The sequence below is a fragment of the Mesocricetus auratus genome, unplaced genomic scaffold (assembly GCF_017639785.1).
Source record: "Mesocricetus auratus isolate SY011 unplaced genomic scaffold, BCM_Maur_2.0 Super-Scaffold_100025, whole genome shotgun sequence".
Lineage (NCBI taxonomy): Eukaryota > Metazoa > Chordata > Mammalia > Rodentia > Cricetidae > Mesocricetus > Mesocricetus auratus.
In genome coordinates this window covers 23187110-23259198 of record NW_024429206.1, presented here as the reverse complement: position 1 = coordinate 23259198, position 72089 = coordinate 23187110, and the positions used below count along the sequence as shown (strand labels likewise).

Below are 72089 nucleotides of genomic sequence, written 5' to 3'. Positions count from 1 at the left end.
AGAAGATTTTAGACAGAGGCCCTACCTTTGAGCATTGTATGGATTCCAGGTAGGAACTCTGACACACAGATATTCCCATAGTTTTTTATTACCTTTTATTTTGAGGCGCAGTCTTGATAAATTGCCTAAGATTGGCCTGTAATTCATCTGTACTCTAAGCAGCTTTGAACTTGAGATCATCCTGCTTCAGTGGCACAAGTGGCTGTGACTACAAGTCAGCTTTCCCTGTCTTCTCAGATAGAAGTGACCTTTTGGGCTATGAATTGAAGTGTGAGGTTTGTGGAGACTTTCAGGAGCACAGAGTACCCAGCAGGCATCTTGACTGGGAAAATAATCATCGTCCAAGGGCCACTGATCCAGGGTACCATGAGAGCCACATACCTTTAGGTAGAGTAATGTGAGCTCAAATCTCGCTTCTACCTCATCACTGAACAACTTTCAGCAGGGAATAAACAGAAGAGAATAAATAGAATTCTGTCACCATTAAGAGACCATCTGTTTGGCATATTTTATGTATTCATTAATATCTATCCAAGTTCTTCATTACGTCGGATGTCTACTTTTTCCTAAGGAGGTGAGAGTGGGGAAGGGGCAGGGGTCCAGGAAAGAGCATTTCCTCTCCATTCTAAAGAAATGACTGATCATTTCGACAGTGCCAGTCCTCATGTTGCTCTGTCCTTCCTTCCTCCCTTCCCCCTTCCCCCTTCCTCCCTTCCTCTCTTCCTCCCTTCCTCCCTGCCTCCCTCCCTTCCTTCCTCTTTTGTCCTCTTTCTTTCTTTTCTCCTCACCCCCTTTTCCTTCCCTCTTCCTCCTTCCCTCCTCTTTGTTCTCTCTCTTCTTCCTTTTGTTCCTTTCTCCACTTCCCTTTGCTGTCTTTCTTCCTCTTTCTTTGTTCTTTCCTCATCTTCTTTGTCCCTTTCTTCCCTTTCCTTCTATCCTTCTCTCCATCTTCTTATTTCGTTTTGCCCGTTTTCCTCCTCTTCCTGCCTACCTCTTTGTCTTCGTTTCTTTATCTACTTCTGAAAGACCCCTACCAAGGACCCCCTAGGAAAAGAAAAGCAAGGCCAGGCCATTGCCTAATGAAAGAAACCCAGACCAGGTGTCTCACCCTCAAAACAGGATGTCTGTGATCACTATAGCAGTCATGGGACCCGGATAATAATTGCTGAAGCGTGCTGGGAACTTTCATATGACAATACTAGAAAACCTAGTCCTTGGCAACTACCCTTGCCCCCAGTTGTGTCTATGATCACCATAGTAGTCATGGGGCCAGGATAATAATTGCTGAAGTATGCCTGGGTCTTTCATAAAGCAATACCAGGAAACTTAGTCCGTGGGAACTACCCCTGCCCCCAAGATGAGCCAATGAAATGCCTGTTACTTATGTAACCATTAAAACTCTATAAATATTGTACTCCCTGAAAGCCCGGTAGGCTCTGCACCCGAGTTGCAGTAGCATCCGCAGGCGCCTGTGTACTCAATAAATCACCTCTTGCATTTGCAGCCAGTGGTCTGGCCCCGGTTCTTGGGCAGACGGTTCGGTTCAGTGCCCCGCGCTTTGATGCCGAGGTTTTTCATTGGAGGTTCCACCGAGATTTCTGCCCCAGAACCACCAGTGCCACCGGGAGGTAAGCTAGCCGGCACCCTGTCTGCTTTGTTCTTTGTTATATGTATGTATGTTGATCTGTCTCCAAGCAGGTTGGCTACGTAGTCATTCAGTAACTAGGGCGGCTTGAGAAGGGGCTGACGAGCCCAGACTTCTCCCCCCGCCACCCTGGCAGACGTGCCAGGGATCTGGAGAGCTCAATTGTTTAGAGCTCACGGGCCTGAAAAGGGAAAAACAGGACCACTACTCCTGTTGACCCGTCTGAGTATTTACTTTCGGTTCTCTGCCGAAAGCGCGCAGCGTGTCTGGTTGTGAGTTGCTTAATTGTGTTATTTGTCTTGTTAGTCTACTTGTCTTTGTATTTTGAGTTTTCTGATTCAAGCACGGGACAAACCATAACCACCCCTTTGAGCCTTACTTTAGATCACTGGAATGAAGTGCAGATTCGTGCCTCTAACCAGTATAAACTGCACATCTGAGTGGCCAACCTTCGATGTGGGCTGGCCACAGGATAGGACCTTTAACCTAGAAATTATCTTACAGGTTTAGGATCGGATCTTTGACAAGGGACCCCATGGCCACCTGGACCAGATAGCATACATTGTTATTTGGGAAAATTTGGCTAAAGACCCCCGACATGGGCAGCCCGGTTTGTGACTCTCTGACCTCCTCTGAAGGCAGTCTAGGAGAAAACTGTCAGCTCCTCCCCTACCCCCCCTTCTTCACCCTTGGTCCCTGTCCCAGCTCCAGATCATCATCTACTCCTAGATGATGCAGTTCTCATAGAAATATTACAAGGGGAAAACTACAAGTAACAAGTTTTGTAAAGTTAATTTAAATTTGCTAATAGGTTTTCATGTTCAGGATAAATAATTTTTCAACCTTGTTGATAAGGTGACTTTCACATTAAGACAGCTGTTGCATGCCAATTTTTTTATGTGTGTGTACAATTGGTTGAGTATCTAATATGCCCCAGGTTCAGTAACTAAACAATTCTTTTTATAAGTTGGTCCTATGGCTGAGGACTTTGGCCAAGCCTAGCTAGTCACTGGCCCATCTTATCCCTCTGTCTCTGTTCTTGCCTGCCTATACACGTGGAGCAGGTCAGGGGTCTTCTCTTGCTGCCCTAAACAAATGGCATGCTGGGCAAAAGTCTCTCCCACCATGTGCCATGGTATAGAACATGCTGCAACAGGGTCTCCTATCCCTGAGCATGCAGTGAGGCAGCTGCTCTGTTCTCCAACTGCTGCTGCAGCCCTCACAGCTTCTCTGATCTATCAGGTTTTCACCCAATATCTGATTTCTGAGTCCTTATTGGTATAGGTAAAAAAAAAAAAAAACAACACTATCCATTCTGACCCTGACAGCAAGGATTTCTGTATGACTGACTTTCTGATGACTACATAGCAAATCAACCCCTCCTAAGAAAGCCAAGCTCTACAGCTGTAGCTGACTTTTTCGTCTGGACCACCAGCTCCCAATAATAAAATAGAAACTTACTATTAATTGTGAAAGCTTTGCTGATAGCTTGGGCTTGTTTCTAACTAGCTCTTATAACTTAAGAAGCTGTGAGGTGTGCAGGATGTGAGGATGGGTCTCTCTCTCTCTCTCTGTCTCTATCTCTCTGTCTCTCTGTCTCTCTGTCTCTCTGCCCCACACACATGGCATGCTGGCAAAGGATCTGCCAGCTTTTCCCTCCACCAGAGCTCCCTGCTCAAACACACAGGGCTGGAGCAGGTAAGCCATTTGGCCAGATCTGGTCTTTCCACAGAAACTAAATGGCTTTAAAGTTATAACTACAAGAGAAAAACAATGTAAACTGTTTACTATGATGTTTCATTTCTACAAGTGCTAAATTTTAAAAATTAATTTCTCAAAAATTATGTATGCTTGTTTTGTTAAAAAGTTCTATCTGTATTTTCTGTCATAATCTAAGTTTTATTACGAGCATAAAGCTAAAACCAAAGTGGTGCAGGTCGCCACCGTTTTACAGTCAGTCACATGCCACGCTGGCCACATGGCTGGCTGGTAGCCATTTTAAAAGAGATACCTGATCCACCATCTTAACTAAAGGTGACCACATGAAAGTTATGAGGTACCATCCTATCAACAAGTTTTTATTTAGATTTAAAATGTTAATGCTTTTATACACAGGAATGCTAAGTTTTATAATTTAACAATCACCCAGATAATAATGGTTTTAAAGGCCTTTAATTTTCAATATTAAAAAAAAAAACATTAAGGAATTTCAGAACAGTTTTTAAAATGTTTTCAATTTATAAGGTTATAAGATATTTATACTGTTAAAATGTTTAAAGCTAGACCTAACAATATACAGTTATAGTTTTATAAAGGTTAATAAAGTTTATACTTTTAACAGTTAAGCTTAAGGCAGACAAACCTCTAATACTTCAGAGACCTGCAGAACATGGCATTTAAAATATTAATTTAAAAGTTTATAATATCAGACAGACTTCCAGATCCTAACAGTGACCCAAAGTCTCCAAAGAAGATTACAAGGCACCCCGGTCCCTACACCTGGATTGTGTTGACTCTGACCAGTGAGTTTTTCACTTCTTTCTCTCTGTTTGAGAAAAAGTCTCACTTTGTATCCCATCCTGACCTCCAACTCATAGAAATCCCCCCTGCCCCAGCCTCCCACATCTGTAGATTACAAGCCTGTCGTCTTTGTACGTTGCTCTTCAGAGCTATACAATGACTGAGGTATTCATTGTCACCCTCGTTCTTCCCAGGAGAGGAATGAACTGTCTAGAGATGTGACTTTTTCCCAGGATGCAGGGCTCTGAACCAGAGTACCTACCCTCTGGACACTTCGTCCGCCGACCCTCTGTCAAGGTCAAGTGCACAAGAGCACATTCTTCAGGCTTCCATGAAGGTGGCTTTCCCTTAGACCTTTCATAAAAATCATTTGCTCGAGTGCCATGAATAATGTCTTCTCTTCTTGCTGCCTGGCTCTTAGTACAAGAAAAGGGACATCAACTTCACTATTCAGCCGGTCTTTGAGATTCTGGGCATCAAATGGAATCATTCTCCGAGGTCAATCTAGATGATTATTAGGGGGACTCAATTTCCTTTCAAGAAGGCATATTGTCGCTCCAGTGTGCACTGGAATTTGTCGTGTTAATGAACTGAAGTATGCTTTAGGGATTCCCCCAATGCTTATTTTAATTTAAGCTCTAGGGGTTTAACTTTCCAAAATACTCAATTTTGTTCATTATGAAAACTAATAAGTGGCTTATTTCACTGCTAATTTGGGCACGAAGGTTAATTATCTATAGTGGAGTGGTCTCGAGCTAATCTAAAGTCTACCTGAACACGGCACTGTAGCTAATTGATTCCCCATGCACTGACAAATGAATATTTCTTTGTGGTGGGTGGGGATGAAGAAGAGAAAGAAGAAAGAAATGCTCCACTGAGTGAATTGTTTCTCTTTGTGATAAGGGGGATGGTGTATCTCCGAGGTGGTGGGCTGCTATTCCCTTTTCGGAATCCTGTGAAATCCGTTCAGTCATCTTTAGAAGAGCACACCCTGCTATTCCTTCTTGACATCAAGCTTTGTCTTTCGGCATACCCACTCCTCGCCTCTGACCCTCCTTCAGTCTGTGTGAGCTTAAGGAATGTGAATATACATTTTTAATGTGTGTGCAGGAATGTGCATATGTGTGTGTGATACGGTGCATACATGTGTGTGCGGGTGCATACATGTGTGGAGTGCAGAAGACAGCCTTGGGTGCCATTCTTCAGGAGCCAGAAATCCGTTTGTTTGTATGTTTGGAGTGTGTATAAGTGCGTGTGTGTGTGTGTGTGTGTGTGTGTGTGTGTGTGTGTGTGTGTGTGTGTGTGTACCATGAGACACATGTGGAAGTCAGGAGACAGCTTTCAGAAATAGGTTCTATCTTCCATCAAAGGGGTTGCAGGGATCGTACCCTGGTTGTCATCAGTCTTGACAGTGAGTACCTTTCCCCTCTGAGACCTGTGCACCCCTCCTACTGGCCTGCGGCTCACCAAGTGGATTAGGCAGGTGCTCTGGTTTGATTTCTGTTGCTATGGGAAAACACTGACGAGAAACAACTTGGGGAGGAGAGGGTTTATCAGAATTACACTTCTGTGTCAGCGCCCACCATCGAAGGAAGCCAGGGCCGGTGCAGAATCCCGGAGGCAGGAACTGAAGCTGAGATGATGAAGGAGCTCTGCTTCCTGGCTCACTCTCCACAGCTGCCTTCTTATACAGCCCATACCACCTGCCCAGGGATGACACTACCCTTTCATGAAAAACAATGCCCCACAGTCATGCCTTACAGCCTAATTTGATGGAGGCATTTCCTCAACCGAGGTTCCCTCTTCCCAAGTGACTCTACTCCATGTCAGCTAGCTAGCCAGCAAGTCTCAGTGATCTACTCGTTAGCCAGTGCCTCGGTACTAGGATTACACACTCCTGCCACCACATGTGACTTTTTGCATGTGTGTTCTGGGCTTTCATACACTTGTGCTCAAGCTTCTCCCAAGACTAAATATTTGTCTTAAGCCATGCTTTTCATCATGGTAACCAAATCATAATGCTTTATCTAAAAAAAAATCTATGCCACAACAAGACCAACAACAACAGTATCATCCTTCTGTCTTTACAAACTACAGCGTCCAAGAGCAAGAGGGTTTCACCTTCATCTGGTGCATTCTACTGCTTGCCCTCTGAGGACAACCTTGTTCCACACTTGGTTATTTACTCGTCTCTTTCTTGAGACAGAGTTTCATTATCTAGGCCCCAAACTTGTGTTCATCCTCCACCTACCTCCGCAGTGCTAAGAGGAGCAGTGTGTGTGCTCTACATTTTAGCAGACAAAGAAACTGAGGCACAGAGAGATACAGGTGCATATGACAAGTGGCTTCGAAGAGTAGAAGGTGTGCAGATTCCCTGAGTCCCAACTCTGTGACCTTTCTCTATTATCACACCACCCATGCTCATTGCAACATATTCACAAAAACATGCTCTAAGATCATCAACTAAGTCTTTGTTCTATTTTTTTTGAGCCAGGATCTCATGTAGCCCAGGCTGGCCTCATACTAGCTATTTGAGCTGATAATAACCTTGACCTTTTGAAGTTCCTGTCTTTACTTCCCTAGTTCTCAGACGTTGAGGCACACACCCATGTTTCCAGTTTATACCCTGCTAGGGATGGAAACTAGAGTTTTCTTCATTCTATGCACATATTCTACCAACTGAGTTCCATATCCATCACTATGTACTTACTTGTTTATCTGTTCCTTTATTTATTTAAGCTGGGACCCTTATAGACCAAGTTGGCCTTGAATTCACAATGTAGCTGAAGATGACCTCAAACTTGTGATCTTCCTGCCTCTGCCTCCAGAGTGCTAGAATTACAAACATGTGCCACCACACATGGTTTATGCAATGCAGGGGAGAGGGAGCCTGGAGTTTTGTGCATGCCAGGCAAGCACTCTATCGATGGAGCAGGCTTATCTACTATTTTAGATCTGCTGCTGTATAACTCCACTGTCAGCTCACAGAGAAAGCCAAGTTTGTTGGAAAAATGAGTTAACTCTAGCAATAGTATCCAACTGGAAACTTCATCATTTGATGATCATATCTTTGCTGGTTGGTGCATCTTTCCATTTCTCCCTCTGCTCTTTGTGCCCCACTTAGGATACAGAATGGGCTGTCTGGTTCTACTTGATCCCACCCCTCTTCTTCTCAAGAAGCTAGACTCAGGTTTGGCCTTGAACTTCCTACATATACACGACTCTTTAGAGCTTCCCTTCTCTATCCGCCGCTGACTTACTTAAAAATTACTTTCTAAACCAACTTGAAGCAGTTCAAAATTAATTTAAACTCTCCCAAAGTGAATTTGTCACTGTCTGGCCTTGTAATTTGTTACGTTGCGTTCCAACCTCCTACGGCATCCTGGTGAAGTCAGAACTGTGATGATGTAGTGTAGTCCCCACGTACAATATATCATCAGAGCAGTTCCCACTTGCATGATAGATGGATCGAGCCTGGGAAGGTTTTTAAAAGAGACCTAAATTTGTAGAGTATTTTTATTCCCTTTACATGGCTGAAGGCATCACCCAAGGGATTACTGAGAGCCTAAATCATTTTTCTCCTTCTTACTGTGCATCAAACAGGGGTCTGCAAAGGCAATTAACCCCAAGTGTTGGCAGAATTGCTGAGGCAATAATTTGCTTTTTCCGTGGTCTTGTAGCTTTGGCTTGACATTGCCCCATTAGTTAAGAAAGAGAAAAACGAATGTCCTTTTGCTGAAAGGTGTCAACAATTAGGTCCAGTCATACCCTACCCATCTCTTTGACAGTTTTCTGAGTGGCAGATGCTTTGCAAGGCTTGTGGCCAAGACAGGAGAAAAAGCCCACCTAGATTCTCCATGTGCTAACTGGAACTTCTCTTGTGGTTAGCATCTGTCACAGGAGCTGCTGGGCTCAACTTGTTGCTATGGGGTTGGGGATTTCAGTCATACATAATAGTCAGGGAGTTCTGACGAAATGAGTAAAGCCTTCTTTATATATAACCAAGTGGAAACAATTTCAAATAAAATGATGTAAGAGGCTGGCAAGATCGCTCAGTGACTAAAGGACCTTGTTAAGCCTGGTGACCTGAGTTCAGTCCTTGGGACCAACATGATAATAGGAAATAACTAATTTCTGCAGGTTGTCTTTTGACAGAAGTAAGCAGTGACACATGCAGCTACATGCACACACGTGTGTGTGCACACACACATGTACACACACACACACACTCACACAAATGCTAACTCTCTAGCAAGTAGTAAATGCAGGGGCCTGCTCAGATATGAATGGTATGTCATCATTCTGGTCTTAAATAGTCTAATCCTCTTCTAGCCACCAAAATGAACTCAAAAGTCCAATTAGCATTCCTTACTATCTTTATCTTTTTCACGAACATGCGCGCACGTGTGTGTGTGTGTGTGTGTGTGTGTGTATGTGTGTGTGTGTGTGTGTGCCTGCACGAAAAAGCACAGGGCTCAAGACTGAGGTTGGGAATAATCCTCTATTACTCTCGTATCTACTCATTGAGGCAGGGCCTCTCAATCAAACTCAGAGCTCACTGATGTGGCTAGTCTTCCCAGTCAGCTTGCTCTGTGGATCCTGTCTTTGGCTTCCTAGCCTGGGACGACAGGCTGGCTTTCACACCCACCTGACATCCGAACTCCTTCCCTCATGCTTGCCCCACCAATGCTCTAACCACTTAGAAATCTCCCCCAGACCCATCCAGCCATTGCTTCTTACATCTAGTCCACTGATTCACACAAGGTCAACAACTTGAAGTTCGACCTAGGCCTCAGCATCTGGGCCCACATGCTCTACATTCTTAAACCTTCAAGTCTCCATGGCAACTGCCTAAGACACAAGTGTGTCCTGACTGATTTTTGCATTCAACTTCAGGTACTCTGATATTAATTAAGCATTTAAAACTTGAGGATTATTTTGACTCTGAAAAAAAAAGTGAGTTAAAGTGGCTGTTTCGGGGGTGACATGCCCCGTTCTTTTGAGCTATCCAGCTGGCTCTTCCTGCTTTGGGATGGTGTTGGGGACTGAATACAGGACTTTGAATAGCTAGGAATGTATGTATTTAAATCTACATGCTGTATATGAGAGAGAAGGCAGCATTTGTCTTTCTGAGACTGGTGTGTTTTGCTTAACACAATGGTTTGGTTTCATTTCCATTGGGATAAAAATGCCCCAGGAAAAATTAATTTAGGGGATTGAAGTTCACAATTAAAGATTACAGGCTGTCTTAGTTAGGGTTTCTACTGTTGTGATAAAAACACAATGACAAAAATGCAAGTTGGGGAAGAGAGAGTTTATTAGGCTTACACTTCAGCACTTCAGCACTTCAGCACTTCAGAAGTGGGAGTTGATGCAGAGACCACGGAGGGGAGCTGCTTACTGGCTTGCTCCACATGGCTTGCTCAGACTGCTTTCTTTATGGAACCCAGGACCAGCATTCCAGGGATGACACCACCCACCATAAACTGGGCCCTCCCTCATTGATCACTAAATGAGAAAATGCCTTACAGCTGGATCTCAAGGAGGCATTTCCTCAGCTGAGGCTCCTTCCTCTGATGACTCTAGCATGTGTCAAGTTGACACACAAAACCACCCAGGACATAGGTCATCACTGGGGGAGGGGGCCACAGTAGCAGGTGCTGGAGGCAGCTAACCATGTCACCTCTACAGTCCAGATCAGAGAGAATGAGTGCATGCATGCTTAGTGCTCAACTTGATTTCTCTAAGCCCGGACTAGGGAATGGTGCCACCCACTGTAAGAATGTGTCTCCCCACATAAACTAAGGCAATCAAAATCTCTTTCTGTCATGCCCATGGGCTAACCTGGTCTAAACAATCCCTCATTGAGCCTCTCAGGTGATTGATTCTAGGTTGTATCAAGGTCATAGTTATGCTAACCTTCAGACATGATAATCTCTGACACCACAGTGTTCCTGCAGATGACATCATTTAGTTATTCTTGGCAGCTGAATGGAACTCTGTTGCGTATCTATAGCGTGGCTTCTTTAGCTATCCATCAGTTGACAGACATCTAGGCTGGTTCTGAATCTTGGCTACTGGGAACAGAACTTCCACCATCCTGGCTGTGCAGGCATCTCCATGCTTTGCTGCCTTACAAGGCTTCAGATGCATACCCAGGCGTGGGGTAGTTGGACGCTATGGAGAAATATGTCTTTTGCTAGGAGTGATGACCAGGCATTGCCTGAACAAACCACCTTGAATTAATTGAAGCTGTTTCATTTCTCAGCAGCTATCATGCAATTTACCCTCACCGTGGGCTCCTTTAAAAATGGAAATGCCAAGCATATAAGCACTGGCGGGGAAAATCATTTAATGAAGAATCTAAATGTAATCTAAAGCATGAGAAAGAGCCTAAAAATTCCCAGGCTTTGCAAACTTCACTTGCTGTTTCTACAGGTTTAGAGAATTGATTCTTTTTTTTTATTGAGAAATTATCTCCATCACATATGTAAAATCTCAGCTATTTATACCAAATCAAATTTTCTCATGATAGGCCTAGGTGTGTGCATGTGTGTGGGGGGGGGCATCAGGACAACTTGTGAGAATCCATTCTTTCCTTCCACCATGTGGGTCCCACCTGTCTCTCCAAACGATACTGCTTCGTGTGTAGATGCACTCACATTGCGCATGTCGGTGCGTACAAAGCGGGGTCGGTATGTACAAAGCGGGGTGGCATTCCTTACCTTCACTTGTCAGTCCTTATGATATGCCCCAGGGAAAGTGTACTGCGGCATCCAAAGAGTAAAGCCAGCCTCAACCACTGCACACTACAAGCCTTGATTTCTCTCAGCTTTCCAATCCCGTGAGGAAGGTAGCTACACAGGAAAGAGCTAGGCCGAGACAACACCATCCGAAGGTTTTCTGTTCTGGGTTTTCATCTTTCTTTGTTGTTCTTTTCGTGTCGCCTTAGAAGGTCCCGTTCGCTGCGATCTGGTCTCAAAGTTGCTATGTGGTCAAGGATTATCTTTAATTACGATCCTCCGGCCTCTACCTCGTTAGTGCCGGGGGTCATGAGACTGTGGACGTGTATTATTGTAGCCGCTTTTATGAGGCAACGCTGAAGGCTGCACTCAGGCCCTCCTGCTTGCTAGGCCAGCACTCTGCCCCGCCTCTGTTGTTGCTGTGAGACAGGATACCTTTATGTATCATGGCCTTGAACTCGAAATCCTCCAGCTTCAGTCTCCCAAGAGCTGGGATTGCAAGCATGAGCCACCATGTGCAGCCTCCCATTGTGGCTCTTAAAGGGAAATTGTGTGCCTTCCTTTCCTCCTATTTACTTATTCATTTATTTGTTTGTTTATTTATTATTTGGGAGGTATGTGTGCGATGTATGTTGGATGTACACGTTTGCATGGGCGGGAGTGCTCATGCATATATGTGCACTCGCATATGGAGACCCCCAGGTCAGAGATAGGCATCTTCCTCTGCTGCCCGTTGCCTTTTCTAGATCAGGTCTCGCACCGATTTGGCAAGATTACCTGGCTAGCAAGCCCCAGAGACTCTCCTTTCTCTGCTTCCTGGATTCCAGGATTACGGGTGCAAGCTACCAAGACCTGATTTTTACGTACGTGCTGAAGATCCTAACTCAGATGCTCATGCTTGCCCAAATATTCACTGATGTAACATTCTCCCCACGTCCAACCAGGAGTTCTTTCTTCTTCACCTCTCTTTTCCCCCATGATATACCCCTATAGCAGCCTCTCCTGCCTAGTGCTGAGGGCAGGTTAGGGTGTGGCTGGGGTAAAGGAGCACAGGTCTCTTGATCCTTCTCCCTGTACAGTTTCAGCAATTTACACCGTTGTGATTAATAAAAAAAACACTCTTCTAAAGATGAAACTAAGGTAAATCTAAGGGCTTAGAAGCACTTAAACTACTGCTGGATGGCAGAACAGGGACTCTTGACTTACCACTCTGACTTAATTGCTGGGAGAATGCCCCCCATGATGAAAGTTCATTCATCTCAGTGAGAATCTTCACACTCAACTTTGCCTGAACTTTCTTTGCGTTGGTTTTTAATGTTAGCAGGGCGCTTTTATTTCCTATCCTTTCGAATGTTCCATTTTAATTACCAGATGACTGTTTTCGCACATGAAAGGAAAGAGGAAATCAGGCTAAAAACTCCATTTCTTTCAGTGCCATCAAATGTAGTGATGAGCTTACTTATGCTAAATGCAGTATTATGTGTTGCGCTTGATGTGAAAGGAGCACGTGTCTTTGAAGGAAGAGATGTCATAATAACAAGGACAAACTGTAGATAGTTAGAGCCTCGTGTTTTAAGAAGTGCTCTTCGGGTCACCATCTTGGCCCTGTGGCAAGTGAGGGTCAATAGTTTTATTGGTCCTTCCATGGATGAGAGAACAAGCTAAGGGCTCTGAGATACTCACGTCTGATTTTATTCTACAATACTGAAGCCACAATGTCATCTGGGCAGACTGGTCCAGCTATAGCTCAGAGGGACTTGACTTTGGACTGGTGAGATATCCCAGTGGGTAAACAGCTTACCGTACAAGTATGAGGACATGAGTTCAGATTCCCAGCACCTAAACAGAAGTCAGATGTTGGGGTGTACCTTAAATTCTAGCACTGAGGGAGGTGGTGGCAGACACATAGTCTAACGGATATGATAAGCCCTGGCTTCAGTAAGAGATCTTGTCTCCAAAAATTAAATGAACAAACCCAAAGCCAACCCGTGGTTTCCATGAGTATGTACACACACACACATAGAGTTAGATCAATCCAACTGGCTGTAGTGTACATTTGTAATCCCTTAGGAAGCTGAGGCAGAAGGATCATGAGTTCAAGACTGGCCTGAGTTGCATAGTGCCCAGTTTAGACTGCATGCTAGGAAACTGTCTCAAGAAAAAAAAAGAAAAGGAAGAAAGAAAGACAAAAAGAAAAACCAGGTAAAATATGAATAAGGCTTGTGAACTGTTCTAATACAAATTATCTGTTGTAAAATTATATTATAGTTTTTTAAACAAATATACCACATTTCTGTTGGATTAGTTCACATTGTGGGAAACCGGGTGAAGGATATGCCATACTCTTTTGTCCTGTGCTATTCAAACATCCTTTGAATCTATCGTCATTTCAGAATAGCAAGTCAAAAACTTTCTACCAAGGGCTGACAGGCCGGCTCAGTGGATAAAGTACCAGGTGAGGAGACCAGAATTCAGATGCCTAGAACTCATCTAAGAGCTAAGTGGGCATGACAGTTCACCCAGAATCCAAGCATGTGGGACTCCGGGGGCTAGCTGGCTAGTCAGACTCTCCAAATCAGCAAACTCCGGGTGGTCTGGTAGAACAATGGTTTTCAACCAGTGGGTCAAGCCTTTCACAGGGATCACTTAAGAAAGACCACTGGAAAACACAGATATTTATATTATGATTCATATCAGTAGCAAAATTACAGTTAGAAGTAGCAACAAAAATAATCATATGTTTGGGGGTCACCACAACATGAGGACTTGAATTAAAGGGTTAAAGGGTCACAGCATTAGGAAGGTTGAAAATCACTAGGTTATAGACCCTGCTTTTATATATATATATATATATATATATATAGAGAGAGAGAGAGAGAGAGAGAGAGAGAGAGAGACATGATAGAGATTGATTGAGAAAAACATTCAGTGTCAATATTTGGCCTCCATACACAGGTGCAAGCACATGCATGCACACCTATCGACACATGTGCACCCCACACACACACAAATAAATAAGCAATTTTTATTTCAGCTAAATCTAACTTTCTATTTCTTCTCTTTTTCAACAGAATTTTTATATTGGTTTTTATGAAACAAAAGGCTCAGTTGTCAATTACACCCCTATGGTGAGGTACTGATCCATTACGTGTGGGAAATCATGGCAGACATTTGTCTCATTTTAATGCTAATCTTTATTGATGACTTCTAAAGTTACTGTCTTGATGAACTCTTATAATGAAATTAAATGGGAAAATTATTTCAAAAGATTGGGCCAAGTGATGACATCTTATAGAATTTAACAAGGCTAAGCTGTGTGTGGACACACAAAGATGTTAGTAACTGAAGCCACACATGATTCAAGTCCAAGTCCAAGGCACTGTCAACCAGGACTGTCACAGAGAAAAAGTCATAGAGAATAAATGACACCACAATCCATTCCCATCCACATTAGCCAAACAATGCCCCGACTTCAGGGGCAATGGCTCAATGGATAAGATGCTCACTCTACACACTGTAGGAATGTTGTCTGCATTCCTAGAAGTCACATGAAATCTGAACAGGTGTGGCAGCCATCTGTAATTCCAACACTTGGGAGTCAGAGCTGGGGAATCCTGGGGAAAGCTGGATAGCTAGACTAAGCAAATGACTAAGCTCTGAGTTCAATAAGAGCCCCTGCCTCAATAAATGAATGAGTGATTGATGAAGATACTTGATGTCAACTTCCAGGCTTCCACATACATGCATAAGCATGTACATGTGTGCACACACATACATGCATGCATACATGCATACATAATACACAAAAGGAATGTTGGGCTAGTGGGATGGAGAGAACCAGTTTCTCCCAAGTTGTCCTCTGACCCCAACCATGGCATGGGTGTTTGTTCCCCAGCCCCAATACATAAACAAATCTAATTTTAAAGTTTAAAAAAGGACATCATTCTCTTTGGTTTTGACACTATCATTTTAGAAGAACTTTAATGGGCAGAAATCAACACCAAAGATAAAGATGATATTTCTCACCATGAGGAAAACATGGAAATATTTAAGCCGAAGAAGTAGAAATGGAGACAGGGCTGGGAAGCTGTCTTCTCCTACTTCAATGACTGTCATGAAGAGTGAAAATTAAATCAATTTACAGCAATGAAAGCTATGTTCAATGATGGGAGTTCAATACTAGACCATTTGGTTCTATAGAAGGTGGCTTTGGAGAAGTGATTGGATCATAAGGGTCCTGACCTCATCAATGGGTCAATCCATTAATGGATTTTAAATAGAATGGGATGGCTTCTCCGTCTTTTGGCTAAGATCAAGGGCAGTTGGTATCTGGTCTTGTCAATCTAATATAGTTGAATAAACTACTGGAAAGTAGGGGAAACTGTGGAAGGTGGGTGGGACCAGAATTAGAGGAAATGGTCCTCCTAGACTGTACCTTTGAAAAATATAACCTCTCTCAGTCTCTTTTTCAGCCTGTCTCTCTGCTTCCTGGTCGCCAGGAGAGGAATAGCCTGAGCCATAACTCCTGCCCTCATGATTTCTGCCTGGCTCACCTTCATCTCAAAGCAATGGATTGAGTCAACCTTGTATTGACATCTCTAAAACTCTGAGCCAAAGTAAACCCTCCTCCCTTGAGTTGTTTACTTAGGTATATTTGTTACTCTGGCAGAAAATTAATGCAAGTAAGAGCATCCTAAAGAAACTATCCTTGAGGAATTAACATGAAGGGGAATGACAAGACAACAATGACAAACAGAGGACTCATTTGGGGACATATTTCAAAGCAGATTGGCCTAAATGAGACTCTCAGATGTCCTTCTATAGAAATATTTATTCAGAGAGTTGTGTTTATATATAAAATATCTTTCAAAGACTCATGAACTGAAAGATTGGTATCTAATAAATGGGTTAGCTTAAAAATATGTGTGAGCCAGATATGGCAGTACATAACGGTAGACTCAACACCTAGGAGTTGGAAGCAAGATTGGACCTGAAGGATATCCTGGAATACCTAGCATAAGTTTGTTTAAAAAAAATAAAATAAAAACAATCTAGACCAGTGGTTCTCAATCTGTAAGTTGCCACCCTCTGCGGAGCCCAATGACCTTTTCACAAAGGTTGCTTAAGGCCATCAAAAAACACAGGTATTTATATTATGGTTGACATCAATAGCAAAATTACAGTTATGAAGTAGTAATGAAATAATTTTATGGCTGGGGGGCTCACCACAGCATGGGGTCACAGCATTAGGAAGATTGATAACCACCGGTCTGGACTGCTTCAAACTATTAGTTCAACCGCATTTGCTCAGATTTACTTGTCAAAGACACTGTCAGCTTTCAAAGCAAAAAGAAAGTCCCTCCCAGAATAGGATGCCCAGAGGTGGGGGCTGTATGTATCTTGGTTTGTAGAGTGCTTGCCTAACATTCATGAGCCTGGAGTTCCGTGTCCTGAATCACACAACCCAAGGGTGTTAATGCGTGCTTGCAATCCCAGCACTCTGTGGGTGGAAGCAGGGGGACCATAAGCTCACCATCATCCTCAGCTATTTAGCAAGTGGGAGCCCAGCCTGGACTACATGGGCTCCATCTTGAAGAACAAAAAAACTAAACAAAAGAAACTGAATAATAATCAGATATTCCAACTTAGTTTCCTCACTCTTCCACCCTTTCTAAATAATACAATAAACTCATCTCTATAATCTGGTGGTGCTGGTACAAACTAACAAGCTATATTTGGGAGTCAGAGGCAGGGGCATTGATAGCTTGGGACCAGCCTGAGCTACTTAATAACCTTCTGTCTCAAAAACATAATAAATTGTATGCAGGGGTGCGTGCGTGCGTGCGTGCGTGCGTGCGTGCGTGCGTGTGTGTGTGTGTGTGTGTGTGTGTGTGTGTGTGTGTGTGTAGGTATGATGCATCCAACCATTAGTTCCTACTCACAGGTTGAGAAAGAGGCCCCCAGAGGCTGCAGGTTAAGCACATGAGAAATGAAGGAAAGAAGGGAAAACAATAGAGGAAACCAAAATGGAAAAGGCAAGCAAGGGAAGACCCGGCGTTTGTCATTCAAAGGGATAAACATTTTACAACCCAGCTTGACTGTGTCATGAACACTTGTGTTTTAATAGTATGCCTGCAAGCTTTCAAAACAAGTGTTTACCTATCACAATAAACAGTTATGAGTGAAGAACACAAAACAGAAAGAACCAAGGTCTGGCAGGCTGCCAGCTCTTGCCACGTGCTGTTGTACACAGGAGCCTGTCACTCAGGCTGTGCAGCTCTGAGTCTGCGGGCTGTGTCTGTGGCAGCCCCTGAGCCTGTGGGACGAGGGAATGCCTCAAAGGGAGGGAACAACTGAGGACAACTGGGTGCTCAAAGAACACAGAGCAGCAACTGACCAGAGTGCAGCTCACAAGAGCGAAGTGGTCCCCAGAGATGGGAACTCTCTGAGATCTCCCGTAAGATGTTTTATATAACATTGACACTTTCCAACCCTTTCTCTCCTTAACTCTTCACAGCAGGCTCACATATGAGTTTAATGAAATAGTGAGGGCCATGACTGTTTATGTGCTCATAACTGGCTACCAGGAGCTGACAGTCTCAGCAAAACTAACCTATTGGAACTGGAGTGTGGCTCTACAGTCATCAACTCGCTTAGCATGCCTAAGGTACTGGGTTTAATCTCAAGCATCATCATCATCATCATCAAATTTAATTTGAAATGAATTAGAATGATCAATACTATAGATTTTATGTTATATAAATTTGTTGGATTAAAAATGGAAGCAGCTGGAGAGATCACTTCTAAGTTAAACATTTGCTGGTAGGCAAACCTAAGGACCAGAGTTCAAATCCCCATACACCCATTTAAATTCCACATGAGTGTGAGGTGGTTGCTTACATTCCAGCCCCAGAAGACAGAAACTGGGCATCCCCAGAGCAAGACTACTAGCAAGATTGGCTAGGATCTGGAGAGACAGCTCAGCAGTTAAGAGCACTTGATTCCCTCCCAGAAGACTTGAGTACTTCCCACCACCCATGATTGACAGCTCACGACAGCCTGCAGGTCCTATCCTGGGTAAACCGATACCCTCTTCTGGCCTTAATGGGTACCTTCATGCCATTTGCACACACACACGCACACACACACACAGTATTTTTAAAAAGACTACTGGGATGTGACAGCTACTACAGGTTTGACTGAGACACCGTGAATAAGGTCAATGAGCAATGGAGGATGCTTCTGACATGTGTGCACACACAAGCAAACACATAGACACACACACACCACACCAAAAACCATGGAAAAATAAATGAAGAAAGAATGACAAGAGATCACTGATTCAGGGGTCTAGTGATGAAGAGGAAGACCACCAGGTCTTGGTGGTGGTTAAGATGGGTGAGGACCACACCAAAGGAGCCTGTGCCTACACATTTATTCGGAAGACAATGGTGCCATGTAACAAGCCTTGTGTACTCATTACCAGCACAAAGAACTTTGGGGTGGCATCGTAGTCTCTCGAGCCATCAGTCAAAATAAATCTTGCTTCCTTTATGTTTTTTTAAGGTATTTTGTCACAGTGATGAGCAAAGAAGTGAATACACCATAGGACATTCCGATACACAGCATCTGTAGAGGATACGCAGGGATATATGAGTTGGATGGTCAGAGGATGAGGGAGTGGTTTTACTCCTAAAAGAAAAGTCTATCTAGGTAGCAACTTGAATCATCAAAGAGGCAGTGACCTGCGACGGAGTACAGGATCCCACAATACAGCTGTGTTTGTACCTGGGACAGGACTGCTTAGTCTACATGCCAACACATATATGTAACATGTTCCCACCCATGGCTTCTGCCACAACTGCTTCTGTAGAACAAACTCACTTTTTCATGGACCCCAGACAGGAAGCCACAGCCCAGGCCAGCACACAGTTGCTATGAAAATCCTTTGTACATGTGAACCTCTAAATTCAAGAACGTTTTTCTGTTTCTAGAACTTACTTTATTTTTTACCCTTATTATTTGCAGTGACATGGAGAAATACAGTATTCCTGTGTGTCTTCCCATCTTTTTGAGTCTTTTAATAGAGTTTAAGTTCCAAAATAGAGAGATCTGCAGTGAAAAATCCGTGCTCATGCTGCGATGTGTCATCAGAGTATCAGACAATTAAAAAGGCACGGCCTCTGTAAAAGTATTTTAATAAATGCTTGCTCAAAACATCTAGACCTCATTAATGTGCTTAATTATTCCAAATGAATGAGATGATTATTTGGTTAAGTGGCCTTGAGCCATATCAACAAGAATATTTATTTTATATTTTAAACTATGAGTGAGGATCTGTGTGTTAATATGCTCACATGGGGAAGTGACCACAGAGACCAGAGGTACCTGGTTCCTCTGGAGCTGTAGTTACAGGTGATTGTGAGCCACTGGGAAATGAGTGCTGGGAAATGAACTTGTGTCTTCTGCAAGAGCATGTTCTTAAGCCTGGAGTCATCTCTCTAACCCCCTACTTAAAACATGTGTGTTACATTTACTTATTTCTTTATTCTGTGAGTGTGTGTATGCACCCATCACATATGGAAATCAGAAGTGCTGTAGGCTTACAATATCAACTACTTGGGAGGCTGAGGCAGGAGGGCTCCAAGTTCAAGGTCAACCTGATGAGGTCAAGGGCAGTCTGTACAATACCAAGTAAGACCAAGGATAGTTTGGAGAGCACAGGAAGCCACAGAAATAATCCAACTTTGATGAAAATATTTGGAAGTATCTCCAGGGACACTCTTAGGTCCGTGGTTTGCATCCATCACTACCTGAGGTTTCTCATGTGTAACTTCCTTTTTCTTTCTTTTTTCACTTTTTTTTCTTTCTTTGACCAATGGCTGTCATCTATAACCATGGCTATACCAAAGAGTTTTTTAAATTTTTACTCATTGAAAGTGAACATGTATCCTAGTTAGCTTTAACTGTCATCCTGATACACCCTAAAGTCACCTGAGAAGGGAGTCTCAGTTGAGGGATTGCATAGGTAAGTTTAGCCTGTGGACATTTATTAATTGATACAGGAGTGTCCGCCCCACTGTGGGTAGCACTATCCACTAGGTTTGGGGCTGTCACAAGTGGTTGGGTTTATGGTGCGGGGCTACAACACTTCTCAATGATCCGGGCGAAGGGCTAAGGATTTAAATGAAGACAAAAACAGCGGCTCATTCTTGCAAGAAGAATGGCATTTATTGTAACAAGAGCAGGGAGTTAATTACCAGTAGCAGGCATGGTAGAAAACTATCAAGGTCTACCAAGGTCAGGAGCTCACATTCCCAGGGCCCTCTGGCAAAGGATGGGCAGAAAACAGGAACTTGCATTCAAGCTATACTGGGTGGAGGGGACAAGAGGTATTTTGCTAGAAGCTCCTAGTCACAAGCTGGTCAGCAGACCCCTCCATGGGGGAAGGGTGCAACAGGAGCTATATAAGAAAACCAGCTAGAAAAGCATGCAATCAGAGAACATACTAGAGAGTCAAATAGAAAGTAGCATTCCTCCATGGTTTCTGATTCCAAGTTCCTGCCTTGAATTTCTGCTGTGACTTCCTGTAATGATGGACTTTGACCTGGAAATATAAGCCAAATAAACTCCTTTCTCCCCAAAATTCTAATAGCCAGAGTGTTTTATCTTAGCAACAAAAAGGAACTGGAGCAAGGTGGAAAAAGAAACACAATACTTTGACCCTCTGTCAGTGGTGAGATGTGCCTCTTAGTAACTGAATTTTCATCCGTGGAGTAAATGTCACTCATGGTTGTATGCTCCTTGGGTCTTGAGGAAGTTGATAAGTTTTATTTCTATGTGGAGATACATAGTGATAATTCCAATTTATTTAATTTAATGATATTCTTGAAAGTCTGTACTCATGTGTGTGGTCATATGGATGCATTGCAGTGCATTATTTAGGTATACAAGTTGTTCCAGTGACATACAACTGAGGCAAGTATAGGTACTGTAGGGATCTTAGAGAGATGCACTTAGGTGTGGGTCAGCAGAGAGGAACCACAGCTGTGTGACCCCAGAAAGAATAAATAGTTTGAAATGTGGGACTATTTAGGAATGTGTACACATGTATAAGTCCACATGGAGGACATCGGTCAACGTCAAGTGTCTGTCCCCATCACCCTCTACTGCATCATTTGAGGCAGGGTCTCTCACTGAATCTGGAGTTCAATGATTTGGCTAGCCTGACTGAAAGGAGAGCTCCAGGGGTCCTCCTGTCTCTGCCATGCTAGTCCTGCAATTCCAGGCACGTACCACCATGTCTGGCTTTTTACACAGATGAGTGATGGGAATAAAACTCAGGTTCTCACTTGCCCTGCATGCATGTAGGGGATGAACCATCTCCCCAACCCTTGTACTGTATCAATTACTTCCGTGAGTCCATCAAACTGCACCGTCATCCCTGTATTCACAGTCCTAATAATCCCATGTTCCAAGTTACCTCTTCTCTTGGTTCCTCTCGGCTAACCTGCACCAATTGTTGCTCTCCAGTATCCACAGTAGCAAGATCCACTGCACAGCTCTGGAACAGCTGACATAGGCTTCCCTTTCATAGACTGTTTCTCCTTAACAGGAACTTTGCAGCAGCCTTGATCTTCTCTGTGGTGAATACGTGAGAAACACTGTTTGCACTGTAATCTCACTGCTAACACTTGAAAGCTGTAATTGTGTGTATATGCACAAACATATGCACATGTGTGCCTGTACACATCTGTGCATTTGGTTACAGAGGCCAGAGGACAACTCCATACTTCAGCTATCACACACCTTCTTTCTTTAACAGATAGGTCTCTCACTGCCCCGATTCACCAAGAATATGCTGCAAACTGATCAGCAAGCCCCAGGGCTCCATCTGCAAAGTAGGGAAAATAGAGAGGAAAAGGACTAGTCTTGGTTGTGTTAGGAAGAAATTAGACACAATATACAAAATGGCTAGTATAATTGCTGGAATACCACATGTTCCCAATAAGCACTGACTATTATTGCCATTACCACGGAGCTAGGGAAAGACATCACTTTGACATTTTAATTTTGCCTTTGTTATTATTATTATCATTAGTGTTTATTGAAAACAAATGAAATGTTGAAAAGAGCATTCTGAGTATCATTTGTTAACAGGATATGACCCCTGTTAAGCTAATTCTCAGCCCCTTGAGTCTCAATGCCCCTACTTACTCTAGAGGAATGACAACACAAAGTTTAAAGGTCTTTCCAAGAGTGAAAAAGGACGTACATTTAAAATCAGTGCATGGGGAATGGAGAGATGATAGTTCAGCAGTTAAGAGCACTCTTCCAGAGGACGGAGTTCAGTTTCTGGCACTCACATCAGCCAGTCACAACTGCCTATAATTCTAGTCCAGCAAATCGATGCCCAGTTCTGGCCTATGGAGGCACTTCACTCACATGTACACACACACACACACACAAATAATAATAATAATAATAATAATACAAATCTTAAATAAATGAAATCACTGCCTTCAGTATAGTAGATGTCAGTGATTCCTCAATTAGTAAATTATTAAATCATTTGGCAATACTTATTAATAACTTGCTAATAAAGTAGCAATTTATTGTGATAATTTATAGCTACTTAATAATTCATCAACAACTAAATCATTTTATCATCAATTCTCAATAATTATTAACCATTTGTTAATAAAGTAGCAATTCGCTGTGATAATTTAAAACTACTGATATTTGGGTGACCATTTTTTTAACAGTGTTAGGGTTTGGAGACAGGGTGTCATAATGTTAGTTAAGTACTCTACCACTGAGCTACAAGAAATCACATACTAATTGTCAATACTCAGCAGTTAGTTCCTTCTCCCACAATCTCTCGGTGACATGCTTAGTGTCATAAACAAGCTCAAGAAGCAATGACACCTACCAGAAGCCACTTAAGGATTTGTTTTAGCCACCAACTGGGGAACAGGTTTTCAAACATAGGAGCCCGAGGGTGACATTTCACACTCAAACCACAAGATACCCTTCACTTGCAAGGCCTGCAAGGCAATCTGCTAGGAGGCAGGGGCAAAGAAGACTCAGGATCCAAAACCTGGTACAGCAGCTGGATGTTTCTGTCAATACAAGTACTAGTTCATCTCAGATTGTAGTCTACACATCTGGTAAGTGGCAGCTTGTGAGCTACCGTGCTGGGCTTTGTAGCATTCTTCTTGCCAGCTTGACTTAATTCCTTAAATATTAATAATAATAATGAATTATTATAATAAATAATAATAAAACTCAATAGATCAAATCCTTACGCACAGGACTTCACTCAGTCTCCACACTTGAAAGAATGTCGTTTGTTTATTCATTCACAACTTGTATAGTATTCCGCATTTCTTGATCACATCCACTCCCAAGACCCCTCCCACTTCCCTTACACCTCCCAACAGGCCCCCTCTCGTCTTCACATCCTCTTGCTTTAGCTTGTAACCCACTGAATCCAATCAGTGCTGGTGGGATTTATTTCACTGATCTTATTGACATGGTTGGTGCAGATAACAATAACTGCTTCTAGTCCACGAGATCAATGGTGTGTCATGTCCAGAAGACAATATTCCTGCCCTTTTTCCTCAACATTCCTGAACGTCCCCCCTTCTCGTGTGCGCGCGCCGTGTGTGTGTGTGTGTGTGTGTGTGTGTGTGTGTGTGTGTGTGTATGATGAAATAGCGTGTGCCATTTAGGCTCAGCTCTCCACAGTCCCCATTCTCAGCATTTTGACCAGGTATGAATCTCTGTCTTAACTGCAGCCCACTAGAGAAGCTTCTCTAGCCAAATTTGACAGCAACACCAATCTATGCTCCCCTGGGATGTAAATTCATTCCCTAAAATGCTGTCTTTGTTTCTCAAGTCTTGTTGCCCTGCCTCCTTCCTGCTTGCTATAGTTGCGAGTGCATCATTAAGCCCAATGTATACACCCCAGGCTCTAGATTTCTGTCACACTCCATATCTTTTCTATGCAAGCTAAGCAAGAGGTCTTGGGGAAAAAAGTCTCTGTGAAAGAATCCATCAAAAAGAAAACCCTATAGGAGAATGTTCTGCAGCATTTGGAATGCTTCCCCATAAGGGCATTTCACTATCTAGTGGGTCTTACTAAGGCTCGGCAGCACAGTAGAAGAGATGAGCAAAGACTGAATAAACCAACAGGCATGGGCAAGCTTCCTGGAAAGCCAAAGCCCTCGCTCGTTTATGTATGCATTAACCAGCCCCATCCAGAGACTGCTCTGCATCTGGGTCATTTAAAAGTACACTTCAACCTACAGCTTTCTGATGGAGTCTGAGGCCTGTTCCACAGCAGGGAATTCATGCCTGGCACTGTAAACCTAGTCAAAAGCCCATGGTGGGGAGGTCATAGGAGCCTGCACAGGGACCTGCTATTCCTGTTCTGCTAAATGGACATGTTGTCAAGCCGCCTTATCAATATTTATGTTTATACCCGTGGATGAGTGCTGCTCCCACCCAACCCTGGCCGGAGAAGCTTTTGTTTGCTGTGGATAATGATTAAAGAAAAGATTCTTAACTGGCCAAAGTGTGTGGGATAAGTGGCTGAGAGCGTCCGCCGTAAATGGGACATCTATCTATGTCACCCCTTCAAAAGGTAGGGAACATTGTGGAGGAGGGGGAAGGGAAGAATAGTAGAACTGGCAAATGGGGAAGAGTGGTGTTGTGATGTGTGACTTCTGGAGACCACACGGCTGCTGCACCCTAGAGCTCATGGCAGCAATGGCTACCTGCCCAAGGCCTACACAAGGCTAGACCTGTCAATAATCCCGCGTGATGGGGAGGGGCTTGTGGGGCCCCTCCCTCCCTGAGGAGCCATAAGTAGCAATGGTTGCTAGGGGACAGGATTCCTCAATGATGTAGCCAGTATGAAAGCCCCACTGTGCTCACACCGGCGACCGTAAGAACGAACGTGCAGCAGCACACACTCACAAGGCATGTGTCTCGGAGACTAGGAGGAAGAAAAGATGGTCAGGGGAGGCGAGAAGGAATAAAAGAAGATAATGGAAGGTATGCTTAAAGTACATTATATATATTTACGAAGTGGTGAGATGACAATATTTTTTAAATATGCTTCAATCCACACAGAGAGATTCTGCTTTTAGGGAAGCAATTGAGTCTATTGGTTTTCTTTTCTTTTTTCTTTTTTCTTTTGTCTTTTTTAAAATTTAATTTAAATTAGAAACAAGTTTGCTTCACATGTCAAACCCAGCTCCCTTTCCCTCCCCTCCTCTCCCACCCCCTTCAACCCTCCCCCAATCCCTCCTCCAATCCCCACTCCACTCTCCAAAGAGGGTGAGGCCCTTCATGGGGGATCTCCCAAGTCTGTCATGATCTGGGGCAGGGCCTAGGCGCTCTATCTTGTGTCCAGGTGGAGACAGCATCCCTCTACGTGGAATAGGCTCCCAAAGTCCATCTGAATGACAGGGCTAAATGCTGATATACTGCCTGAGGCCCCAAAGAATGCTGAGGCCTCCTCACTGACACCCACATTCAGGGGGGTCTGGATCAGTCCCATGCTGGCCTCTCAGCTATCAGTCTGGAATCTATGTGCTCCCCCTTGTTTGGGTCAGTTGTTTCTATGGGTTTCACCCGCCAAGTCATGACCTCTTTGCTCATCACTCCTCCCTCTCTGCAACTGGGTTTCAGGAGTTCCATTCAGTGTTTAGTTGTGGGTGTCTGCCTCTGCTTCCTTCAACGACTGGATGAAGGCTCTAGGATGGCATAAAAGGAAGTCGTCAATCATGTTATCATGGAAGGGCACTTAAGGTAGCCTCTCCACTGTTGGTTAGATTTCCAGCTGGTGTCATCCTTGTTGGCCTCTGGACATCTCACTAGTACCAGATCTCTCTTCAAACCTATAATGACTCCTATTATGGTATCTCTCATCCTTCTCTCGTCTATTCTTCCCCCTACTCAACTATCCTGCCCCCCATGTATTCCTCTCCCCTCCTCTTCACCCCCTCTCTTTCTCTCAGCTTCCTCATCACCTCCCGGACACCCCTTCCCTTGCTGTCAATCCCCTCAGAAGATTCTGTCCTGTTCCCCTTCTCTGGGTTACCATGCATCTCTCTTAGGGTCCTCCCTGTTTCCCAGACTCTCTAGCTAAAGATTGTAGGCTGGCACTCCCCTGTTTCAGGCATAAAATTCATATGTGAGTGAGTACATACCATGCTTGTCTTTTTGTGACTGGGTTACCTCACTCAGGATGGTTTCTTCTAGTGCCATCCATTTACCAGCAAATTTCAAGATTCCATTTTTTTCTGCTGAGTAGTACACCATTGTTAAAATGTACCACATTTTCTCTATCCACTCTTCAGCTGATGGGCATCTCGGTTACTTCCAGGCTCTGGCTATTACAAATAATGCTGTTATGAACATAGTTGAATAGATGTCCTTGTTGTATGAATGTACATTTTTGGGGTATACACCTCAGAGTGGAATTGCTGGATCTTGTGGTAGACTGATTCCCATTTTTCTGAGGAATCTCCATACTGATTTCCAAAGTGGCTGAACAAGTTGGCACTCCCACCAGCAATGGAGGAGTGTTCCCCTTTTACCACATCCTCTCCAGCAAAAACTGTCGTTGGTGTTTCTTATTTTAGCCATTCTGACAGGAGTAAGATGGTATCTCAGAGTTGTTTTGATTTGCATTTCCCTGATGGCTAAGGATGTTGATGAGCACTTTCTCAAGGGTCTCTCAGCCATTTTAAATTCCTCTATTGAAAATTCTCTATTTAGTTCTGTACACCACTTTTTAATTGGATTCTTTGGTGTTTTAGAGACTTGCTTCTTGACTTCTTTGTAAATTTTGAAGATCAGCCTTCTGTCAGATGTGGTGTTAGTGAATATCTTTTCCCATTCTGTGGGCTATCATTTTGTCTTATTGACTGTGTCCTTTGCCTTACAGAAGCTTCTCAGTTTCAAGAGGTCCCATTTATTAATTGTCAATCTCAGTGTCTGTGCTACTGGTGTTATGTTCAGGAAGTAGTCTCCTGTACCAGTTCATTCAAGGGTACCTCCCACTTTCTCCTCTAAGAGTTTTAGTGTGGCTGGATTTATGTTGAGGTCTTTGATCCATTTGGACTTAAGTTTTGTGCATGGCAATAGACACGGATCTATCTGCAGTCTTCTACATGCCAGCATCCAGTTATGCCAGCACCATTTGTTGAAGATTCTGTCTTTTTTCCAATGTATGATTTTAGCTTCTTTGTCAAAAATCAAGTATTTGTAGATGTGTGGGTTAGTATCAGGGTTAGTATCCATTGGTCTACTTGTCTATTTTTGTGCCAATACCAAGCTGTTTTCAGGACTATAGTTCTATAATAGAGCTTAAAGTCAGGGATGGTGATGCCTCCAGAAGTTCCTTTATTGTACAGGGTTGTTTTGGCTATTCTGGGTCTTTTGTTTTTCCATGTAAAGCTGAGTATTGTTGTTTCAAGGTCTGTGAAGAATTGTGCCAGTATTTTAATGGGGATTGTGTTGAATCTGTAGATTTCTTTTGGCAACATTGCCAGTTTTACTATGTTAATCCTACCAATCCAAGAGCATGGGAGATCCTACTATTTTCTGGTATCTTTAATGTCTTTCTTTAAAAACTCAAAGTTCTTGCTGTACAGTTATCTCACATGTTTGGTTAGTGCTACCCCTTAATATTTTATGTTGTTTGGGGCTATTTTAAAGGGTGATGTTTCTCTGATTTCTTTCTCAGCCCATTTATCGTCTGTATATAAGAGGGCTACTGATTTTTTTGAGTTAACCTTGTATTCTGCCACTTTGGTGAAGATGTTTATCTGCAAATAGTCAAAGTTTTATTTCTTCCTTTCCAATTTGTATCCCCTTGATCTCCTTTTCTTGTCTTATTACTCTAGATAGAACTTTAAGTACAATATTGAAGAGATATGGAAAGAGAGAACAGCCTTGTCTTGTTCCTGATTTTAGAGGAATTGCATTGAGTTTCTTTCTGTTTAGTTTGATGTTAGCTGTTGGTTTACTGTATATTGTTTTTATTATGTTCAGGTAATTGTAGCTTCGTAAAAAGAGTTGGCAATGAACCTCCTGCTTCTATTGTGTAGAACACTTTGAGGAGTATTGGAATTAGCTCTTCTTTACATTTCTGGTAGAATTCTTCACTGAAGCTGTCTGGACCTGGGCTTTTTTGGTTAGGAGACTTTTTATGACTGCTTCTATTTCATTAGGGGTTATAGGTCTGTTTAGATTCCTTATCTGCTGTTGATTTAATTTTGGTAAGTGATATCTATCCAGAAAATTGTCCATTTCCAAATCGAGCTCTACAGAAAGTACTGGAAGGAAAACTTCAATCTAAGGAAGGTAACTACACTCACAAAAACATACGCAATAGATAATCCAACTTTACCAAAAGACAAAAGAAAAAGGGGGTTAATCCACAATTACACGACCAACAATAAATCAAAAACAAATAAGAATTAACACTCAATGGCCCTTAATTTACCTCAATATTAATGGTCTTAATATAAAAAGACACAGGCTAACAAAATGGATATGAAGACAGAATCCATCCTTCTGCTGCATACAAGAAACACCTCAACTTCAAAGGCAGACATTACCTCAGAGTAAAGGGTTGGGATATTTTCTAATCAAATGGATCCAAGAAACAAGCTGGTGTAGCTATCCTAGTATTGAACAAATTAGACTTCAAACTAAAATCAATCAAAAGAGATGAAGAAGGTCATTTCATATTCATCACAGGAAAAATCCATTATGATGAAGTCTCAATTCTGAACAACTATGCCCCAAATACAAGGGTACGCACGTTCATAAAAGAAACATTGCTAAACTCAAATCACATATACTCTTTTTGCTAGGTTTTATAGACAAAAGTTCCAGGATTACATCAGTAGGTACAGGTTGGTTTCTGATTGGTTGACATTTGGGAACAAGCAGGAGAATTTCTCAATGTTGTATTTTGGCATGAAATACCTGTGTACCAATCATTCTAATTGGTCAGTGATTAGAGATCATTCTGTGGTTTCTGTGGCTTTGTCTTGTTATTTGCAGGTGGCCTGTTGTTCATAAATACCAACAGTTTTCAAAACTGTATCCTGGAGACTACAGGGGAGTTTTTGGTCTCCCCTGGAGTTTCTTTTGTGGCCAAATGGTTCCCAGGAACCAAGTATCTAGGAGGCTGGGGGTGGCATCTGGAGTTTCTTTCTGTTCAGTTTTGATCCTAGACTCCAGGGAGCCAGAGGATCTGGAGTTTCCTTGTGTCTTTTCTGTAGCCTCTCATGGCTGCTAAAGAAGGGGCTGAGTGAGGATCTAGTCCCTTCAAAGACAGCATGGTCAAAAGGAAACAATGTAGTAAGGAGCAACGAAATTTGAGGGCACATCTGCCATTAAGGGAATTGTGAGAACTTTTATTCCCAGCTGTAGTGTCTTCATTTCAATTCCTGACATCATTTCTAAGTAACTCGGCCCGTGCACTTAACATGAGTTATTTTTTTTCTGGAACCTTTGGTCTGAAGCCAGAGAGATGAAGGCAAGAGAGTTCACTGATTTTCATATGTCCTTGAACATAGGAGAAATGGATGGCATGCTGAGTGTGGAAAGAAATCTCAGTGAGTACATTTCCATCTTTCCAAAGTTACCAGGGAACACTTTTTTTTTTGAGACAGGGTTTCTCTGTGTAGCTTTGTAGACTGGCTGGCCTTGAACTCACAGTGATCTGCCTGTCTCTGCCTCCTGAGTGCTGGAATTAAAGGCATTTGCCACCACCACCTAGTCACAGGGAAGACTTTTATGTAAAGAGATGCATAACACATGCTAGGTCTGGAATTTTCTGTAAGTGTGAATTTTCTGAATCAGCAGCTGTAACATCATTAATTAATACTTAATGAATATCTGCCAGGAGCCTAGCAGTCATTGCCCAAATTCTTCTCCTTCCCTTTTCCGAGAAGAAAACATGAGACATTTTTAAAACATCTTTTTATTTTTATTACATTCTATCTATTTATTGTGAGTACACACACACACACACACACACATGTGCTCATGTGCTTATGTCATGGTATGTGTGTAGAGATGAGAGAAAAACTTGTAGAAGCCAGTTCTCTCTGTCAACCATGAGAGCCAGAGAGATCAAATTCAAATCATCAGGCTTGGTACCAAGGACCTTTACCTGCTTAGTCATTCATCTTAGTGGCCCCAAAACTCTTTAAATTAAAGGCAGAATATAATCAAATTTTCATGAACTATATACCCCTTCATGCTGATTTCTTTTTTTAACAAGAAGAACTAAAAAAGAGGACAGAAGAAGGAATAAAGAGGATAGGAGAAGTCGAGAAAATTCACTAACACTATATTACAGTGTTACTGCTCTGCATTGCATATGGGCTTCTGAAACTTCAATAGCCATCTCTAGGTAATGTTTGCTATTGTCACATTTGAGGGTAGTTATATTAGTCAGAAAGAATGCCTCTGCTTTCTAAAAACTGGCTGTAACAAAAATGGATTAATTAGGCTGCAGATAATTGCATAGGAAAAGGATTGCAAACTCTGTGAAAGATCTGACTATCAAGTTGATTTCAGCTTAGCAACTTCCATCTGTTTCCCAAATGTGATTTAGTGTATATGTACTTTTTCAAAGGCAAAATGAGCTGCAATGGGAATTTTTTTCAATATCTCTGTTGGATTAAATGTTGGCAGAATGTATAAACTAGTTTCAATATTCAAATCGCCATTGCCACAGGGGTCATACATTAAATTAAAAGATGGGAAGGTGGCCAGGGAGTCAGTACAGTGGTAGAGTCCTTGCCTAGAATCCCCCAGTGAGGGGACTGGGCTGTAACCAGTGGTAGAATATCTACCTAGAATCTCCCTGTAAGGGGTTGAGCAGTAGAGCACCTGCCTAGAATCTCCCAGTGAGGAGCTGGGGACATAGCTCAGTGATGAAGCACTTGCCTAGGATGCACAGCGTCCTGGGCTTAAGGCTTAATTTAAGCACTGTAAAAGCACAAGGCAATGGATGTGTTGACTCAGTCCTATAATCCCACCTACTAGGGAGACTGAAGCAAGATGAGCACAGGTTCAAGGTACATATAGACTACAGAATTAATTCAAGGTTATCTGGGCAACTTAATGAGACCCTGTCTCAAAAAAAGGCAGGGGTGGGCATATGTAACCCAGTGGTAAGATAGTTGGCTAATATGTGCAATGCCCCCAACTAAATCAGCTTGGAGCCTATGACACATGTGCCAGGGTTCCTCCAGAAAACATCCAAAGCAGTTCTTCGTATAAAACCAGAGCAGAGGATAGGAAAAGGCAAAGTGGTTATAAACAGTCTAAAGGAAATCTTACACATAGCGTTTTCTTTGCCAAAATATTAACTCACACACTTTCCTAGGTAAATTCCAGGTTCAATCAGAGTAAAGTTGTGCTACTGAATCTTATAATGAATCTTTGCTTCCAACCTCCCTCTTTCCCTCTATCCATCCCTCCCTCCCTCCGTCCTGCCTCCGTCCCTCCTTCCCTCCCTCCCTCCCTCCCTCCCTCCCTTCCTTCCTTCCTTCTTTCCTTTCTTTCTTTTTCTGGTAGTGGTAGTTCTGGGGATTGATTCCAGGACCTCATGCAAGTAAGTGCTCTACCACTGAACCACACCCTCAGCCCCTCACTGGGGGATTCTAGGCAGGTGCTCTACCACTGACTCACACCCTCATCCCATCAATGGGTGATTCTAAGCAAGTGTTCTACCACTGAGCGACATCCCCATTCTCTCACTGGGGGCATTCTAGGCAAGCACTCTACTGCAGACTTCTCCCTCCAGCTTTGTGTCTATTTTTAACTCTGAATTAAGGTCTCACTAAGTTGTCTGGGCTCTCCGGGTACTTGCTATGTAGTCTGTATTTATACAACCTGCAGCAATCCTCCTACCTCAGTCTGACGAGTGCTGGGATTACAGGCATGCTGCATCATGCCTAGATTTTTCACCCTGATGAATCTTAAGTGATAAAACCTCCCAATGTGTTACTACCAGCTTAGATAGAAAAACTGGGGAAACCCTCTGGTTCCAATAGTAATTCTTATTGAGTTTGACTTATCCATGAACTTCTCTGATCAAGGCTTTAACTGCTAGATTCATTAATGTCAATGAACAGCTAGTTCAGTACTTGCTAACAAGGCTGGATATACTTCTACTAAATAGAAAAAAAGATTCTTGGAAAACTTTTTTAAAATAAAAAAAAGCATGGCAAATTAAGGCCAAATTGGGGGTGAAAATCACTTTGGAATCTCTGGTTTTCTCAAGTCACAATTTATAATCTACATTTCAAGGTCAATTGAACCACTTGATGACCAATCTGGGAACAAGGAAAGAGCTACAAGGAAGAATTATAAATGGACACCAGGGCATGTGACATCAACCAGACCTTAACAGCCACAGTCCGGTGAATCTGTAATGATCTTGGGTCATTCTAAAAAGCTTAGGTCACAGGGATCCCTCTGTGACCAGGGACTGTTGATTTAACATCAGCCTGGTGACATCCATTCTGCTTTCTCTGTGGGCAGAATTTAAATGTGGACATGTGGCACTAATGAGCTCTGTGGTGGAGGGGGTAAGAATGTGAGGTATTTGTGGAAAGTTGACCCCTGATCTACAGTCAGGGGCCCTCTTTTCAATTCGAAAGCATTCGTCCTTCTTGAAGTAACCACCCTTTACAGTCTAATGGGGTAGGGTGCAGGGGGCCATGACTTGGGGTGAGCATTTGCATTTGTGGGAAAATGACTTAGAGATAACCTCGCACGTGGGATTGCCATTTGTACAAACGGGGGGGGGGCATTTCAGGGAAGAGATGGGGGGAAAAAAGTCCTCATAGAATTCACCAGCTAAAAAATGGTCACAGTGTGTTCTGGCTTAGTGAGAAAGGCCTTCATGTGCTGGTTCATTTGAACTGTCAGCTCAGAACAACCTGGGAAAACCTGGGAAGAGTCTAACGAGGACTCAGGACCAGGTTGGCCTGTGGATATATCCATAGGGACTGTATTGGTCATTGATTGACAGAGGAGTGCCCCGCCCATTGCCGGTAGTCCCATTTTCTAGACTGGGAGTCCTGAACAGCGTGTGAAGGGAGAAAGCTAACTGAAAGCAAGCAAGCAAAGAAGCATTTCTACACACTCTTGATCAGCGGGTGGGTGGGACCAGTCAGCTGCCTGAGTCCCCTGCCTTGATGGCTCTGAAGCAATGTCCCAAACCCCAGTAGGAATGACAACATAAAGCATGTGTGCTACACTGCACCCAGCTCTGTGTGGTATCTGGGCATCTGAACTCAGGTCTTCATGGTCATGTGGCAAGCGCTTTACACACTGTCTGCGAGCCTAGCTTTCCTCCCTCTTAGAATATGTCTGTCTAGCTGAAACACCTGGTCCCTTGGAATGTCATATGATCTGTCCCTGACTCCAGAACCGAGCCTGAGCTTTGTATTAAACTGTGCAATCCAGTCCTGCACTTCAAAGAGGTGCATGTCCAGTCACATGCGCACACTTGTCCCTAATACATTGTGACACCCTATTACTACCGTGCCTTTATGAGCTTCAAGGGAAATTACATTTTAAATTATAGCATACAAGTATAATGGAAAATCTAATTGTGGCAATGACAGTTTATTTATCAATCATTTATCATTTTGATTTATAGGGTGCCCAACTTGATTTAAAGGGAGCTAATGTTTAAAAATCCCCAGGCAACCACACTACTAAATATACACGGATATCAACAAAGTGAATTACTCCTGCTTTTTTCTGCCTCCCTTTGATCACCTTTCCCACACCCAAGGCTGAAGTTGGGAAACACAGCCAGGTTGATCCTCGGGACTTCCAATATAGCCTCTGAGAACCTTTGATATCACATTTATTTATTATAGAAGTTGGCCGTTGGAAAGCGTCGATATTCACACACAACTAAAATTCAGCCAGTCAAATATTTTCACATCCCAGCTTCACAGAGATGCAGACTTTGGGGATAAAAAGGAATTTCCCACTTGATCTTATTTCCACACCTCCAGCCTCCTCTTAGGTTCTAATGAGGGTGTCTTACGTGGGGTGTTGGCAGGTGGGTGCGTGCCGGTATCCACGTAAGAATGTCTGTGGAGACCAGAGGTCAACACTGGTGTCTTCCTCAATTACTCTCTACCTTTTGTTGTTGTTGTTTATTGAGATAATTGTTTCACTGAACATGGAGACTATCAGTTCAAATACACTAGCTGGCCAGCACACCCAGGGATCCACCCATCTCCACCTCCCCAGTGCTCGGATAACCAACACATACTAACCATGTCTGGCTTTTTATCTTAGCGCTGGGGATTCAGACTCAGGCTCTCATCCATAATGGCAAACACTTTACTGACTTGTCCAACCTCCTAGTCCCTAAGGCTTGCATCTTTAAGAATCTGCGGTTGAAGACCATTAACACTGGGAAGGCTACCTTCATAGCCTGGGGGGGGGGTGTCCATAGCCTCATATACTGGGCAGTAAGCAAGGTCTCACTCTCTGCCACTTCTCCTTGATCACAGGCATGAGACACTCTGCTGGGTTGGGGTCAAATGCAAATGTTTCAAACTCCAGTGCTTGGCACCAGGTTATAAGTATATCACAAGCTCATGGGTTACAAGGGGATAGATTGTGATCCAGCTCCCGTGTTAGGGATGTAGTGTCAGTTGGCAGTCTCGTACTAGCATGCATGGTGACATGGGTTCAATCCCCAGTCTCTTGACCCAGCCCGGACCTGAGAAGGAAGTCTCATTTGCGGAATTACCCAGTTCAGATCAGCCTGTGAGCGCATCTATGGAGAGCTGTCTTGACTCTTAGTTGGTTCAGAGTTGCACAGCCCATTATGAGCAGGTGGTCATGGGCTATGTAAGAAAATTATCTGAGGATGAGCCTTCAAGCCAACAAGTAAGTGTTTTCCATGTTTGGCTGTGAGTTCCCTGGACGGGATAATACTACATGGAATAGCAAACAGTCCTGCCTTTAGCCCCCTGACTTAGATTCCTGTCCTGACTTCCCTCCATGAGGGAATGTTGAGGAGAGTGAGTGTCCCCCTGCAGAATGAGAATTCATGACATGATCATGACCCGTCAAGGACACCACTGCTTCGGACCTATGGGACTGGCAAAACCTTCATAGGTCAGCCTCAGGGAAATAGCAAGGCCTTCCTATGTTTGGAATAAATACATTGACAGTGCATGCAGACAGTACCAACCACAGCATCCTCCTCCTGGATGACGGCAGCTTGAAACTGCTCCCCTACAGAGTTACCCTAAGGAGATGAGTCAGCCCACTGCATCCTTCAGCTGTGTGCTAAGTTTCTGGGCTGCCGGAGTGTCTCCGTCACTGCGAATGGACCGTCTAGCACCTGTAGGTGTGCCTGTCATTTCTTCATCCCATGTCACTCCAGCCAGGTCAATCCCAAAGCAGCACAGGTTGTGGCAGACTGTGACCTGGAAGTGTAAGGAGAAATCCTTGCCTCCCTTATGTTGTTTTTGGTTATGGCATTTGTCACAGCAACAGAATGAAATTAGGGTTCTTATCCAGGCAGCAAATAAAAAAGGAACAGAGGACAAAATATATGCAGCAACATAAATGATTCTTTACACAGTACGCTAAGTCATAGGCCAGGTGTGGGCACACCTGTAATCTCAACACCCTAGAGATAGAGGCAGGGGGACCTGAAGTTCTACGTCATCTTCAGCCATGCAGCAAGTTTTCTAGTTCTTAAAAGATGCCACCACTCTGCATAAGTGAACTTAGTAGGGACCAGCCTGTAACTAGTGGAACAAAGTACCACAGTATGGAGCCCAGGACTGTGTGAGGGGAAATGGGAAGATCCCAGTTAAAAGCAGATGATGTGACTGAAGACACCGCTCAGCAGTTACAGCTCTTGCTGCTCTCCAAGGGTCCCAAGGTCAGTCCCCAGTACCCACGTCTGGTAGTTAACAACTATCTGTAACTCCAGTTCCGGGGGACCCATCACTTTCTTGTGGCCTCTGAAGGCAGCTGAACACATATGATGTATGACTACACAGATACACATGCATGCACATAAATAAAAATGTTTAAGAAATAAATCTTAATGAGCAGTGTGGTAGGTAATGAGTGCATACTATTCTTTGGTTTCTAGTAAGAGAACAGACTAAGCTGTAAACAGACAGCTCAGTGAATTAGGAAGTAAAAGATCTTGAAAAATGAGCCCAGAGCCTCTGCAGTTAAGAGCACTTGCTGCTCTTGCAGAGGACCTGAGTTCTATTCCAAGCACCCACGTCAGGCAACTTACAATCTCCTGTAATTGCGGTTCCATGGGATTTGACTCCCTCTTCTGGCCTCAGTGGGCACTGCACTTATGTACTCATACAACCCCTCCCCCCTCCACACACACACACACACATAAATAAAAGTAAACGAAAATATTTTTTAAAAGAAAGAAAATTCAATCTGGCTTACAAAACAGTAATTATGGAATAATAGAGGACCCAACACTGAAGACTTGAGGCGACATTAGTTGCAGATACTTGGGAAGCTGAAGCAGGAGGACCCCAAGTTCAAGGCCAACCTGAGTCATGGGGTGAGTTTATATCCAGCTGATCAACTCAGTGAGACCGTATCTAAAAATACAAAAATATGAGGTGGGGGAGGGTTGAGTGTAGAGCAGTCAACTAGAATCCTCTAGTGAGGGTCTGGAGATGTGGCTCCGTAGTGTGTTTGCCTAGGTACAGTATCGAGTACCACAAAAGGGAGTAAGAAAAAGAAGGGGGGGATGAGAGGGAAGGGGGGACAACAAAGGAAGGCAGGATCAGGAACAATAAAATGGTAACTACATAAAAAATAAGGCCATCATTGGTTGTCACAATCAAGTATTACTTACTGTGCATAACCGCCCACTGAACTCACAACCGCCGGTGTGGTTGGTTGGTTTAGACAATACCACAAACACTCCAGAAATATGCTGAGCTACAATGCTCTGCAGCTGCCATGTCTGGAAGCAACAGAGTCCTTTCTCTTCACTACAACCTTGTCTGACCACCATCATACATGCACTAGGTCACTGCTGGGAAGCCCTTAGCCAAGGCTTGTGAAAATTCTCTCACAGGGACCTCTGGCACCCTTTCATGGTCTCTTACGAATGTCTTACTCTCTCCAAAAACTGGAGCTCCCTGAGCTGCAGATTTCATGCTAAAGATCTGAGTAACAAAACAGACTTGGGAAATCCCACCTCGATTCCCTCTATCCATCTACCGTTGCAGAAGTCAGGGAACCAGCTGGGGGCCTGGGGGACATAGAGAATTCAGAGGTGCCCTCTTCTTCCTGGAAGGCAAAGGGACTACAGGTGGTGGCAGGAGCAGGAGTCAAAGAATCAGCTATCATTAGAAGATAATTGACTAAGGAGAAATGGTCACTACCCCCAGGTGAAGCACAAGGCATTTTCCATATCAATAAAGTCAATTATCAGAGGATGTCCGGTCCCTTGGTACTGCTATTAACCTATATTGCTCTTATTAACCTTTCTGATGAAGACTCTTTCAAAAATAATTATATTAAAGTACAATTCTCTGTGAATTTCCAATGTGTGACTGTTCCATTTCAGTACTTCTGTCGTGTGAGATAATGAGCACCTGATTGTCTGGTTACCACATGGAGGTTTTTAATCAAGGCTCCTTTTCTTGGCTCTACTGCCAGCCTGGGGCCATTCCTCCGAGTAGCAGGAGGCTCAAGGACATTTAAATGCGAAGGAATTAAAGGTAGGACAGGAAATTGAGAGATGGGCTAGTCTAGAACATGTCCACTCCCCTGAAGAGGAAATATGTTTAGTATTGATTGTCAACTTGAGAGGGTCTAGCATGAGCAGGCGACAGTCTTCCGGGCCTATGTGTGAGGGAGTTGCTAGGTTGAATTAATTAAGGTAGGAAGAACTAGACTACATGCAAGCAGCATCATTCTGTTCCGTGGTGTAAGGTCCTAGACTGAATAAAAAGGAGACAGTGAGCTGAGCACCAGCATCCATCTCTCTCTGCTTCCTGACTGTGGATGTCATGTGACCAGCTGCCTCACGCTCCTGCTGCTATGCCTGCCCTACTGCTGTGCTGGGCTGTGCCCTTGAGAAGTGAGATAATGAACTTTTCCTTTCTTGAATTCTGTTTGTCAAGTATGTTGCCCCAGCAATGAGAAAAGCAACAACACAAGAATTGTAAGCTGTGCCACAGGAGTAAGGAGGTCCATGTGTACCTCTCCCTTGGCTGTCAGACATTAAAACCATGTTCACTTGAGGAATTGGAGTTTCCCAAGCAGTCTTATGATGGGAGGAGAGGGCAGCTGAAGCTGGAGAAAGAGTTGTCTCCAGAGAGAGTTCCACAAGGTTCTGTCAACTTGACAATGACATGTCAGCAATGGACTACACCTTCAGTAGGACCGCTTACCTATGTACACCCCTTGACTCTTCCTCTATTTCAACAGAAAGCTCACACCAGTGGCCTGAACTGGGGTCACTGAACCCTTTTTTTTGGGGGTTTGTTTTTTGTTTTTTTGTTTCTTTTTGGTTTTTCAAGACAGGGTTTCTCTGTATTGTTTTGGAGGCTGTCCTGGAGCTCACTCTTTTATCCCAGGACTCGGGAGGCAGAGGCAGGTGGATCACTGAACCCTTTTATTGTTTCCACTCTCCAAAGTGGCCACAATGACTAAATCTCCTTCCTCAGCCTTTTGCCATTAGTTATCTCTTTAATGGGTAAGGTGGGACAGGTTACTGTGCAAAGCCTAACAGAGTTACTATGTGAAGAAAACAAACGAGAAGGATGGAAATGCCCCAGCCGAGGCCAAGTGAACTGGTTTGTTCCTGTCAGGGCAGATGCAGAGGCACTCCAGAGTACCTGAAGGTGCCATGAGTGTCATCACAGTTGGGTGAGACTCAGGATTCTAATGAGACATGTTAGATGTAAAACTACATGTAACATAAGTAATACTGAGAAATGACATATTGCATGAGTAAGCCAAAGAGCCCACACTAAGGTAATATTAAATCCCCCTGGGTTTTCAATGTTTGGGTCATTTGAGCTGCTGACTGTTCCTCTCCACCAGCCCACTTCTGAAGCCTTTCCTTGGGTTCTGCTTGCTGACAGTACCCACATGCCCGTCTAATCCTGTGTTCTGGGATGCAAGAACCTGGAACCCTCTAAGCAGTGTTCCCTGTGCTATAATTCAAACCAAACTACTGCTCAGGCCACAAAACCTGCAACAGGCCTTCCCCTTATCAGACACTGTCAGGCACCGTGCTGAGAACACCGTCTGTGGGTCTCTAACCTAGAGACATGCAGGTGCCCAGATTTCTCGCCTGGGGAAGTGAGTTTACAGGCTGGTGGTCACACATCATGTCCCCATCCCTTACCTACCTCATGTTGAGAAATCGGAGAGTCTGGCTGCAGGCTTGTGCTGTGAAGCATTCATCCTTGGAGAAGAGACCCCGACTCTGTCTTAGGGACCTGTCTCCTCCTCCTCAGAGATCCCGTCACACTCTGTCTGTGGCATTAATAACTCCTCTGATTTAAAAAGAAAAAAGAAGAAAATTTACGCTCAAAACTTCTTGTTCACATCCCTCTTGATCCTTGAATCTGAACTTTAATGCCAATGGGAACCTGGTAAAATGAGAGCAGAAAGTATCCAGTGCCTACCTTGAGTGACAGCCCAAGCCCTGAGTGATCTCCTGTGTCTGCCTCGTATATCTTCCCCTCAACCATCCCCAGTGAGGAAGATGCTTAGGAGCTTATAGAGGACCAGCTGTCATTCTCAAAGCTCTGCCATATCAGAAGGACAAGTAAATTCCTGGCTCAGAATGGGCATCACCGAAGAAGGATGCAGCCAATGCCACAGTTTACCAATCTAGGCTTTCCTAGACTAGGAAGGCATCCTTACTGCAGCTGCTAGGCTGATTGAGCTCCCAGCCGAGTGCAGGCCCTATTTACAAAAGCGTGATTTTTTTAAAGTCTTTATTTTATGTGTATGTACACATATGTCTGAGTGTGTGTATACATACACCCTATAGGCAGATACTACATGCATGTATGAGCCCATGGAGATCGGAAAAGGCATTGGATTCCCTGGAACTGGAGTCACAGATTGTTATAAGCCACATGTGGGTGCAGGGAACCAAAACCAGGTCCTCTGCAAGAACAGCCAGTGCTCTTAACCATTGGGTCATACCTCCAGTGGTTTTTAATTAGCATAATTTCAATCATCAGGACTAGAATTCAGTGATTTCTACTTGTGTTACTTTCCGCTATTGCAAGAAAACAACCAACCGAAGCTCTTAAGGAAAGAAAGAGTAATTTTGTTTCACTGTTCAAAGGCAGGGAAGGCATGGTGTTCAGAGCTTTTCTGTCCATGGTTGCATCTTAACATAAAAATGGGATTGGCATTGGGGCTAGGCTACAACTCTCAAAGACTCACCCCCAGTGACCCACATCTGCCAACTAGACCTCCCACAACCTCCCAAAACAGCACTATAAGGATCAAACATATGGATAGAGGTGTGGACACTTTAGAACTAAAATATGACTTTGCTCTAGGTAAACAATTTGATTGAGGGGAATTTAACACACTGAATCCAAAGCCCGGACTTATTGATATTTGGAAGTAAAGAGGAATATTATATAAAAGATTTTATATAGTTTATCATATTAGCAAGTTGGTTTAAAGGTAGATTTTAGGGGGAGTTCAATTCTTTTCAGAAGGGGAACTGGGAGAAAAAAGATAATGCCAACCACACCCCAACTACCGCCAACCACACTCCAGCCATATCCCAGCCAGACATTATGTAGCCCCTAAATAGATCCCAACTAGAGCCCAACCAGGCATCAACTGGGGCTCAATCAAATGAAAGAAACCTCAACCAATGCCAATAAGACCCCAAATAGATATTACCAAGACCTAAACCGGATGACAAATAGTCCCCAAACAGACTTTAACTTCCCAACGAGATCTCAAACCAATCCAAACCAGACGTCATCCAGGCTCAATCTAGTCTTCAATCAGACACCAGCAAGATATCAACCAGATTCTAACTAAACATCAACCAGTTGTTAACTAGACCTCATCCAGACCCAAACCAGACTCTAACTATGCAAACACCAACCAACCACACTCTAGCCAGACCCCAACCATATTCAAATCATTCATCAACCTTCTAGTTATTGATAAACCAAACTGAAGCTTCTGAATATCTAATAAGCATTAGTTTAGTTTGCTGACTTAATTGTTTTGCCAATGACTTGTTCTCAACTAGCCAAGGCAAAGTATATTTAATATAATCATTAATATACATTGGATATATTCAGTACCCCTGAGCAGAAAAATGGTAAGTTTAGTCAAACTCTATCCAAGTGCCCTTGTCATGAAAAAACCTGCATTGTGTGTCAAGGTTAGTGGCCTAAAATGTCAAATTTCTCTCTGTGTCTCTGTCTCTGTCTCTCTCTCTTTCTTTCTCTCTCTTTTAATTGTAGCATCTGATGCCACAACCACATTCTGATTCTGAGCTTTTCCCAACCATTAAATTGCTACATGTGAGGCTGTATTTTAATCTCTGATTCACTTAATTGCCTATGCTGTGCTCAAGATCCAAGACCACAATTACTGTTTCCATGGGAATAAGATTCACAGTGGCTTTTCCATCCCCCTCCATGCTCATTTGAATGTCACTTTCATCAGCTCTCTTGGGTGTTCCTATTTTCTTGGAATATTCTTCATGCAAAACCAAACAGCCTTAAGAATGGGGCCATCAACCCAAATCATAGCCCTGATTGCCACCAACCTGGCCAATATCCATCCCTTCTTTCTATTTCGGTGTGTGTGTGTGTGTGTGTATGTTCATACATGTTCTGACACATGTGCGTTTGTATCCAAATAGAACTAGAAGTCAGCCTTAGCTGTTATTCCTCAGCTACTATCCACCTTGTTTCACTGTTTCCTTTTTGAGACAAGACATTTCCTTTTTTACCTGGACTAGCTGACCAGAGATCTCTCTACCTGTCTCCTCCTCCCCAGCACTGGGATTAAAAGTATGTGTCATCACGCCTAGCTTTTTATGCATGTCCAAGGGGTAGATTCAGTTCCTCTCACTTGTACAGCAAGCACTTCCCTGACCCAGCCATCTCCCAGCCCCGTTTCCTTATTTGTTACCAGAGATCAGCTCTCCGCAGAAAAAACCACCAGTTCCTAATCATCTCATTCCTACTGGAGAAAGACATCACAGTTCCCTCACAATGCTTCTGTGTCCTCAGATGTTTTCAAAAGCTCAAAGCACAAGACAGTGAATACCACTGAATGCCAAAAACCATCTTGCTCTTAGAGCTCCACAAAAGAACCTTTATTGGTTAACCCCAGCATCAGAGAATGTTGAGATAAATATTTCAAGGCACCAGCCTTGAAGAGGTAGACTTCTGGGGGATACTTGAGTGGGAAATGTCTGGGTTTCTTATTTTTACAGAAGAAGGTTCCGGAACATAAAGGCATACAGCACCCATCCTTGTGCCTGTGACGTGCTGGGCTATCTGAAGAAGAGTGACATAGTTTCTCCGTCTTTACTTATTTCTCAGCAAGATGGGGAAAAGTGGTACTTGTTTGCCAAGGTCATGGTGCGGGCCAGCCACATTTGTACTTGTGATGCATCTCGTGAGACCTGTGCATGCAGGAGAGGCACACCCCTCCTTGCAAAGGCACACCCTTCCCACCAGTTAATATTTCCATGAGAACCACCAAGCAAAGAAAAGACCATGTGCTTGATGTCAGATTCTAGGACTGAAATCACAGCCCCATCACAACCCCTTCGAGGCCAGGCAAAATGTGTCACCTTTCTGAGCTGTGGCTTCCTTGCCTGCAGATGGGGCAAGGTTCAACTCACCTTGCTGACCCAGAACACCACTACAGCGCTGGTGTTGACAAATGTTTCTTTCTTTTTCTCCCTCGAGTCTCCCTTCTGACTCGCTTATGCATCTCTTTGTAACCCCGGGAGAATTATTTAACCTTTCTGGCTCTGAATTCCCCTTCCCATAAAACTAAAGGGTTTGACAAGGCCCTCTTTGAATTTCCTTCCAACTCTCACATGCTGCAATTCTTTTACTTTGAGCTGCCCCTTGGGATATGGTAATGGGTTACATTCCACAAAAGACTTGGATGTCATATTACGGGCTGTAACACAGCTTCCAGAAAACTCTCCTGCTCTCCCCAGCAGAATTCCCCATTGTTCCTAGCATAATGAATAACCCAACACCACAAATACTGCATCTGAGTCCTACTGGTGTCCACAGGCTGTTGCATTCCAGGGCCCACCTGAGGAGACACTGAAAACCTGGAGGATGACTCCCTGTGTAAAGTACTTGCTGCAGAAGCATGAAACCCTGAGAGTGAGTCCCCAACCACCCCCAAAAAGAAACCAGATGTGAGAGCATACCTCTGTAACCCCAGCTCTGGGCAGGTGGAGACAGTGGATCCCTGGAGCGAGTTGTCCAGTTAGAGATAATCACTGAGCTCCAGGATCAGTGGGAGACATTGTCTCAAAAAAAAAAAAAATAAAGTGGAGGGTGCATGAGGAAGGCACCCATGGTCAACCTGTGCAACGTATGTACCCCTATGTGCTCCTGCACCTGCACACATGTCCATACACACACGAACACATGTGCACACTCATCCTACCTGTAGAATGAACAACAGCACTAGAAGGCTCTGGTGTGAAGGGTGGACTCCAGATTATGATGATGTGTCTGGGTAGTTGGTTCGAGTTCACTGGTGATGTCATCTGCAGCAAAAGCCACTCTGCTGCAAGAGGTACACGTGAGGGATACCGTTGGGTGAAAAGCCTGATTTTTACCACGTACCTTCCCCTCAGTCTTTTTAGGAACCTAAAAAGTACTCAAACAAACAAATAAAACAAAACAAAATAAAAAACAAACAAACAAAAATCTTGAGGAGGGAGTGTAAGGATGGCTCCGTGGCCTGCTCTTGTGGAAGACTTTACATCGGTGTGTTTGCAGGAAGCTGTGATGGACAGATTTCTTATCCTAGTAAGGATGACACTCCTAATGATACTGACCTAAAACTGTTGTCAAACAGGAAGTAGAGCCCCTTTCCTGAGGTCTCCATGGAACCCACTTTCTCCCTCTTCTCCCTACTCTAATACTGGGAGTCTAGAGCACTGGAGAAGAACAGCATGAGATCGTCTTGACCACTAGCTACCCAGTCCACAGGAGGCAAAGGGCACATCCAGGACTCAGATGCGGGTATTCTATGATACAGATCCTCTCTTCAACATTCTGAGAGATTCCTGTGCTTTCTGTGAAGCTTCTGCCCACTCCATGGTAGACTCTCCATGAGAAGGTGTTGTGTTACCTGCTCTAAGTTTCCTTTCTGCTGGTTGGATCAACACCAAGACCAAAAGCAAGTTAGGAAAAGAAAAGGGTAGGCACAGCTTACACTTCCAGGTCACAGTCTGTCATTGAGGGATGGCAGTGTAGAAATCCACGAATCAGAAACCATGGAGAAGCACTGATTGTGGCTCACTCTCTAGCTCAGTCACAGACTCACACTATGCTAATTTTTAAAAAGATACAGCCTGGGACCACTCACCCAGGAATGGTGCCTCCCACAGTGGGCTGAGCCCTTCAGTATCCATTAACAGTCAGGACAGTCTCTCACAGACCAATCTCTCTACGGAGGCTTCTCCTTTCAGATAATGCTTTAGGCTGTGCCAAGTTGATGAGGCTAACTATGATCCTAGACTAACCTGTAGCCTTCTTGATGCTCTGATGGGATTATCTATATTCTTTAAAGACGCTGTGGCTGTAGCATTTGATGCTCAAACCATCTGGCGGGTGGGACTTGCATTCACAGGGATCAATGCGGCTTTGCCTGTAGTTAACACTGGGTATCTGACTATGGGCAATGATTTTTTTCCTCTGGCTCTATCAGTTACTATTCTGCTGCTATTTAGCCCATCCTGATTTAAAAAGCAAGTTAGAGAAGAAGGGGTTTGTTTTGGCTTAACAGTTCCAGAGAGGTGGACTCCACAACGGAAGGGAGGCATGGCAGGAAGACTATGAGGTTTGCCTGGCAGTCAGGAAGCAGAGAGATCACATTTTATTCACACAGTAAGCACATCGAGAAAACAAATAGCGAGACCAAGCTGTAAACTTCAGAGTACTCCCAGCCCAGTGACGCTCCTCCTCCTAAGGCCCTACCTCCTAAAGATCTCACACTTCCCCAAACAACACCACCAACTAGAGACCAAGTGTTCAGGTACGTGAGCCTATGGGGTACATTCCTCATTCAAACTGCCACACCGACTCTGAATAATAGGTGTAAAATAGGGTATATGTTGTGCTTTGGTTCATAGGACTGTTGTGAAGACTGACCCCTCAAGGGATTTGTTCTCAGAAGATACCAAAATCTGTGACTCTCTTTTAAACAAACTAGCAGTGTTTGCATATATCCTTGGTACTTTAAATCACCTACAGATGACTCGTGCTACCTAACCCATTATAAATGCTATGTAATTGTTTGGTGCATGTTGCTTCAGAAATAATGGCAAGGAAACACCTAGACTGTTCAGTGTGGACTTAATTCATTTTCACCTGAATTCTGACCTTTAGTAAAATGTAAAGATTTGAAGCCTTACTCCCAGAAGACTGGATAGACGTGCAAAGCAATTGCCGCAGCAGCTGGCACTATTCAATATGAGTTCAAGACCAGCCTGAGCTATATCTGCACCCATCCATCCATTCTCTTCATCCTTCCACCCATCAGTCAGCCCACGTGTTCATTCATCTATCCATTCACCCACCTACCAACCATTTATCTATTCATCCTTTCTTACGTGTCCTTTAATTATTATAAAACGTTGGTCTCATCCCTCTAATGGTCTGTTACAGTGTCTAGAGGAGTAGTCATCACACTGGGGTTGAACCGTCTTTGGATTCTCCATCAACTGTCCCAAGTGTAACATTTTTGAAGAGAGACTGGATGGTGAATTGCCATCCCTGAAGTCCCTGATGAACTGGGAGTTATTGGGTAGTTGGTGACATCAGTGACTGGTGACCTGGATTGGCCTTTGGAAAGTCCCAGATGGAAATCATAGCAGTCTGATCCCATCCTACATCCTGCTGGCTCTGGTGTTTTGTCAGGCTTCCAGAATAATATACGAGCATAAACTATGCAAATCAATATTTCAAGAGGCAGAGACACAGGCGCAAGTTTCATTTCTAGTGCTGGAACCATCTTTTCCTTACCCACGAGAATACTTGGAATGTAGTTCAGGAGAGCAGGCGCACGCAGAGCAGGAAGGCCTGGGTTCCATCTTGCATTCTCCCCATGTGACCTAGGGCAGGTGATTTCATAACACAAATTCTCAGTTTCCTTTATTAAATTTGGCTGATTATTATTATTGGGCTAATTATACTTATTATCTATTTCATAAGGGTATTAAAAGAATTAAAAGGGAATTTTGAAAAGAATTTGGCACAGCTTTTAGCTAGTGATACTCATTAAATGGTTGTTAATTGTTTTGGTTTTTTTCTTTTTTTATTGCCATTAACTTTTCCTTCAAAGAGTTTGCCTGTCTCCATTTGAGGGTGACTGTGGAGAGATTAGCTTCAGGGTAACCATTAATCCATCCTGATATTTATCATTTATTCATTAATTGCAAGGCTTTATGCTAAATTCTTCAGGGGTATGAATCAAGCCCTCAGCGAGCTTCTGTTTTTATCTAAGAAGATAAGGCAGTTTCATAAATTAGAACAAGTAACTAAACTCCTTTGGGCCTCATTTATCTCACTTATTTAATGGAAGATTTGGGGGCTGAAAGCTAGAAAACTGAACAAAACTACAGAGCTAGGAAGATTCAGATAAAGCGGATGAATGGATGAGTGGGTTGGCGGGTGGGCTGCCTGGTGGATGAATGGATGGGAAAATGGATGGATAAGAGAGTGTGGAGGTGGAAAGATGGATTGATGTATAAATGGGTGGAAGGGTCAATGGGCAGGTGGGTGGGTGGGGTGGTGTGTAGATGGATAGATATATGTAGGTGGATGGGTATATGGACAGGTTGATGAGAAGTGGATTGTGGGTGGACTGGTGACTGAGTGGGTGCATTAATAGACCATCACCTGTGGGGGGAATAGGAGAGTAGCTGGGTGTGTGAGTAGGTGGGTGAATGTAGGTGGATAAATGGATGAGTAGGTGAATTGGTGAATGGATGGTCAGATCCGTGGGCAAATGTGTGGATAAATGAGTTGGTGGGTGGGAGGGGCATGAGGATACATGTATTTAAGCCCATATTTCACATATAAGGGAAAATGCGATAGTTTTCTCTCTGAGTTTGGTTTATTTTACTTAATACAATGTCTTCCATTTTTATTCCCTTTTCCTGCAAACTGCACAGTGTCACTCTTTAGAGCTGAGTAAAACTCATTATGTGTGTGTGGCGTATCACATTGTCTTTAGCCAGTCTTTTGACGATGGGTTTTTATGCTAGTTCCATACCTTGGCTCCTATGGATAATGATGTAATAAATGTGGATGTGAATTGTCTTTACAGCACGTATTGCCATTTCTTTCTTGAAGAGTGTCCAAGATGAAGAAGAAGGGAATGAACAGGGAGCAAGCTGGTGCTATACATTTGGGGAAGAAAGAACTGAGATTAAAAAAAATCACGGTGAACACTTTGACTCCAGCAAAGCCCTTTCCCCCTGTACTATGAAGGATAAGAGGCTGCGTCCTACCAAACTATTCAGGTAAAAGTTGTACAGGATAGGCAACAGCTGAGCTGACTTCATGAGTGAGTCATCTTAAGGAAGTGGCAAATATGTAGGGGCTGGGAAGATGGCTCAGTTAGTGAAGTGCTTGCTTCACGGGTATGAAGATAGGAGTTCAGTTGCCCTGAATAAAAAAGACAGACATCTCGGCATGAGCCAACACCGGGGGAGTGGAGATGCGTGATCCCTGGGGCTCAGTGGCCACTCCATCTAACTTAGGAAGAGACTTTGCCTCAAAAAATAAGACAAAATCAATTGAGGGAGTTGATCAATGATGACCTCTGACCGCCACTTGCATTTACACATAATTGTACAAACACATGTATATACACATGCACACATGTGAACACACACACACACACACGAAATTGATAAATAAGAACTTCACAAAACAACATGACAAACATTTTGCACTTGCTCATATGTGTAGTATAATGTCCTAGCCTCAGACTGGGTTCTGAGAAATGAGACACCCCATAGGACTGCTTCTGACTCCTCAGGGGACACAGACCCACAAGCTTTAGTGTTTTCTCTGGGGGAACAGATACACTGGGCTGTATCTGTTACTAAGAGTTGAAAGATAAGGAACTTTCTGTAAAACACAAAAGTATGGAGTTGCTTCCTTATTCAATAGACTTGAGTCCAAATATTTGTAGGAAAGACGTTTTGAAAAGTAAACCTTGTTTTCACTTTTCATACAAAGACAGTTTATTTCTATACATGATATTGCCTGATGCTGGGGGTAGGATAATATGCACTGAGAAGATGTGTGTCTGAGTTTCTAGTCTGCTGCTGTGAGAGAATGGCCCAACAAGAGCAATGGAAGGGGGAGGAGGATTATTATAGTTCATAGTTCAAGGGTACAGTCCGTTGTAGAGGGGAAGCCAAGGTAACTAGAGCTGCTTACAACACTTCCATAATCAGGAAGCAGAGAAGAACAAATATTGGACGCTCCCCATCTCTCTTTCTCCACTTACACACTCCAGGATGCCAGACCAAGGAATGACAGCACCCACAGTTGGGTGGGTCTTCCCATTCTCAATTAATGGAGCCAAGGCAGGCTTCCACAGCCCAGAAGGCTAGAACCCTCAGGTGATTCTAGATTATGTCAAAGTGACAATCAACACTAACCATCACTATCTGTTACCAGAAGAGTGAAGTTTTGAAATTCATGTTGTAATTGTTCTGTGCGTTAAAAAAAAATAGACTTTCTTGCAGCCTTGCACTTTCTTTAAAGCCGGGCATGCTTCATATGCAAAATTCTTTGCTCCCAGGCAGTTCCTGGGGCTTTGCTGAATTTTTTGTAGAGCTCAGGGAAAGGGAAAAAATGATATATTTGATCATGGATGAAGCCAAATATTTGCATACCTTTGCAATCCACCTCTCCCTCACCTGGCAGTTTGGCCATGACGGAGGAAACCTGCAGCCCTTGGGGAACAGATTAGCTGAGCCAGCCTGGTGAGCAAGTTCAGCCTCCTCTGCTGTGTAAACATCTCTGACCTCTCAGGGGCCCTGGAGAGATTAATGAAAGTCAGCAAAGAGCAGTGCTCAATGCTTGTGTGGTTGCTGCTGTTCCGGGTCCAATGGATCGCTGTGTGTGCTCTTGACCTTCCAATCCCACTGGGAAGCTACCAGGGTGCATCTGTAAGTGTTTGCTTCATCTACTGTAGGGATGGACCATGGAAGCTCTGCAAACCCCAGCTCCAGAACAGCAGTCAGTATTGATGATGCCAGTTTTGAGGGTAAAGGAAGCCTTATGTGTCTGGTAGATGTTCTACACGTGTTGGGGCTCAGTAACTTGAGAGTTGCAAAGCTCACTATATACAACTGGACATGGTGATGCATGCTTAGAGGCACTGGAGACATAGAGACAGGGGATTGCTAGGCTATGTATGAAACAGAGTTCACTCTTTCCCTAGTCATGGGGATGAGACTTGGTTAATGCATTATTCATGCAATGGAATGAGGACTGTAAGGAAAAATCAACTTTTCCGCTTATAACTTTATTAACTCAGGTATTTTTGTCATAGGCCATGGTAAGCTGGTATATCCTTGTGCTCACAACTTCAATGCTTGCCGGGCGGTGGTGGCGCATGCCTTTAATCCCAGCACTCGTGAGGCAGAGGCAGGAGGATCTCTGTGAGTTCGAGGCCGGGCTGGACCGACAGCCTCCAAAACAATACAGAGAAATCCTGTCTCGTAAAAACAAAAAACAAAAAACAACTTCAATGCTTAAAGTCCTAGGTACCTGAAGGGTCTAGTTCCTCTACCAACTCTCAAATATGCATTAGAATGCTTGGATTCTGGATCCTACAGAGGGTGGTATCCTCTTCTGCTTAGACCATGGTTTGTTGTCATCCTCAAATGGTCCCAAGCAAAAGCAGGCTGCTCAGTCCTGGCATCAAATCCCCAGACAGGCATCGTGCCCCTATTAATACAGCTAGAACAGCCTGATCTGGAGTCACTCACTCTGCAGCTGGCATTGTGCTTGACGTTTTGTGGAGTCAGCTCATCCATCAAGGACAAACATGTTGACACGTCTCTAAGTGACATCCAACCTCTCTGTAGAAGTGGACAGAGAGATTAGACCCCTGAAGGCTGTTCCCAGATGCACCTTGACAGTGGTAGGTTAGAAATCAATTTTAATCTCTCTCCCATTATTTCAGGGTGACTCGGTCCCTAGATCACACCAGTCTCATTTGCAAAGCAAATGACACACACACCGGGACCCTCCATGTGGTCGCTGTTTGTCTCCTTTCCCTTGCTGATGTGGGTGGTTCTTGTCAGGCTTCAAACAAAAGGCACCGGGTGTGGAAGAACACCAGCTACTCCAACAACCACTTCATGTGTGGCCAGGGAGCCAGAGTTGTATGCTTCAGATCTTAGACACGCTGCAAAGCTCCCAGTGGAGGATTAGTCCCCAAAGGATGCACTGTTGGGAACTCAGGAACTTAGCTCCCATCTATCTCCCTCACATCGCTGCCCCTATCCTTACCTCTATCTCTGTCGCCATCTCTAACTACATATCTCACTTCTATCTCCAGCACCACCTCTAACTATCTCTACATAGCTCTACCTCTATCTCAGCTTTCTCTGTCTCCTCATCTCTATTTAACCTTAGTCCTCTATCATCTCTTTCTATGCCATCATCTTTCTTTACCTCTCTCTGTGTCTCTATCTCTCTCTTCGCTTCCTGGCCACCATGAGGTGAACAGCTGTGCTGCGACGTATCCCCCTCACCATAATGTTCCGTTTTACCCACCATCCTAACATGGCTCCAGATGACCATTAGATGAACCTTTGAGACTATGAGTCAAAATAAAACCTTCCCCTGCCCTTATTAATTATCTCCGATATTGCCATAGCAACAGAAAGCTGATTAATATAAAGAAGAAGAAGGAGGGACCAAGATTCCATAATCTCCTTCAAGAGTATTCTGCCAGTGACCTAAAGAAAGACTTCTGTTTACACCCCACCTATTATCAAGCATGTCCAACCTACATACTGCATCTCAGGATAGCTGTGAATGAAGCCCAATATGTTTGTAAGCTGCAATCAATATAGTATCATGATGTCAAAATTTGGATAACACCACAGGTTCCACCACTCCATATGGCATGAATACAAAATGTCCTCCACTCTGGGCTTGTTTTGAACCTTGCTTCTCAGATGGCAACAGTGGTACTTGGAAGGGGTCTAGAACTATTAAGAGGTAGATCTTAGCCAAAGATCACTGGAGACAGGTCTTTTGTTTCTCTGCTCCCTTGTCTAGTCATCACATGAAGACTTCTTATCACCATGAAGATGCTGCCTTCCCTGCAAAGATGGCAGGTGCTTCCCAAAGCTGTGAGCCAAAACTCAACCTCCCTTACCCTAAGTTGCTTCTGTCACAGTGTGAGAAAAGTTGACGAATGCAATCTCCCAACAGCAGCTAACTGGTGATAAGCCTTTTGCATATGGACCCTTGGGGGACAGTCAATAACCAGGATGCTGAGGAGACATTTCAGGAGAGAGGGAGTGTCTGTGTGTGTGTGTGTGTGTGTGTGTGTGTGTGTGTGTGTGTGTGTGACAGAGAGACAGAGACATAGACAGACAGACAGACAGACACAGAGAGAGAGAGAGAGAGAGAGAGAGAGAGAGAGAGAGAGAGAGAGAGAGAGAGAGAGAGAGAGAGAGAGAGCAGGCAAGCAGGCAGATAAACAGACAGAGATAGAGAAAATCCAAGTAGCTTTTGGTAACCTCGGACCATCAGTTCAGGGTGAGACAGCAGCCTGCAAATGAAGCCACTTCCACAAGCACATGTGAGACCTGAGCCCTCTGTCTCCTACCACCTCATGCAGGATGCAGCTCACAGAGCATGGAGACAGCAGTTCAAATGTCTCTCTTGAAAGTCTCCAACTCTCAGTGTCTATGACTAAAGCTGATGTCCCAAACAACCCTCACGAATCAACTGGATGAGAACTGTGCAACAAATAACCCTCAGGTGTTATTTCTCAGGCACTATCCACCTTTTTTGACACAGGGTCTCTCCCTTGGTTTGGAGCTCAGCAAGTTAGCCAGCAAGCTCCAGGGATCCTCCTGTCTCTGAATTCCCAATGTTGGAATGACACATGCAAACTACCATGCCCAGCTTTGTCTTTTTTGTTCTTTTTGTTTTTGTTGATGATGTATTCTGTTGGTTCTGGAGATCAAACTCATGTCACATGTTTACAAGGCAAGGCCTCTACTGACTGAGCAATGGCTATCTCTCCAGCAAGGCCTCTACTGACTGAGCAATGGCTATCTCTCCAGCCTTGACAGTGATGGGTCATTTTGTCAGCTGTCTAATTTGGACACCAACTTGGAACACATATATATGCTCATACACACATATGAATACATGCATATATGTGACACATATTTACACACACACACACAAGTAGCACATATGTACACACTCAGCACATAGGTGGGCACACATGAAGGATATATGCACACACAAAAGACTTTGAAACAAAGACCCATAGACTGGCCTTTTATTGGGGAGTATCCTCAGGAGATATACCTAAGGTGGTGTAGAAAAAAGCCAAATCAATGAGTTTTTATATCCTTTGATGCAGAACGGGAACCCAGAAATCATTGTCCTCTTCTTACATTTCCTTGTCTAGATCCACCATGTCACCAAGAGCTGTGAGCCATGGCCAATCTGTTTCCTAAGGCTCCCACGTCCACAGTCCCAGTGACATCTTCTGCCTGCATCACTGGGGTCACCTCCCAACTGTTCTGCCCACATCTGCTCTTGCTGCTTTTCTGTACCTTAGTCTCCACTCACAATCAGAGAACATTCCCAAGAAAAGCCAATGTGTTCTGAGTCCCCCTATGCCACCTCATTGCACTGAAAAAAGAGTCCAAAGTCTTCTCCGTGGTGCTTTCAATACCCCTGGTTCTCCTGGCCTCCATACATACATTACACACACACACACACACACACACACACACACACACACACACACACACACTTCAGACAAATGAATAACTGCCCAGACACACACGTCCTCACACAGAAAGGAGAATTTGAAGATGTGGACAGGGGAGCCAAGGGACACATGCATTTTCTAAGATGATACAAGTTTGGAATAGTTGAGCTGGCTAACTCTGACCTTCACATACTTTATTTGGTTCTTTCAGTCTGAAGAGGTCTCTGGAGACTCAACAGAATTCCATTAATGTGTAAAACACGACTCCATTCATTCATGGAGGACGGTGCTATTATCATCAATGAACTTGAAAAGAAGAGGAAGGTCAGTCAGGCAGGAGGCAGGATGGCTGCAGGTTTGAGGTCTGCCTGGGCTGCATAAGGAGTCTAAGGCCAGCCTTGACAACTTCCTGAAACCTTGTCTCAAAATAAAAAGTAAAGAGGGCTGGAGGTGTGGCTCAGGAATAGACCGATTGCCTAGAATCCCCAGTGAAGTAAGGAAAACAAAGCTCAGAGGTAGAGAGATTACCCAGAACACCCCAGTGAGCTCATGGGCTGTATACGGTTCAGCAACAGAATGTCTGCCTAGATTCTCCCAGTGAGGGGTCTAGGACAAGTTTTGGGATAAAGCACTAGCCTAGCACCTCCAATGAGGGATAGCCTATGACTCGGTGGTAGAACACTTGTTTAGTATGTACATGACAAGCTCATACCCATTTCTGTGAAGAGAGAGGAAGAGGAGAAAAAGAGCTAGTGGTCTTAAGTGATGCAGTGAGAAAGTCACCTGACTCATCTGTAGTGTTGAGGTGTCTATCCGAGGCCTTCCAAACCGTGTCCAGTCTCACCAGGTTCCAAACCAGGATGCATGGTTTCATGCTGCTGTTGCCCCCATCATCATTCTGAATTGAGTCCCTCACCTTACATCCCCTCCTTGCCTATAGCAGAATCCAGGCACACATGGAGAACAAATTCTTGTCACGGAGACATCAGCAATGTGATTAAGATCCCTCTTGACGTCATCCTCCCCTCAGAGTATATATTCAGGGAGATGCTCAACTCCCACATGGCAGAGATGTTGTGGAAATAATTGACTATTCAAGTAGAGGGTTGAACTGGGCCATCTCCCCGGAAGCATCCCATTACTCGTAATAATGACAGCTTTTGAGACTGTGGCAAAATGCCCATGATGGTGGACTCATTATGCACGTGGATTTTTAACCAGAGGTCTATGTCAGAATCCCTTGGCTTAGAGAGGTGTTTTTCCCCATTTAGACCCTATTGGAAACATCTAGAATTGCCCAGGTTTGGTGGTGCACACACCTGTGAATCTAGAATTTAGGAAGCTGAAGCAGGAGGATTGGGAGTTTCAGACTAACCCGGGCTACTTGTTGAGACCCTGTCTCAAAAAAACCATAAACATAGACAATGCACAAGCCCATGCTACAGTTTATCTGAAAATTGAATACATGCTAAGCCAGACACCAAAGACTGAACCTTACACATACATATATGACATTCACATGAAGTGCTGAGAATAGGTAAACCCGTAGACAGAAGGCAATTATTAATTACCTGAGCTCAGGGAAGGAAAGAATTAAATTGACAGATTGACAGCTCGGTGAAGACAGGGTCTCTCTTGGGGGTGATGGAATTTTTTGTTTTGTTTTGATTTTGATTTCTAATCATGTGTGTGTGTGTGTGAGAGAGAGAGAGAGAGAGAGAGAGAGAGAGAGAGAGAGAGAGAGAGAGAGAGAGAGAGAGAGGAGAGAGAGAGAGAGAGAGCTCCAGGTATCCATGGGGGCCAAAGGAGTGCAGACAGAGTTACAGGTAATTTTACTCACCTGGTGTGAGCAGTGGGAACCAAACTTAGGTCCTCTACAACAGCTGTGGTATACACTCAAAACCACTGAGCCATCTCTCCAGCCTTAAAAATGTTTTGGGAATAAATTAAAGTGATGGATTGTGAACATATTAAGTGATAGTGATTTACACTTTTATGTCATGTGAAGTTCACATCCGTAAAGGTTTCTGATAAGGAGAAGAAAAGAACTGAGTGTGGTGGTGTACACCTGTAATCTCAGCACTCAGGAGTCTGAGGCAGGAGGTTTGCCACTATGAGGCCAGCCTTGTTATAAAGGAATAAAAGAGAAAGACATACTGAATCAAAATCTGTAAGAGTAAACAAGGGACATAGGCCTTTGGAAATGGTCACCAAATAAGTTTAAAAAGAAATTTAAGTGTGTGTATGGTGTGTGTATGTATGTATGCAAGGTTTAGCATGTATGTGGACACACATGAATGTGTGAGTTCATGTGCACATGTGTGTGCATGCACATGGAGGCCTGAATTTGATATTGGGAATAATTTTCAATCCCTCGTCTATCTTATTCATTGAAGCAGGCTCTCCCAATCAATCCCAGAGCTACAAGATATGCCTCGTCTTGATAGCAGGATTATTCTAGATCTCCTATCTTTGAGGCAGGAATTGCAGATGGGCCAGGATACCCTCCATTTCAAAGGGCTTCTGGTGACTCAAATTTAGGTCTTCATGCTTGTGTGGCAAGCACTTTAGCCACTGAGCTATCTCAGTCCCTCGCCTAATGGCATTTAAAGGTATCAATACCTATGGACTATTTTGAAAATAAGGACATCCCTGGTTTCTGTCCCCCAGGCCATCACTTACAAGCAACATGGGGATTTTAAGTGAAAATATAGTTGCAATTTTAATATCAATGGCCAGCTTGACAGGATCTAAACTCACCTGGGAGATTCACCTCTGGGTGTGTCTATGAGGAAGATTCTAGATTAGATTAACAGAGATGGGGAAGCCCACTCTGGACAATGGGCAACAGCATCCCACAGGTGGGGGCGGGTGTCCTGGACTAAATACAAAAGAAAATGTGAGCTGAACGCTGGCATTCATCTCCTTCCCTGCTTCCTGGTGGTAGATGTAATGTGACCTCATGCTCCTGTCACCATGCCTTCCCTGCCATGATGGACTGTGTGTCCTCAAACTGTAAGCCACAGTAAATCCTTCTTTCCTTTCTTCCTTCCTTCCTTCCTTAAATTGCTTCTGCCCAGCATTTTTGTCACTGAAATCAGCATGATAACCAAATACATCAGCACAGAGTTGCAGGACAGATTGCATTGGATCAATATCTCCCTCAGTACCCCAGTGCCAACACACAAACTTTTTAAAAATGCAACGACTTCCTGTCTCGTTGCACTCTAAAACCTTTCTCTTTTCCCAAGTTCAAGGATTCCACTAACACTCTCCAGCAGTGGGTAAACAGGATCATGTTGTACAGAGTCACAGAATTCTGAAGACTCTAAAGACAAAGCTGTGGGAGATCCACTCCCAGAGCACAACACGCAGGTCAGAGTCAGCCAGCTTAGCTGTGTGGGCCTTGCACAGCTCTAGCAAATCTTTGCATCTCCTGACTACCCCAATGAGCAACTCCAGCCTTGGAAAGTTCTGTTTTCTTCCAAAAAGAAAAGAAATGCAAGCCACACTTTAACACTAATGGCCACCTGCTGGGTTTTTTTTAATGTGACTTAAAGCTGAGTCGTTCCAAATCACATGAATCATTTCTAAATTTAGAAAATCAGTTCCTAATGCAGGCTGCCTGCTCTGAATCGTAAATAATGCTTCCCAGCATTCATGGGGGAGAATTGCTGCCAAGAGCCTCTTCACTTGGCTCCTCACACTCCCCACGAGGTGATCAAGAAAATGCTTGCTCAAGTGTGAGGCTGTCTGTGAACAGAACAAGGGAATGGTTTAGTCCATCCTGTGCAAAAAATGTCAAGAGTCCTACATCACATAGTAGACTGCTTCTCAGTAAGGGGTGGGGGTGAGGCATTGGTAACCTGAGGGTCATTCATGGTTGGGACAAATACAATCTCCTGGTTCCTATCTGGCAAGTTATAAGAAACCATTCTGTAGGTTTTGACCACCCTGACCATGCCACCCAAAGTAACATGAACTCCCAGCTGGGACGAACTGGACTCCCAGACCTGTTAGTCAAAAATAAACTTCTCCTTGAAGTTGCTTTTGCCAGGTATTCAATCAGAGCAATGAGAAACCAGAATGCCTTCTTCCCACTGCCTGCCATTAGCTCTCTCTCTTCCCTCCACATCCACCCCACAGTTGCTGACAAAGGCTTCAGAGAAAGGACACACTTTAAGGCAAACTTTACACAAGTTTCTTAAAGCTTGCATGGAGCCTGATCACCAGTGGTATATAGCAAATTTCTCCCTTCTCCACTGTTGCTCACCTAGACATGTTATACACTTGTGGATTCATTTGTATATGCCTGCATGAACACACACACACACACACACACACACACACACACACACAAGATTAAAGTCATCAAAAATGAATGGAAATATACTATTATAGTTTCATCTATGTTTCTGTGATAAAACACTCTAACATATCAAACACACACAAAGATGAAAAAGGAATTAACAAACAAGTAAATGAAAATGTTACACCCTTGATATGATATGACATGAGAAATGGAATCTCATATGACACAAGGATGATAAGACAGGATATAATTCCTGCTTGGGTCTTATAGCTTATGTTACTGGATTTCCTGGTTTTGTCTATCAATCTACCTATTTGGAATAACATCAATTTTCAACCAGTTGCTTTCAAGTTACTTCAAAGGGTCCACCATCACATGGTACATATTTACGATTTATTAGTGAAACCAATTTTTCTGTTGCTAGAACTAGTTCTGTCTGGTACAAACTTTGCATGATGACTCATTCTCATTTTAGTGCCTGAGTGAAGTGTGGTCCCCTTGTACAGTGACTGTCACAGTAATGCAGATGATGAGTCACCTAGAAAGAAGGCCAAGGGATGACAGAACATCACAGTGGACGAGATTAAAGTAATCAGATAAATGAATAGGTGTGTGTTGTTCTAGTTTCATCCATGTTGATATGATAAATAACTCAGACCAAAAGCAACATAGGGCAGAAAGTGGCCATTTCTGCTTCTAAGGCAGAGTCCAGGGAAGTCAGGACAGGAACTGAAGGGAGGAAACATGAAGGGATGGTGATTGCTGGCTCATGTCCTGATTCAAGCTAAGCTAGCTCTCTTTTTATTTTTTTTTGATTATGGGTGTGTATGTCTCTGTATGGGTATGTACACTTGAGTGTAATATTCCTAGAGGCCAAAAGAGGACATCGCATCCCTAGAGTGGGAGTGAAAGGCAAGTGTGAGCTGCCTGACATGCAACTTGGGTCTCCTGTAAGACCAGTATGTGTTTCTAACAGCTCAGCTTCAAACTGGCTGGTCTTGAGAGTCTTTTTTTCATCAATGCTAAGAACCTTGGGTCTACTGAGTGGAAGCTCCTAAAGGGGACTTCTCCAGCTGCTGCAGGTGATAGGGTGGAGCCATGCCTCCATCCTTGCTGTTAGCCAAGGCTAAGTCATTCTGTAGAGCTCCTCCATTTTTCTTGAGCTGTTACAGTTTTTGTTTGCTTTTAAGAAAGTAATTTGGTTTCCAGAACTGAAGCAGCTTGTTTCTCTAGACACTTACTGTCCCTCCCCCATCCAACTTCACTAATGGGTGGGAAGAAAAGATGTTTACTGATCATGATCATTCTTTAAATGACCACTTACTGGTTACCCTAGCAATGGCCCACTGAGAACCAAAACCAGAAACTTCTAAGTCTCCTTCCCTTTAGCATTAGGAAGGTTGAGAACCACTGGCCTATTATGTTAATGTCACTCCAATAAATCTCTTATATAAAAGGACAATCCACCTCAGTGTTCCTCCTGGACCTCAACCCTGAAACTTTTCACTTGTTACTTTGACAATATCAGAAAAGAACCGGGGTCCTCTCTGAGGAATAGATCCTGTACTCACCTCTACTTCTCATAGAAAAAAAAAACCTTCAAATGTCAACTCACAAACATGTCGCCACTCATCTTGACACCAAATCCCCTAATGCCTTCACATTTGGCTTCTTAAGAAAGCGTGGCTCTCTGACAGGCGAATTATCACAGCCCACCATCATGTAGAACAGCACTAGATGGGACTCCCATCCGTCACCGTGTTCCCTTTTAACTGCTGAGTATCGATTACCCAGGCCAGAGAATTGTGACAATCAATAACCTTTCTGTCCCAGAGAAAGAGCATTATGAGACTGAAAAAAATTAGCTTGTTTCATAGGAGAAAGAAACAAGATGTCAGTCGCATCTCTAAAACCCAACCTGATGCACAGCAGCCCCTCCAAGTCACAGATGAGGAAGTCATCCTAATGGGGGAAGATGAGAGCTTTCATGTTAGATAAGCACCCGGCACCAAACCTAAAAGAAGTGGGTTCCAGAATGTTCTTCTGTTCTGTGGTACACTTTAGTGACACTCACCTCTGGCTCTCTCATCCTGTTGGTATACTCAATTATCATAATTGGTGTAGTGCTCACAATTTCTTATTAGCAAGCTATCCCAAAATGTAGCAGCTTGTAGTGACCAGTTTGTTGGACTCAGGTTCTGGGGATGAGGAGTTTGGAAAATTTCAGGTGGGTAGTTCTTCCTTGGGAGCTCTCATGGGATGCAGCTAGATGCCCACTGCTGCTATAGTTTATATGGAGGCTGGATTGGACTCAAAATCTGTGAGGGGCCATGTGCAGAGCTGAGACTGGATGAGAGCGGCCCTGTTGGAGTGTGATGAGGGCTCCAACTGTGCTTACACAACACTTCCCCAGCAAGAGGTTCTAGGTTAGCATTGGTTTTTTTACAGTGTGTGTGTGTGTGTGTGTGTGTTGTTGTTGTTGTTGTTGTTGAGAGTGTAGGGTAGTCAAGGTGCTACAGGACACAGGTGGCAGTCAGAGAACAATCTTTGGAAGTCTTTTCTCTCCTTCCATCATGTTGGGCCCAGGGGACTGAAGTTCATTAGACTCAGAGTAAACACATTTATCTGCTGGGCTGCATCACTGGCCTTGACGTTTTACATTATAGACAGTTGGTTGGCCACTTCACAAGGTTTAAAATCATCATGGAAATGAACTTCTGGGCAAGCCTATGAAGGGATTCCTAGGCTGGGTTATTGAAGAGGGAAGAGCCATGCAGAATGTGGGTGACACTATCTCATGGGCTGGGGTCCCAGAGTGAATAAAAAGGAGGAAGTCAGCATCCATGTCTCTCTGCTTCCTGACTGTGAATGCCATGTGACCAGACACCTTGTTCTCCTGCCATGTGTCTTCCCCACAATGATGAAACTTCAAATTTTCAGAATCAAATCCTCTGCCCTTAAGTTGTTTCTTGCCTGGTCTATGGTCACAGCCTCCAGAACAGTAACCAAAACATATATAAAAGAACAAACATCCCCCAAATAGTGGTCAAGCCTCTGAAGTTATACTATGTCTCCTCCATTGTAATATCTTGGTTGAAACAGACCCAGTTAAGTGAACCTCTTCCTACTGAAAATGTAGGTCCTTAGACTCTGTTTCTCAATAGCAGTGTCAAATTTCGAAATCTTATTTTGGAAACCCCTCTGCAAGCCCAGAGTAGAGCACATTGCAAGAAGGGGTTGCATGTTGAAACTGAGTCATATCCATCTGCACCACAAAAAAAAAATCTGAAAGTAGGTGCTAGAGAGATGATTCATTGCTAAGATAGCTCTACAAAAGGACCTGAGTTGAGTTCAATTCCTAGCACCCAAATTCAGTCCAGGCATCTGATGCCTTCTTCTGATCTCCACGGAGACCCACATCATACATACACACACACACACACACACACACACACACACACTAAACAAATAAATAATTAAAAGGGCAACTTAAAGGAGAAAAGGTTTTCATGGCTTACCGTTTGAAGGGATACAGTTCATTGTGGGAAGGTGTGAGGCAGCTGGTCACATCATGTCTGCAGTCAGAAGCAGAGCCCTTACAGGAAATGGGATGGGCTATAAAACTTCAAGTGATGGCCTCCTCCAGCAAGGCTCCACCTCACGAAGGTTCCACAACCTTCTAATTCATTGATACCAGCTGAAGACCAAGTGTTTAAACACAATAAGCCTATGAGAACATTTTACATTCAAACCAGAGTAGTGGTGTTGTGGAATAATCCTTTTGTACACTGTGAAGATGTGTCACTTGGATATATTTAATAAAAGGCTGAATAACCAATAGCTAGGCAGGATGTTGGTGGCATGGGGAATGCTAGAAAAAAGAAGGGAGGGGATGCTAAGAAACGGAGAACAAGCAGGACATGAAGGAGGATAGGTAACAGACGTAAGCCACATGGCAGCATAAATGAATAGAAATGGGTTAATTTAAGCTATAAGAGCTAGGCAGAAACAAGCCTAAGCTATCGGCTGAGCTTTCTTGATTAATAATAAGTCCCCATGTCATGATTTGGGAGCTGACCCACAGAACAAGAGAAAGACTCACGACACAGTGGACGATCAGATGTTACGGTGTACCAGCTGTCACAAACAGCGTTTTCCCTGTCCTAGGTCATATCACCTCTTCTTAGGTAGGTAGGTAGCCTAAGGCCAACTCAGCTGCTTCAAATGTCACTTTGCTGAATGACACGCAATCTGTCTAAAGAGCTACAAAGGTTTACATCAGCGTGAATATTGTCTTCCTGTTCACTTCCCTTGTAAGGAGGAAATAAAGGCTCCTGTTATATCAACCTGTCTCATAGAGGATTTCACTTTGTCTAGTTGCAAGGGCTCTACCACTGAGACACACTTCCAGGTCCTCACTGGATGTTTCTAGGCAAGTGCTCTGCTTCTTGTCCATGCCTCACAACCATCACTGGGAAATTCTAGGCAGAACTCCAACCGCTAAACCTCACCCAGCCCCTTACTGGCAGATTAGGTGAGTGTTTCACCCTGGAGCTACATCCTCAGCTCTCTTTTATGTTTTACCTTGAGCTGTCCTTAAACTTACTCTGTAACTCAGGTTAGCCTTGAATTTGCGGTATTTTTCCCTCCATGTTCAGCGTAATTGGGACGACAGGCCTCAACCACCATATCTGGCCGCAGCCTCATTTCATTTAGCTCCAAACCTTCGGAGTCTGCACACCACACCCAGTCCCTTTAATCATCCAAGCTGGTGTGGACAGATGTGACGATGCGTGTCAGTACCCCAGAGGATACTTGCATGGCCTGACCGTTCTCCAGGTAAACTAAAGATTGGAGAGGAGCTCAAGGGGGAGACCTATTGAATAAACAAGTCACCCGGAGGAAGCTGTGTGTTACATTCTGACCACATTCACAAAGCTTGGAGAGAGGCTGGCGCGGAGGCAAAACCGGCAGCTGTTTTCCTCAAAATTAATTTCTATCCCCACAGTGATCAGTTCTGGTTAAGTGAGAGAATCGAATTATGTAAGTTACTTCTGCTGGGAAGGTCTGCTGCTCTGAATCTCGATGAAAAATAACACAATGCTGCTATTTAATTTTAAAACCACATTCGCCTCACTTACAATTCATAAGGGTTCTGCCTCCAGCTCACAGGGTATTCATGGATCTCAACAAACTTTGAAAGCAGATATGATTCACGCTTGGGACCCTACAGAGAGGCTATCCAGGACCCTTTTTCTCCACAGGGAAAGGAGAAATAAAGAATGGAGTCCTATAGTCTGGGGTTCCCAACTGTCTGCTCCATACACACCAACATTCTGCCTCTAGTTATTTAGGGCTTGGCACAAATTATGGGCAGACAGGTCTATGACAAAGACAGTCACTATGATATCAAGGGCATTAAAGAGATAAGGAGTTATGGTTTGCTAATGTAAGTCAATAAAAAACAAGGATTTCCAACCATTCCTTCCGGAAGAAAAATGCTTCTAGTGTTACCAGAAACAACCTGGATTCTCTCTCTCTCTAACACATACACAGAGGCATGCACGTGTGTTTGAGTGTGTGTGTGAGTGTGTGTGTGTGTGTGTGTGTCAGACAGACAGACAGAAACAAACTTGGGCATCCATCTTTGCCTTTCACCTTATTTAAGGCCGAGTCCCCAGTCTGTGCCTCTCAGTCTTTGCTAGCCAGATTGCCTGGCGGGCAAGCTTCCAGGGATTCTCCTTCCTGCACCTCTCATCTCACCGGAGAAATGCTGGTTTAACTGGCCTGTGCCACTGTCTCCAGCTGTACACGGGTTCTGGGCATTCCAATTCTTGTGTTTGTGAGGCCAGTGCTTGTGCGTGAACCATCTCCCCAGTCTCTATGAGAGCCCTCTAAACGACACTCCAAAATGTTGATGTAAAATGTTTGTGCTTAGAGACCTAGGAAGAAGCATGTGACACGAGCAACAAGCATGGGTACTCCACACTTTACAGTTTCTAATGCAATTTCATCTCTGCCACTTCATTTACATAAGAATATGTTTAATTTTTAAAAAATGCAAGTGTGAGTGTGTGCACCTGTGTGTGCCTGTGTCGCGCATGTACATGAGTTCAAATGCCTCCAGAGACCAAACCCCATGGGACTGGAATCACAGGTGGTTGTGAGCCACCCAGTGTGGGTGCTGGAAACCTAACTCGGGTCCTTTCAAGAGGACTAGAGGCTTTCAGCCATCTCTCCAGCTCTTGTTCATTTTGTCGTTACGCATATTAGGGGTTTCATATATGTCACGCAGTGTGACGCCCTGGCCTCATATTTGCTCCCTCATCATTTTGCCCCATCTTTCCACCGTTGACCTTCTTTCCTCAGTCCTCACAGGCATTCACTGTCAGTTTTCATGTCATCTCCTCTGTACCAATGGACCAAACTGAACTTACCGTTGACATTCCCTCCAGGTGAGACCAGGGGCCTCGCTGCTCTCCCTACACTGTGCTCATAGGCTGCTCAAGATGGGCCCCACAGATGGCTGGCCTGGCTTTACTTGAGTACAAGCTGCTGAGAGACATAGCTCTAGCTACTTCGAGCCTTTGATAACGATCATATGCTTCTCCACTTTGAGTGGGGGATGCAGCCGATGATGCCTGTGTCTTGTCCTACGCCCTCTGGGCACCTGCAATGGGTCCTGGCGTTTTAGATGTTAGGAGCAATTCTTTCCACAAACTGACTATACACAATAGTAAGAAGCAACCGAGGCTCGGGCATGACAAGATTTGGAGTTCAGTAAACGGGAGATTCATTTGAATCTTCCCCAATCCATAGAACACACATGGGCCAAGAATACCAGACTGTATATTCAAGAGAAAAGTAGCTAGCTGCCATCAAGTCACCCCCACTCCCGTGTGAGTGTTTCTCTACCCATGTTCTTCCTCCTGGAGATGCAGGCTAAGTGGGAGTCTTGCCATGTTAGTAATAGACCTTTTGACTAATGACAATCTATGTATGTCTTCCATTTTTTGAGACATGGTCTCACAGTGTAGCCCAGGATAGCCTAAAACTCTTGGCCATCTTTCTTTAGGCCCCAACTGCAGGGTTCAGATGTGTGCCGCCCTACCTGGCCTGACATGACTGTAGTAGTACACTCATCGCCAGAATAGATGACCCAATTGATCAGCAAATCCCACTATTTAAAACATCCTACCTGGGACTGAACAGGTGGTTCGGTTAATAAAGGATTTGCTGAGCAAGCATGAGTCAGAAACTGAGTGTAAGCATAGAAACCATATAAAAGCAGGAAACGGCCGTACACACCTGAAATCAATCCTAGCATTGGGGACATGCAGACATGCCATCAGCTCTGTTTAGATGAACAAGGTCTGTGAAGTGTAACCGGAAGACTGTGAGGCTGAGTCCTGCTCCCTGCGCACACAGCCCCCTTGCCATGCTTCAGCCCTGCCCCCCCCTCTTGCTGTTACACTGTCCTCTTGGATCCAAACACAGCCTTCTCTGTGCAGTAGTAGGTGGATGCAGGGCACAGATACCCCACACTACCTGCTGTAGGGTCAGTGCAGACTGCAACTCCACCATTATTGCCACGGTACCCACGGTAGAACTCTAAGAGGCTGCAGAGATTATTGCAGTGACTCTAATTACAGGATGCTAAGTGGGCCACTTTCAAGTGCGAGGACCTGTGCCATCTTCCTGAGATGACAGGAGTCCTTGCACCTGTCCAACTCAGACAACTGACCCCGTATGTGCTCCCTGCTGACTATATGGGCAGATGCTTGACCTAGATCCTGGACCTCAGGCTATATGATTCCCCCAGAATGTGTGAATTTCTTAAGAAGTACATACACATTTATCTGAGGGTTCTTATCACCTTCCTTGGCTTTTCAAAAAACTTTCTAAAAAAAATGATAACATCGCTAGCCAAAAAAAAAATAGAAAGCAACCAATTTATCACAGCTTCCTTTCTGCTCTATCTGTGTGCCCCTGGGAAAGGCAATCTAACAAGAAAAAAGGAGCCAGGCTTGCTTCTGAAATCCAAGTATTGAGGAGGTAGAGGCAAGAGTATTGAGGAGATAGAGCCCAGAGTTCAAGAGTGACCAGGGCTACATAGTGAGTTCAAGGCCAGCCTGAGGCAGAGACCTGAGCTATAGATAGTGCCTCAAAAAAATAAAGGATGGTCCAAGATCAAACACTAATGTACAAACTGACTTAGTGGAGCCCATTCTATATGGAGAGACACCTTGTCCAGCCTAGACATGGGTGCGGGGGTTGAGAGGTGCCTTGGTCCTGCCTCAACAAAATGACGGGACAGACTTAGTAAACTTCCTAGGGGAAGCCTTACCTTCTCTGGGGAGCAGATGGGAGGAGGGGGATAGTGGGGAGTGGGAAGAGAGGAGGGAGGGGGAACTGGGATTGGAATGTAAAAATAAATGAATAAAAAAATCAATTTCCACATTAAAAAAAGATAAAGGCAGCAGGAAGGGATTAAGGGAAGAAGGGAGGAGAGACGACAAGAAGGCATACTGAAACTGGTTAAAGGCCAAAGCTGACAAGAGGGCAAACTCTGTCTGGAAATGATTCACAGACACTTAACAAGAGTTAGCGCTAGCCATCTCCACACTGTGATGATTACAGATGTACAGGGGACATTTGTGTCTCCAAGGCTAAACTGCTTCACTTTGTTCTTCTCCGAAATAGATTTGTTCTCCGCTCTTTTGCTTTTTCCTGTGAGTTTCACAAAACCACAAATATGTAAAGCTTTTCAAATCCCACAAAAGCGAGCCTTTTAAAGTTTCAGTTAGAATTGTGGGTTGTATATTTTATCTAACAATTTCAGAATCTACTACAGTATTGCTTGCTTGCTTTTTCTTTTAAAGGTTTGTCTTTGGTTTTTTTTTTAATTATGTATCAGAGTGTATGTCTGCATGTGGGTATGTGCACATGAGTGTAGATGCCATTGGAGGCCAGAAGATGGCATCAGATCCCCATGGAGTTGGAGTTACAAGTTGTTGTGAGCCCCCTTACATGGATACTAGGCACTGAACTCAGGGCCTCTGCAATTAATTGCACCAAGTACTCTTAACCACTCTCTAGCCTGCTTACTTTCTTCTGTAATAGTTAGTGGGGAGAGGGTTAAGACAGGGTCTCACTACGTATTCCAGTCTATTCTGGAACTCTCAGTTCTCCCGCTCACTCCAACCTCCTGAGTGGCAGGATTACAGGAATGTAGCACTGTGCTTTGGCCTCTATTGTTTATTATTATTGCCATGTGATCTGTATTTTATGTCTCTCTGTGTGTTTCTGTACGTGCACGTACATGGTTGCCTGCAGAAATAAGAGTGGGTGTGTGGGATTCCCTAGAACTAGAATTACAATCCATTGTGAGCACCCAGTATGGGCCTGGGAATGACACTTGGATCCTCAGCAAAAGTAACAAATCCTCCTAACTGCTGAGCCTTCCCTGCAGCCCAATTTGCTCATTTTCCAGATGCATACTGAAATACTTTATGTCTGTGTCTGTCTGCCCCCCGCCCCTCTCTGAGCCTGTGCGTGAGCGTGCATGTTTATGCATGTTCACATGTGTTTGGGCATATGTATGTGAGGCATATGTGATCAGGTTTCTTCTTCAGTCACTCTCCAACTTATGTATTGACACAGAGTCTATCACTTACTGACACAGGGTCTCTCACTTATAGACACAGGATCTCTCACTGAGTCCAGAGCATGCCAATTCAGCTAGCCAGCTTACATCCTTCATCTATGTCTACTTCCCAAGTACTTGGATCACAGGAAGGCTACTACCTGGCTTTCCTATGGATACAGGGCATCCAATGGTTCCTCACATGTATGGTGTGAGCATTATTAACTGAGCCATCTCTCAGCCCCGTTTCTCTTATAAGATGAGAATATGAAGTTGTAGCTTTCCTCTAAGAATGGCTTTAGCTGCATCCAGAAATTCTGTGATATTGCAATTGTCACATTCAATATTCTTTCATCCAAGGTATTTTTTTCCAAGAAAGCATTTGTAAGTTAGAATGCTAATACTTTCTATGAAGTGATATGGGGTAATTCTAAGGACATATTGCCAAGCTGGAAAAGCAAAATGTAAAACAGAATTTATAAAGCTGCTTTTGATAGGGAAAGAGGAGTACATAGAATCACAGTTACAGATGTATTTCTTATTTTCTGCAAAAAGAATAACTCAAGAGGATAAAGCAGAAACTAACACAATTGCTCACATACAGAAGATGGATTAGCAGGCTGTAGGAGGAGGTGAAAAGGATAGATACTTCTTCAAGAATATTGTTGGTACAGATTTTGCTTTGGGAACATGGTAATGCTGCACTTATTCAAAAACAAAATGAATCCAACAATGGTGAAAATAGAAGCAGCCTCGAAGTGAACAGCAACACAGAAAATGAACAGGGAAGGAGGCCACCTCAGTGGCTCAGGGAGTAAAGGCCCTTGTCACCAAGCATGATGGCTTTAGCTCAATTCCCAAGACCCACATGTTGAAGGGAGAGAATGGACTCCCAGAAGTTAACCTCCGGCCTCCATAAGTACACATGTCTGTGTACACACACATGTAAATTTTAAAATATGAGCATGCATAGGAGTAAGAAAGAAACCGATACTGTATCCATCATGATGTTCCCAACAGATCACCACAGACCCAATAGACTGCCTGACAGAAGTTGATTTGCTCACAGATCTGGAGGCCGCCAAGTCTGAGGTCAACCTGTATTCTGCCTCTTTTTCATATGGGCATCAGTGTTGCAGAACATGGCCTGTGAGCAAAAAGCCATCATCTTTATCAACTCAGATGTGCTTACTTTGCCAGAATCCTGGGAGGTATGTAATTCTGCCCCAATTGCACATGGATGTGGTCTGGGAGGTATTAGAGAGTTCATAGGCTGAGGGAAGTTAATAGAAGAAGTTCCATTTGTACAGCTGTTGGAAAGCCATCATGCATGTTGGATGAGAGACATTACAGTACAGGTAATGTCACCCTCCTGTTGGTAACCTCTCACCCATGCTCTATAAAAGAAGTCCAACGAACTAACAGGGTCTCCATAGTAGACTTTGGTGGTATCATAACTTTGATTGCCCCTGGGAGTGGACATGATTTACATCTCCCCTGGAGAAGAAATTCTTGTAACATAAAGGATCTCTCCTTTATGATATCATGAGGGACATTTAACGTGAGTCACCCCCAAAAGCATTATTTTCAACAGTCCTGTTGAGGGCAAAGTTTTCAGCCTCTCAATTCCAAAAATACATGACTTAGTCCACAAATTAAGTAATTTTTAAGCACCCAGTCTTTAGACATCTATGGATATAGGTAAACTGATTGCCTGTGCTTTGTAACCTTGGTAAATCAACCTCATTCTCTTAGCCTCGCCTTCACCATGTATATAATATTAATGATAACTGCACACACATACCTCTACATACATACATCTACATTTATTTACATAAGCCTGATTCCTTCTCTAAAGGGGTTGGTGTAGGAGTGAACTCCACAAAGCTATCCGCCCATCAGGGCGGGGTCAAGGTAGAGATAAAAGGAAGTGAAAGGAAAAGGGGCTTCCCTTTTATCCTGGAAGCCAGCCATGCTTCTAACTCCTGGTCTGTGCGACTCTCTCCCTCTCTCTCTGGTAAATAAATATATTGTTTTCCCTATATAGCATCGAATATCGTTATAGGTTGGCATAAAGTTTGTTCTATATATTAGTAACTAGAAAACTACAGAATAGATAGATAAGGAATTTTCCCCAATCCACACCTACTTGTCAACATATCAAGTGGTTAAAACTAGATGTGCTTGTATAAAATCTGTTGTCATGTATGTGTGTGTGTATGTGGGTGTATATCTATACATACTTATATATTTTACATGTGATATATGTTGTTTATTATATATGCTTTATGTGTATGTGACAGATATGTGTTAGGTCTATGGTGTGTGTTATATGTGTAATATATTTACATGTTTATGTAAATATATTCAAGTGTGTTAATGTTGTTTGTATCATATATAATGTATACATATGTGTATTTAGGTATGTAAGACTGTGCATATATATGTGGTTGGCTTCTAACACGTGGGAGTTTATCTAAAAACTTTCAGTTGTAATTGAAGGTGTGACTCCCTCTCAGTTGAGTTCCTAACTTTGCCCCTTGCACAGATGAAAAAGTCATGACGTGTCCAGTCTACGGGTGAAGAGTTCCAGCTACCACCAGAAAGCATGAAATATTCACTCACATGTCTGTATTTCCATCCTGAGTAGATGGGAACTAATTTTCAGTCCACAGAACCTGAGCAATAGCTCTTGTTTAAGCAGGGGACAGGGGCATCTGAGTTGAGGAATGGGCTGGTGATGTCGGGCTGGGCTGTGTTAAGCATAGACAACTAGCCAGGGAATTTGCTAAGTTGAGACGGATTAATACAGGCTTCTAATGCTTAACTTTTTGGAAATCCCTTCCCTAATGACAACAGGGAAGAGTAGACACAATTTTTAAATTTTTGATAATAAAATTGGTCTTAACATGAGAGAGAGGTAGGATGTTGTATTACACAGGTGTGGGTGCACACTCATCCATGTGCACGTGTGGAGACTGAAGGAGGAAGTCTCATCTATCACTCTCTGCCTTTTCCCATTGAAATAGGATTTCCCAGGGAACCTGGAGCTAGACTCCAGGCCAACAAGCCCCAGCAATCCTCCTGTCTCTACTCCCCACTGCTCTGGGGTGTCAGCTGCACATGCAGCTACATCTGCCTTTTTGCGTGGGTGATGGGATCTGAACTTGGGTCCTCATGTTTGCACAATAAGCACTCTTATTCTTCTCCACTGAGCCATCTCTCCAGCCCATGATTCACCCCTCCTCCCCTACCCCAAATACTGAAATGTAGGATTTTTCTCTTGACAGAAAATGCAGAGGCTGTAACTGACTGGCATGTCACCTTGCCTTACTGTTACCTTGATCCAACTCTAAAGCACTGGCAAGAGGCACTTAGTCTCTTTCCTTTTGCTAGAAAATAAATTCTGACCTGTGGAAAGATGGAGATGCATTTGTTTCTGACACAGTATGCTTAGGGCACCTCTTCACAGACTTCTCCAAAAGAACAGCAAGCCTTTTACATCTTGAGAGAAGACATCTATATTATGCATAAGTACTCATTAGTTAAGTACGTCTACTCAAATATGCCATGAGTGTAAAAAGCATTCACAATATCTAGCATATGGCTTTATCGTTCTCTCCATGGGGAATTGCATCCGGGATCCTTTCATAGATGCCAAATTCTAGGGATGCTCAAATCTTAAGATTATCAGACTATCTCCTTTTCTAAAATTTGGAAATTGATCTGTTTAACAAGCATAGATGATTCAGAGCTGAAGTTGACCTCCAAGACAAATACACAAAATGACTGGGAAGATGGCTTAGTCTGTAACACCAGTGTTTAAACATAAACACCTGAGTTCATATCTCCAGCCCCACATAAATAGTCCAGTTACATGTGCCTGTAACTCCAAAGCTGTGGAAACTGAGGGGCAGCTGGGGCTTGCTGGTCATCAGCCTTGTTCCAAGCTCAGTGAGAGACTCCATCTTAAGAGTCCAAGATATAGAGAGTGGTACAGAACAGGACCCCCAGTGTTCCCATCTGACCTCTATATACACAGAGAACATGAGCCTTCATATACATGTACATACACACCACACACGCTCACATAAATCTAAACTCATATGCATACAATTTACAAGAGAGAGAGCTGCCTATATGTACATGGGTATGAGGCCACCCACTAAAGCATGACCCACCTATCAGAGTTCACATCCTTAAAGAAAGCTGGCTCTCCAGTGGCGCACGCCTTTAAACCCAGCACTCAGGAGGCAGAGGCAGGCAGATCTCTGTGAGTTCAAGGCCAGCCTGGTCTACAGAGCTAGTCCCGGGACAGCCTCCAAAACAATATAGAGAAACCCTATCTCAAAAAAAAAAACAAAAGAAAGAAAGAAAGAAGTCTAACTCTCCTTCCCCTAGCAGCCATTAGCTATCAGTGGGACTTCAGCTAGTAGTAAGAACTCATGTGCTTCTCCCTCAACCATGCTAGAATGCTGAATGGGTTAGTAAGATATAGATAGATAGATAGATAGATAGATAGATAGATAGATAGATAGATAGAAGATAGATGATAGAGCTAGAGAGATGATAGAGATAGATGATGGATAGATAGAACGTATTTAAGATATAAATACATATATAAAAGACACTTGTCAAAGGAATGGACCTAGGGACAAATAGCTCTGCTTAGTTCAGAATGAATGGGATCTCAGATCTCACTGAACCTGATTCTTTCCTCTTTCAAAACACAAGATCTCATTTTCCTTGTCTGGGTTTGAATTAAAAATTCTCTCTAAGAGAGAATGGTGACATTTGGGATGGTGGGTTTAAAGACCTAAGTACCCACCTTAATGTGATTTTCTAGATCTTTCCCTATCCTAGATGGCCACCACTTGGGATTTAATCTGTTGAGATGGCACTGTTCCG

At 43.6% G+C, this 72089-nt stretch overlaps 1 long non-coding RNA gene across 1 annotated transcript; it reads right to left on the bottom strand.

Annotated features, from left to right (window-relative positions):
• Window positions 1-33575: 33575 nt before the first annotated feature.
• Window positions 33576-61221, bottom strand: LOC110342800. Its single transcript, XR_002384965.2, has 6 exons — window positions 61054-61221; window positions 47497-47623; window positions 46245-46333; window positions 43657-43779; window positions 39363-39509; window positions 33576-35426 (listed from the first exon to the last, which is right to left on the bottom strand). It is a non-coding gene; the product is annotated as an uncharacterized LOC110342800 (long non-coding RNA).
• Between the last annotated feature and the right edge of the window lie 10868 nt (window positions 61222-72089).